Source organism: Plectropomus leopardus, chromosome 4 (assembly GCF_008729295.1).
Source record: "Plectropomus leopardus isolate mb chromosome 4, YSFRI_Pleo_2.0, whole genome shotgun sequence".
Taxonomy (NCBI): domain Eukaryota; kingdom Metazoa; phylum Chordata; class Actinopteri; order Perciformes; family Serranidae; genus Plectropomus; species Plectropomus leopardus.
The window spans coordinates 12,419,404-12,488,405 of NC_056466.1; the positions used below are offsets into that span (position 1 = coordinate 12,419,404).

At 37.5% G+C, this 69,002-nt stretch overlaps 5 protein-coding genes across 9 annotated transcripts; 2 read left to right on the top strand and 3 right to left on the bottom strand.

Annotated features, from left to right (window-relative positions):
* Positions 1–5,374: 5,374 nt before the first annotated feature.
* Positions 5,375–7,102, bottom strand: helt (helt bHLH transcription factor). The gene is made up of 4 exons (XM_042484431.1): positions 7,076–7,102; positions 6,365–6,469; positions 6,109–6,205; positions 5,375–5,850 (listed from the first exon to the last, which is right to left on the bottom strand). The coding sequence occupies exons 1-4, from the start codon at positions 7,100–7,102 to the stop codon at positions 5,375–5,377; spliced, it is 705 nt and encodes a 234-aa protein (XP_042340365.1).
* Positions 7,103–13,379: 6,277 nt separating this feature from the next.
* On the top strand, positions 13,380–43,938 carry acsl1a (acyl-CoA synthetase long chain family member 1a). 3 transcript variants are annotated; one of them, XM_042484569.1, is made up of 21 exons: positions 13,380–13,454; positions 25,827–26,039; positions 29,190–29,304; positions 29,385–29,449; positions 30,551–30,652; positions 30,752–30,851; positions 30,975–31,150; positions 31,376–31,408; positions 31,533–31,584; positions 31,678–31,751; positions 32,682–32,759; positions 33,508–33,642; positions 38,188–38,322; positions 38,617–38,712; positions 38,805–38,877; positions 38,966–39,054; positions 39,973–40,089; positions 40,210–40,353; positions 40,457–40,558; positions 41,558–41,629; positions 42,602–43,938. In XM_042484569.1, the coding sequence occupies exons 2-21, from the start codon at positions 25,845–25,847 to the stop codon at positions 42,740–42,742; spliced, it is 2,094 nt and encodes a 697-aa protein (XP_042340503.1). In that variant the 5' UTR covers positions 13,380–13,454; positions 25,827–25,844; the 3' UTR covers positions 42,743–43,938. The 3 variants fall into 3 exon arrangements, with proteins under 3 accessions (XP_042340503.1, XP_042340502.1, XP_042340501.1); XM_042484568.1 differs by lacking the exons at positions 13,380–13,454; positions 32,682–32,759 and adding exons at positions 23,275–23,384; positions 32,545–32,622; XM_042484567.1 differs by lacking the exon at positions 13,380–13,454 and adding an exon at positions 23,275–23,384.
* On the bottom strand, positions 40,011–53,467 carry primpol (primase and polymerase (DNA-directed)). The gene is made up of 15 exons (XM_042484570.1): positions 53,342–53,467; positions 51,058–51,411; positions 50,858–50,952; positions 50,614–50,752; positions 49,441–49,588; positions 49,264–49,360; positions 49,027–49,178; positions 48,766–48,928; positions 48,590–48,681; positions 48,351–48,437; positions 46,192–46,300; positions 46,030–46,106; positions 45,855–45,901; positions 45,493–45,729; positions 40,011–40,087 (listed from the first exon to the last, which is right to left on the bottom strand). Exons 2-14 carry the CDS (start codon positions 51,229–51,231, stop codon positions 45,496–45,498), a joined length of 1,614 nt encoding a protein of 537 aa, XP_042340504.1. The 5' UTR covers positions 51,232–51,411; positions 53,342–53,467; the 3' UTR covers positions 40,011–40,087; positions 45,493–45,495.
* Positions 53,468–58,289: 4,822 nt separating this feature from the next.
* si:ch211-145b13.6 (ecto-ADP-ribosyltransferase 5) lies at positions 58,290–60,706 on the top strand. 3 transcript variants are annotated; one of them, XM_042485431.1, is made up of 4 exons: positions 58,290–58,374; positions 58,591–58,681; positions 58,778–59,484; positions 59,818–60,706. In XM_042485431.1, the coding sequence occupies exons 2-4, from the start codon at positions 58,622–58,624 to the stop codon at positions 59,891–59,893; spliced, it is 843 nt and encodes a 280-aa protein (XP_042341365.1). In that variant the 5' UTR covers positions 58,290–58,374; positions 58,591–58,621; the 3' UTR covers positions 59,894–60,706. The 3 variants fall into 3 exon arrangements, with proteins under 3 accessions (XP_042341365.1, XP_042341366.1, XP_042341364.1); XM_042485432.1 differs by having other exon boundaries at positions 58,294–58,374; positions 58,588–58,681; XM_042485430.1 differs by lacking the exon at positions 58,290–58,374 and having other exon boundaries at positions 58,381–58,681.
* Positions 60,707–62,446: 1,740 nt separating this feature from the next.
* tacr3l (tachykinin receptor 3-like) lies at positions 62,447–68,191 on the bottom strand. Its single transcript, XM_042485700.1, has 5 exons — positions 67,824–68,191; positions 66,299–66,487; positions 65,943–66,093; positions 62,773–62,969; positions 62,447–62,669 (listed from the first exon to the last, which is right to left on the bottom strand). Exons 1-5 carry the CDS (start codon positions 68,189–68,191, stop codon positions 62,447–62,449), a joined length of 1,128 nt encoding a protein of 375 aa, XP_042341634.1.
* Positions 68,192–69,002: the final 811 nt, after the last annotated feature.

Below are 69,002 nucleotides of genomic sequence, written 5' to 3' on the forward strand. Positions count from 1 at the left end.
TCTTTGATTTAACAAAGTTGTCTAAATATGAATAATTTATTGATGTTGTCCAACTTAATGCCATTAGTCTCTAACAAAAAGGCCTTAAATCATAAATTATGCCACTCTATTGGAGACGTCTGGTGAAATTACTCACATGGTGTTATTGTTACATTTGCCTCCTCTTAACACATACTCCCTTTATAAGCACACACAGGAACTGGAATGCATGGCGCTCTTTGTCTAACTACCATGCAAAATTACCTGATTTATCTCGAGCACTTTCCAATGTCACACTGTCTGTGCTTGTGACAAAAGTGTCCCTTGTTGTGGCACACCAGATAACCAAACCCACCCTCATGGATCGCGCAGCACCACAACTGAAACACGCTCTCTCAACCTTTTGTCCCCCCAAAAACAAAGAACTGCACTTTCTCTTGGCAAATGATGCCTTAATTGTGCAAGTTAACAAGCTTGCTCTTTTTTCCCATGAATAACAAAGAGTTTGGTCTTAGTTTGTTTCTTTTTGTTTGTTGTTTTTGTTTCTTTTTCTTTTTTCTGTGGTGTGTTGTTGCACGCTTGTTGGACTGTTCCCATGCTGCTCGCTCGCCTCCATATTTCTCAGATTGTCAGCCGTCCTCTGCATAAGCAAAACTTAGCAAAACAACAAAAAGAGGACAAAAAGCAAGACAAGTGAGGGTGTCACTAAGACGATGGTCCACAGTTGGATATTCTGTACAGTATTCATTATGTTTTCATTTATATCGGAGATGTCTTTGACCCTTGTCTTGCTTTGCCTCAGTAAAACACTGCCTCTTTTATCACTCTATTCATTTTTGGCTCAAATATCTCAGTTCTAAATGGAGGTAGTGTTGAATGGGACATCTCCATGGATTTGCATAATCTGATGGCATTGCTGGTGAGCACATAGAGGGTTGTGCCAAGTGCAAAAAGGTGAAGCCCTCATCTCTTTGGCAGGGGGTAAAGAGGACTTTGAAAAACCAACTTAGTCAGAATTCATATTTAATATGTTTATCTCAATGTCAATTTTTAGCCTGCATGAGCAAAAAAATGTCTTGAAAATTGCAATATTTATATTTGTTTTCTTTCTTTATCTCCAGTCATTAACCTTTCTTTTTATCAGCATATTAAATAATGTCACTTTTTACAGCCTGTGATGAGCTCTCATCAGAATCACTCTCAGACAATCAAAAGGCATTCATTCATATGTGCTGTTTTCTCTCCTCCTAACAGACTCCATTCATGTCTGCGCTCTTCTTACAGTGCCCGTCATTCTTCAGACATCGCTGGTGCCAAGGCAGTAGGATGGCTGCCTCGCTCTCTCCGATGGGAAACTGTTGCTCATGTGCTCTGGGTTGGCTGCCAAGTTTTGGCATTATTGGTACAAGGAAGGGGGAGGGGGGGGGGGGGGGAAGTGGGGGGTGTACAGAAAGGGGGCCCTTTAAACCCTGTGAGATAGTGGTATGTGTTGTGGGAATGATCTTCATCCCTTTTTCCCCCCTTTTCTTAACACTCCTTCTATCTCTCACTGTTTCTGTTGCTCTCTCTTCTTCTGTTGTTGCCAACCCCCCCCCCCCCGTCTTTTCTTGCAGGAGATCAGACGACCATCCTGAGGTGAGCCGGCAGCGATCCGATGCCACTAAAGGACTTTGATTACCAACCAGCACTGACTGTTGGGTTTCTCACAGCTTGTGTACTTCTTCTTTGGCTTCGCTCCCAAAGCTCGACTGTACCCCTCAAACACACGACACCATGGTAAAAGAGATTTGCTATTGCACTCTCAGAAGCTTAGCTAACCGTCTAAGCCTGACTTTGCTGTTCATAGATCAAAAAAGCAGCTAACAGACACTTATAGGGCATTTATGGAAGCCTCTATGGACTACAGCAGCCGACCTTTGGAGCCTGTGAGCCCTTAAAGCAGCGATAATCAACTCACGGCCCGTGGGCCAAATCTGGCCCCTGATAAGAGTGCTGTGTGGCCCCCCAAACAATTACTGATTCACAGTGAAAAAGAAAGCGATTCACACTGGGAATTATTTTTGTATCCATAAGGTGCCAGACTGCATAAAACAGCATCAAAATAGAGCTTGTTCATCAGAAATCCTAGAAACTCCCTAAAAAACTTAGAAATGTCCTATAATCTTAAAAAACTTCTAAAATCCTAGAAAACTCCTAAAATCCGAGAAACATCCTAAAATCCTAGAAATGTCCTAAAATCGTACAAATGTCCTAAAGTCCTAGAAATGTCCTAAAACTCTGGAGACATGGGGCTGCTGCAACTGGCCCATGTCATTTTACAAAAGGGGCCCCCAAGCAAAAGCAAGTTGACTGAAAGGAATAGTTTGACATTTTGGGCAATACTCTTAATTCACAAAAGACAGATGAGAGAATTGACACCACTGTCGCGTCTGTCCATAGATGCTACAGCAGCTGATTAGCTTAGTTTAACATAAAGACTGGAAGCAGGGGGAACAGCTTGGCTCTGTCCAAAGGTAACAAAATCTCAACCCTAAAAACAATTTTTAAAAAAATGTTGGCATTGTCCTGGAAAAAAAAACAAAAAATTATTTCACACAAAATTAACCTCACATTTAACTTGCTCAAAACATTTAAAGCCAATATTTTATGGAGGCAAAATAATTTTGCATTACAAAATTTAAGATGAACTTTATTGTTCCCAAGCAGGGTAATTCTTGTGATTTTGCAAAAGTGACGTACATGTCCTTGGTGCAACCTGTATTGTGTCTGCAGAGGGAAATGCAGCTTTACAGTTATTGCACTACAACAATAATTAAATAAATCAACACAAAAAATTGTTTATTGTAAAAAAGAAAAAAACAAACATTTTTTTAAATGGATGCACAAGCCCTCCCAAAATAGTATTACCTATTTAATACGGCTGATTTATTTTATTTTATTATTTTGGTTATTGATAAGAACTCCTTTTCATTGATAAGATAAAAACTTATCAGAGACCAGTAATTTGTTGAACGTATTCCCATCACCATCCCTTTTTCCACACAGTGACTGTGACTTTTTTTTTTATCTTCATATTAACTTCATGTTCATCACAGTTTAAGTTTAGACGCAGAGTGTGAAAAGCCTTTTTCCTCTGACATTCCAGTGATGAATATTTTTTTTTTAAAGTAGATTGTTAATGTTCAGCATGTGATATTAATGCGAAAGATAAACATTCTCAAAGTGAAGCTTTACCACTGCGGCTCAGTTTACATGACAATAAATGGTTTTGATTCTTTTTTTATCCGTGCTCAATTTATTATTATTCATGCGATGTGCTGCAGCTAAATCTTTCTCATCTGGCTGAACATGAGTCTTTTTTCCCTGTTTAGAGTCAGGATTTAAACCAATATTGGAGCTGTAGGGATCCAAGTATTCCTTCAAAAGCCTTTTCTCTTTTATGGTATTGTCACTTTTCCATCTGCTTGGGCACTTGTCTTTCATTTCTTTCATTTGCTCTGTTGTCGCTTGTCTGTTTTGGTCAGGAGCTGGTTAATGTGGGTTTATCCAACCATCCAGGCGATTAATGTGGGCTTATCCGTGCATCAGTATCCATCCGTCTGGAAATTATTCTTCTGTCGATCATATCCATGTCAACATATACATGAGGACACCTACAGCACACCTTGCTTGTTTTTCTCACAGTAAGGTAAGATATTATTGTCGAAGTTGTGATAAGAGAAAGGTGCGTGTTATAATTTTTTTCTTCTTTCTTCTGAAGAAAAACTGGGAGGAAAAGTGTTTTCTTGAACCCCTCTCAGAGAGAAACTTTGATTTCATGGTGTTGATTATTTTTCTTCACAATCACTCAAGGATAAAGCACAAGGGACGCAGAGATTGTTCCCCTTTCAGATGCACCACAATGGGGCTTCTTGGTTTAAAAAAACACAACAAGGAGTTTCCCTCAGCTCCTTCTTTAACTTCCCCTTTTTACAATCCAACAACTTACTTAAAGAAAGACAGAAGGAGCCTTGAAGCAGTTTAATGCATTCATTGAGACTCCGTGGTCGCATATAGCAGACACAAGCTTGGCAAAAACAGCTTTCTTTTGATCAGAGTAATTCCTTATTCTGTGGGAGGCAAAGAGCCCTTTCTGTCTGTAACTATTCCCAATGTGGCTTGCCTTTAGGAGGTGTGATAAAAGTTTAAAAGGCTTCACAAATTTATTTTTCTGTTGATAAAATTGCTCATGTCAATGTAATGCTGCTCTCTATGTTTGAGTGAAGGAACAACACATTTCACAAGTGCCAGCTTCTAACTAGGGTGGCTCTGTGTTCCCTGTATAACATCCCTGCTCCTGATGAATAGTCAACCCTTATTTCCCTAAACAGATGGAAATAGTAAAATTTGGCTAAAGTTTGGAAGGAAGGCAACTTGAATTGTTTTGATACTTTCTTCTGTAACTCTTTGAGATCCTGAAAATGCAACTTCTTATACTTCTTAAAAAAAATCTTTATTGACTTGTTTACCCTCATTAGGTCCAAAAATGTTTTGTATTTAATCACAGATTTGAATGTTAAGGAAGGGGGAGTGATGTTGGGTGAATCCATGGTTGTGTTAACTGCAGGTTTGTTTAAGTCAGGAGTGGGTGCTCAGTGGAAATCGGGCTCATGCCTGCCCCCTGGACACCTGCTGTGACACCCATTAAACCCACAGATTAGCCCATAGATAAATATGTGGACCAGAGGGAAGAAAACTTTGAGCTTTTTGTAGCTTTTGGTCGAGTTTGAGTCCAGTCTTCCAGTCCTAGTGATTCACTTTACTGTGAAAGATGACTCCAAACCTACTTTTACTTTATAGTTTGATTTTGTTTCATAAAAAGACATGTAAGGTCTGTTTGTCTGTCTGTAAAATGTCAGTTGATTTTCTGTATGCATGCTAGATTTCAGGATAGACATGGGGGACACGTTTCCCAAAATGTCCCTTCCCCATAAATAAACTTTAAAGAACTATATGACTTATAGTTCATAAGTCGTAAAGATGTTTCCACCATACACTGATGCAAAGAAGTCATAAACGATTGCATGAAAAATCCCCAGAATGTGTTTGATGCTCAAAATTTCCTAGACGAGGATCCCAAATCCCCCATTTTCTACCCCCAAATCACTAGTAATTCAGCAAAGGTTTGAAATAGTAATAATTTAGAACAGATCTTTGCTCAAAGTTAAATTTGTTCTATTTTTTCTTTCTCTTTTCATCCTAAATTGCTTTTTTCGGATCTTTATCCCCACAGGACAGATCAGATAACAAGATGCGGTTTATTCAGAAATATTTATTTACAACATATACAGGCTTCATTTTCATCATTCACATATATATATAAATTAAAAACAATATCAAAACGTAACAGAACTATTTACATGGCGTGCTGCGCACTGTGCAAACTAAACGTGTTCGCGTGCGTGTGACCGATGAAGTTGAAATAATGGTGATCGAGTCCTTGCACCGGTGATAAGTATCCGCCGTGCTGCTGTGTGTGCGCAGAGAGCGGCACCGTTGGGTACGAGAGGCCCGGGCTGCGGGTCGTGCCATGCCAGGAGAAGTGTCCCGGTGGACTCTGCTGGTACACGGAGTCAGACGGGCTGTGGCTTTGGTGCTCCGGGGAGGAGTGCAGCTGACTGAGGTAGTCAGTCGGTTCCGGCATTGAGCCGACTGAGCCGAACACTGGCTCGGTGACCACACGGGATTTAGACTGTAGGAAGGCGAGGATGCGCGCGTACTTGATGTCTTTGGTTTCAGCCCTGTCCTCGGTGGTCAGGTAGTGCACAAGGTTCTTCATGCACTCATGGTATCCGTAGTGGAAGTAGTTTGCAAACTCAGCCAGCAGTTCACCTGAATTATTCACAGAAAGCAGCGATTACAACTCTGCAGATAGTAAGTGATAGGCAAGCCTGACGCAGCATGTGCCTAAATCTGGAATTGCAACAAAATGCATAAATATTACTTCGGTCGAACTAAAAATTACATAAATGGACAAATAAATCAGATTTATACACAATCAGCATTGTTAAAGTTTTCACGCAGTCTCTTAGCAGAAATGTGGGATTGTGATGCGTAAAGTGTTGAAACTCCGTGAAAAGGTTGACTCACCTTTTTCTCTCCCACGGGGGAAATCCGCCGAGTGAAGAGCTCGCAGGTACTGAACTGTCATTTCCAAGATTTCAGCTTTCTCCAGTTTTCCAGAGTTCTACCAAAATATATAAAGTCCAACATTATAAAATGCTTGATGAAGATATTACATGTCCAGATTCATTGCCTAATGAACATCCTCTTGCTAAGTTAATAATATTTTACAATAAAAATATATATCTTTAACAGAAAATGTGCATTACAAATTTTACAATACCTGTTTTGCTAGTGCCATTGGTACAGTTTTTCCTAATTCGTTAAGGCAGCGATTAATGCGGTCCCGTCTTCGTTTCTCAATGACTTTGTGAGAGATGGGAGTTCTCTGTGTAAACAGGGAGAGAAAAAACATGAGCACACAAACATAACACAGTTCACTTCAATTTGTCAATCAGAAATACGAGCATAAATCAGTCAGGAAAATGTGATTAAAAGAATTAGTGACGAAATATATTTTTAAAACTTGATAACTAGATCTGTAATACCCGGAGAGTTTTGCGCGCAGATGTTGTCTGCTGCGCGCTCTGGAGCTCTTAGCGCACGGTAGACATCTGCGCTCCAGGCAGTTTCTTTAACTCTGACGTTTTATTTAAGATGTTTGAAAACCATATTTAGTAAATTTAGCATCCTGTAAGTGTTAAAAGCTCAAATGAATTATATTCTAATCGTCATATACTCCGCCAGTGTATGTAGTGTCAAATTAGCTATTTTACATTAGAAGCGCGCCATAGTTATCCTGTAACGTGTGCCACAGAGTTGGTGGACAATAAATGCCACCTCCACTAACATGAAAAAATAACTCCAAGTTGTAGTTGAACAATATTACGTAAATACTGAAATACAAAATTCCATAAAAGTGACTCAAAATTGTTAAAAGTGCCGCGTTGCCAAAATAGTTCAGTCCCCACAGTGCAGAGCGCACAGCGCGTACCTTCCTGTCTTTCATTTTTGATGCCATCGACGGGTGTCTGTCAAACTTCTTAAATATCAGATCAGATGGAAGTTGGGGAGATGTGTTGCTCTGGCAGGAGATGAGGCAGACTGAGGTTTGAGGGGAAAGCTCCTCCTTATAAAGGGATCATCCAAGGGACTGTGGCATTCATGGTGTAAATTATTCCATGGGATTAGAGCCATGCATTGGGTAAATGTGTGCATTTAGGATCAGTTAAAGAAATAGTAAAAATCTAAAGCCATGGGCTAGCAGGGGGGCAAACCTGCTTTGTTAATCCACGTGGCTGTTCAAAAGACACGTGATTACTTTCGGAATATTATTTGCATAGTAACAACCCAGGCGGGAAATAAGAAGTGAGCGTTGGGATCGCCTGATCCGGCGGGGCGCACTGTGCGCACTGAAAACAAAGCCGGCGAAAAAAGAAACCCTCTTTCTTCCAACTCGCGTTTCTCACACGATCGCCTGTTTACAAATCCCAGCAAGCGATCTTAACTCTCATCCAAGCCCAGTCCGAGTTTTAAGGCCTGTCCAGTGTCATTAGAGTAATTAAGTAAGCCTTTAATAGGCTGTTCCGCCAAGTTCAGGGGAGATCTTTTGGAGACGGAGTCCCCCCGTTTGTTCTCGGCGTTTCTCACACGACTTGGTGACACGTCCATCTTTTATGAGAGATGGCAAGCTTTTTGTTTACATTCTTTATTTTGTTGGACTCCTCGGCAGGTGTGTGATTAGCCCTGGCACACGAGCGTCGTCTGCGTCAGGGCCAGCGTCTCCAGCAGCCTCTGGCACACGAGGGTTACCCACCACTGGAGACTCTTTGGAGAGGCTCAATTTGTATCCTATTATCCTATAAGAAAATGTCTATTCAGTCGAATGAATAGTTTCATTGGCCTAAATTTTAATAATGCTGTGAAAGAAAGGGAGAAATAAAGAAGAATGCAGCTGGTGTGAACGCGCATTATTCCCCGTCACCTGCAAGATGGGTAGCCTGGAGACCCCTATTCATTTGCCTAATTTCGGTCAACTTAACAAACTTTGGGAGAAATTATACTGCCATTGTTATGAAGGGTGAAGCTTTCTGATCGAATTAACAGCATGTTTTGATCCGGTAAATGTCATTAGAAAGAAAGAAACAATCGTGTTTAAAGGGGCCTGGGTAATGCGCCAAGTGGAGACGCCAAAGCGCAAACTGCACAAAGGGTGCTAGTAAATGCCACAGGGGACTTTTGTACCCTCACATTGCTCAAGTTTTTACCCCCAAACAAAGGGCATTATTTTATACTTGAATACATTTCATACAACAATTGGCTGTTTTCTTCAAACATATTTTCACAGCAAGGTTAACAACAGGTTTATTGTGTGCGCTACTCACAGATTCAAACTGCTCTCATGCGCCAAAACAGTTTGCTTCGATTCTTTCTTTCTTTTTGTCACTGAGAACGTTTTAATCTCGAAACTTTCACCGTGCTTAGATATATTTGATCCTGTGAGCGATGTCGAAGAATAAAAAGCAGCGGAGGTTAAGAAAGAAAGGCTCACAAGACATCTGAAGAGTTTGGAGAGTTTTCAGAGCACCATGGAGAGAAAAGCGCGAGCGAGCGGGACGGGGGCATAAAATCCAATTACTTCACTGTGCAGTTTTAACACTTTTTATGTGTTTCTCCTTTGAAATATGGAGGGACTAGTGTGCTGTTGCTTTTAAAAAACGGAATTAAATACTGGAAGTTTTTGCTGACCGACTTTGTAACGCCAAGTGTTGCGTCAATACGAGGCCAAATGATGCGCCAGGATTTATTGTACAACTCTGATGTGAAAATTGTATTTCCGTGATCAATTTGTTTTTTATTGGTCTCAGGAATATCTTATTTTCTGAATACATTTTACATATTTTTGTTTATCGGCTCGTCTGAGTAAGCCACTAAATATCCACATTTACACTTTTTTTTTTTTTGGCAACCACAATGCAGGATGACATCAGAATAAGGTTTATTGCCAAGTAGGGTTTCGCTTATCTGGAATTTGCCTTAGTGTTTAGTGCCTACAGTAATCACACAATAAACATATTCAGACAGAATTAAAAATATTTGAACACCATAGCCTAGGAAAAAACAATATAGAATAGGAAAAAATACAATAAAAATCTGAAAAGGGTATTATGAAGATACATTTAAAAATACATAACATAACAAATTTGTACAATATAGATGTTTTAAAATGAGAACGTTTTGTACAGGATGAGTAAAAATGTTGATGGGGAGATGTGCAAAAGTTCACAGTGTTAGTGAATGTGTGCAATGCTTCATGCCATAACTGCTTTACTTTAAAAACTGCTTAATGTTTTTGATTAATTGTCTTATGGGCAATTATTCCTCATAATAAACATTTTTTTCACAATAGCTGCAATCTTTGCACATGTCCTGGAAAAAATATTTGCATTCTTTATAGATTATTTTTCCATGTCTTGGTTGGATTGATTTAATTGGCACTAATACACAGTATGGCACAGCATATTTAATAGTATACTGCTTAACCTTAAAGAAGTCTTATTGGATAGAATCACAATAATTTGTAGGGCAGTGAAAGATGCACAGGACCACAAATTAAGTAACCACATAATGCAACAACAAATGTATGAACTTTAAAGTATGCAATAACGCAAAACCATATAAATACTGTGTACATATCAGTTTTGTTTTTTCTCTTCTGTTGATCCTGCAGATGGATCTGCTGTCCGCAGCTGCTGACGGAATAAGACTGGAATATCAATCCCCTTTATTTTTAATTTATGCATTTTTGACACACTGTTCACTTTCTGTTGCACATTTGTCTGAACTGGTCCTGTTTATAGAGCGTGATGTCACTTAGCTTACTGTAGATCTTTAGTTTATGGAAACTATGGAAAACAAAACACAACAGCCAGCATTATGCATTAATACTTGCTATTTTTCATACAGCCCATATTAAGACAATATCATTTTTTTTTTCTGTAATCACATCCATTTAGGATCGACAAATTAATTGAAATCAGTCAGGAGAGAGCAGACCGCTAGATTAACTTACTTGTGTGATATTTAGAGAATATTTGCAGTGCTAATATAATTAAGCATGTGTATTATTTTTAATCTATTTGTTTCTTATTATTTAACTTGTTTAGCCTTTTTTTTTTTTTTTTTACATATTCTGCATTTCTGCATGTTTATTTTGCTGCAGTTTATTTTTGTGGCCAAATCCTGCAGCTTTTGGTTCTTCATGAACCAACGAAATAAGCAAAATTGATGTGTAATTATTGCAAATGCTTCTTAATCTCGGGTGAAATCATGTCTGTAAACCAGCCCCTTACATGAAAATATAAACAAGCCTTCAGCCAAGCCTGATTTGTGACAGCAGCTCAGTGTAGACTCTTGTGTGTGCGTTTGTGAGAGTGTGTGTTGTTAGGCGCTGCGCTCTGACCCGTGGTGACCTCTCAGGGTCCCGGACACAATCCTTTGGCTTGGTGCGCCACCCTCCGCCTGAACCACAGCAGTTCACACGGTCCTCGTTGAGCACATTGAACTGATCTAAGCTGAGTTCAGACTACATGGTTCAGCAGCTCTGAAAAACAAATACAGCAGCGACATAGGCTGAAGATTTACTCATTAAAGCCTGTAAACACTGGAACAAAGTTTTATAACACCCCACCTACGAAAACTATTATAAACCAATATAAACTCCTAAAGTAACATCATAGTGATATTTGTATCTTAGGAAATGGGAAAAGTGAACAATATATATGCATGTTTTATCAACCGCATACAATAATGAGTTGTGAATATTTCACCACAGACTCGTGATAAACTAATGTTTACTAGTATTATTTACAATATGTAAATGTGTATGAAAATATTTCAGTTCTTTAAAAATGCCTGTAAAAAACCCTCTATTATCCTCTCCTTTTAGAGTGCAAACGGCTCCCTCCTGTGGTGTGATATGGAAATTTCAGCGGCCTGTTCACTGGAAGAATCTTTAAAGGCAAGTAACTACACATTACCTGCTATTACACAATAATAGGAACTCTTTTTGAAAATTAAAACAAACAAACAAACAAAAAACAAGAATAAAATCCTGGTTGACAAATACTAAAGTCTTTTTTTTAATGTAAAAAATACTTGATCATAAAATACTTAAATCAGCCTTAATACTGCAATACCTTCCATAGGTTTTCATATGCAGAATGTAACTTACCCTAGATATATAATAATAAGATAAATTAATTAATTAATTTAATTAAATCCCAGAAACACATGACCAGCTGCTTGTACTATAATTTTGTACAAAGCATTATATTTTCCTCTAGTTCCTAAGTCTTTCAAATAAATGTACTGAAATAAAAAGTACAATATCTCCCTCCAAAATGTAGTGGAATAATGACAATTTATGAATACTCATGTACTACTTACTCATTACTGAAACGAATGAGTGAAACTTGGGCTCTGTTGTCAGACTCAATATCATTTATCATTATATTTACTTTATTTTTAGTCCTTGCCATTTGATGTTGACCTTTATATTTATTTTATCTCAGTGCTGTAATGCTTTAATCACAGGCTTGAGGCCAGGAAATAGGGCATCAATAGGGTTCTGACCTCTCTGTGTTGCCCATTAATTCCTTTTTATTATTATTTAATCTTTCTTTTTTGGAGGGGGATTATACTCATCAAACATCCGTGCTCTTTGTGTGTGTGTGTGTGTGTGTGTGTGTATGTGTGTTTGTGTGTGTGTGTGTGTGTGTGTGTGTGTGTGTGTGTGTGTATTGTTTTGCTCATTGTGTGAGTTCTTTGTGATCACTACAGTTACTCATTGTGTTAAACTTTCAGGTGAACAAATATTTGGCCTGCATTCATTTGCCTGTAGGCTACTGGACTACCTGGATGAAAATGTGTGTCAAGTAACTTTCAGTTTGTTTTTCCTTCACTTCACCACAGGATGCGGCTGCATGTTACATTTTATCATGCAGCATCAGCCTGTTTTGGGGGTTGATAGCCATCAAATGGCTTGATGTGTAAACAGCAATTAATAGCAATCTTTGATATGAGACCTTTTAAGAGCAGGAATTTTACCTCAGTGCAAGACTGAGATACAATTTTTAGGTACTTGTGTGTGATTTAGACTTTTCTATTATCATTGTTTTTGTTGTGAAATACTGCAGAATTTTAAACATTTTGCCCTCAAACAGTAATTTCAGTAAAAACCATTTGAGAAGATTAGACATCTGAAACAACTTGGAGCAAGTGGTAGAAAAAGCATGTAGATACTTCAAGTGAAAGTAATAATGCATTGATTTAAAAATACTCAGTTACAAGTAAAAGTCCTGCATTTAAAATCTTAAATAAAAAGTGCAAAGGTAATTTCAACAAAAGATTACTTTACTTTCAAAAGATAAATTATTGTATTGTACAATGGACCATTTAATATGATTTTGCATATAATATGATGGGATAATTGTAACTGACAATATAGGCTTAATTCTTACTGTTTTAACTTTACTGTTGGGCAGTTCAAGCTCACATACCCAAATCATAGAAAGATAATTCTGGCTATAACCAGGTGCAAATTTTCTGAAAGGTCCAATATGTAGGATTTTAGAGGGATATATTGGCAGAAATTGAATATATTATAATAAGTATGTTTTCATTAGTGTGTAGTTCCCTGGAAATAAGAATCACTGTGTTGTCATGACCTCAGACGTTTATATCTACTCTAGGATTTGTCAAGTGAAGCTGCTTTCTATCTATCTATCTATCTATCTATCTATCTATCTATCTATCTATCTATCTATCTATCTATCTGTTATGCTCCAATATATGCTCCAAGTGAGTGACCATACTAAAATAAAAGTAGACTGCGGAAGTATTTTCAGCTATTTAAGTAAAGTTTCAAAAGTGAAATTAGTAAATGGCTCATTTCATAATATAAGTATTAATATTGATATTATTTCATAGCCTACATTATTTCCTCCTGAAATGTTATGGAGTAGAAGTATTAAGTAGCACTGAATACAAATATTCAGGTAAAAAAACTGCTCATAACTTTCTACCACTATATGTGGAGAGTAACGTTTCTGCCCTACAGGATGTCTGTCTTTTCCGGTTATAATCATTGACAGTGTAATGCACATTGTATGTACATTGTGAGATACAGTTAGCCTATTGTCAAAACATATTGACCAATGACAGCACGCCTCTGTCAGTTTTTGGCAGAGCAACACGTGTGGCCGCTCCTGATTGGCTGAGAGCTGCAGCAGATGAGTGAAATGTACACCGCCGCTGCCGCTGTTGCTTCTTGAAGATCAGGATCAAGTCTCCGGACCTGCTGCTTCTCACAGGTCAGTGTGCAAATATTTTTCACCGTCTGTGTCAAATATCACGCGCACATTAGCGTCCACTGTCTCACATGTTAGGACAGATTTGTTAAAAGCGTGATGCTTTAATGATCCCTCCTGAAAAAGCTGCTCCTCGCTTACTGTTGCCTTAAAATAGACCAGAGTCAAGCGCATTTTCGATCTTTTCTCCACATCATATCTTTTCCGTTTATCTCACACTGCTCACATCGACAGCGTGTTCAGTCAACCACAGGCTGTGTCTTTAATCAGAACAACATGTTCATCTGCTTTATCTGTCGCTGTCGCTCAGAAACTCCGTGTATGTTTGCAGATGATCCTCCTTTATAACAGATAAGGACACGTCGCATCTGATCAGACACCGTGTGTGAAATGATAGTTTGCAAACTTTTTTTCTTTAATCTCAGCCTCACCTTCTGTGCGCGTAACTGCCCTGCACAATGACGCATTGTTAGTTAATGAAATAAGATTACAACAAGGGGGGAAGAGTTACAATGTGACCATTATTAACAGCAACTAGCAGCATCCCCCCGCCATATCTATTTAGTTCACTATGACCTGGTAACCTCAAACCAGTCCTCATTAGCACAAGTGCACAAGGAGCAAACTATATGTATATGGTTTTTCAGGTTTTAGCCACCACCAATCTTTTGCAAATTCTGCCCGGCAGACTTGTTTAATCCATCACAGTAAGCATGAAGTTTGGATTTATTTCTTCATCATTATGAGGTATTGTAGTAGGCTGTAGAATTTTCAGATTAATCTAAATTACCTGATACATGATTTTCACACAATTCATTTTCATAACTTCTCCATAACTATTTAACCATATTTAAATGACTTTAAGTGGTCAAAATGGCTAGGCCTAAAGATGTATACATTATCAAACAGCACTTCCAAAGCATGAGCGGATTATGAGACAGTGGGCCCCCTGGGCAAAAATATTCAAAAGGCCCCACCACCTCTCCTACATAGGAGCAAGATTCATGGAATTTATGAAGATTTTGCATCTCTTTTTGGTAATTTTGTGTCTTTTTGTCACTTTTTCTCTTTTTGTGGTCATTTCGAGTGTCTTCCTGGTCTGTATGTGGCAATGTGACATTTTGCAGGTTAAGGCAAGGAAACACCCTGACACTTGTGGGCCCTGAGCTTTGCCCGGGGGGCTTCTTCAGTAATCCGTCCATGTTCCAAGTCATTTGCAAATATTCACTGGTTAGACATTACCCCCACCACTATCTGCATACTATACACCAGCAGAGTGCTGCAGGAATGAGTCCTAAAACATGGAAATGAGTTTACATTTCTGTAGTTCTGGTTCTGTCGTCTCAAAGTCAGTGGGTTTGTTGAATTTGTTTTTGATTGAAATAAATAACATCTGTGGTTAACACAGGCTTAAAAGATTTTCATCTTTTGTTCTGCAGCATAAAATATGTAACTAAATACCCTAATTGTTAATTTTGAAAATTTCAGGTGTCTTACAAAAAAGACGTCTGCTAATAATTGGCCAAATGAGACCACAGAAAATCATCAGACCAAATGTGACTTTACAGCCTTGTTGTGGTGGAGATGTTAAGTCATGCAACCGTGGTGTAGTTCATCAACATTAGCTTTTTACTTCTGCAGATTGCATTTATGGTTCAAAAATCACAAATTTGGTTTAAGTACCATAAACAATGGGTACCTTGCAAGAGCAAGGCAGCACCTCTTTACTTCACCCCAATACTGAGATATGAGAATCAGCTTCATTGGCATGCATAGTATGTGCTGTCAGACAGCGAATTATGTAAACATACGGTTGCCTTATCAGTAGGAAAATTACATTTAAAAAGATCTCAAACTCATTTCATCAACAAAAATTACAGTGTACGTAATGAGTTAACTTGCCATCACAGCAGTGTGACCTTTTGAAACTTTACTGCACACAGAGAGACGGGTCGTTATTGAGATCAGTGGTTGGACGTTTCTGTTATTTCCTCTCAAAGAAAGATTCAGTGAACAGAAACTCCTAATACTGTCAGACAGAGGTCTGATATGTCTTATGCTGCTGTACAATTAAGTAAAGGATGTTGAAGCAGATCATAACTGAACTCTTCAATCAGGAGGTGTTTTTCTGGCAAGCGAGGCAAGAGTCTGTGGAATGCAGCTCCAGTGGGTGTTTGCCGTCTTCCTCCCTTTTTTCAAACAGCATTTTTAAAGCATTAGGTAAGGCTCCTTCCATCATGCTGTGCAGTCACATAAACATTTACACCACAGACATCGGGTGATCGTAAAGTGACCGTGCAGACTCAGTCATGTGTTTTTATTTTTGCCCTTGAGTACAGGAGCAGCTTTCATCAGTGACATTGTGTGGTTTTGTGATTCAGGGGGTGACTGCCGCTCTGTTGTCACTCTGCTTTGGTCATTTGAGAATACCAGCATCAGCTTGTCTGCCTGTTTATGGGATGATAACATGCAAAGAACTTGATGTCTGTTGACACAACAAACAATAGTGGCTCTGATGAATACCTGTAGCTCAGGGCAGGGTTTGGAAAAGTCATCCAAACACACCAACAGTCACTGATGTCACTAACTGTTCAGGAGAAGTTCAGGATCAAGCCACCCTCAAATTACAGTGTTTTAATAGAAGACAGAATTACTGTGATTGCTGCCTCTCTTAAATTATTTAACAATGGAACATATCAGAAAATTATCCCATTTTAAAAAGTTTTTCACAGCTTAATCACTCATCCAGTCCACAGTGTATTCTTACCTTATACTCCTATTATTGTAATGTCTGTGTAGGTGCTGATAGTTAATTGTGGGAACAACATAAGTATTTCTTGTTTACATCTAGCATGGCTACAGCAAAAAGCTTTTAATTGATAAGATGATCATATTAAGCATCAGCTATTAGAATGTATTTATAGTTTATTATTTCAAGTAAGAATGCCAAATATCTCCTCAGTTGTGAGGATGTCATGCTTTTCTTTGCATTATGTGATGGTAAACTGCATATTTGGGGCTTTTGGACTATTGGTTGGAAAAAACAAACAATAACCTGTCATAAGATAAACGTTTATTGATCCCCGGCAGGGATATTCAGTCGATTAAATCAATACAGACGAGTGTGGAAAGAGATACAAAAAATAAAAACTAAACAGTGACATTGGAGACCGAATGGCACGGAAAAGAGAGAGTGGTGTGATTGATATCAGCAGAGTCAGCAAGTCTATGTATACAATTACAGTGTATACTAGATTGGACTATGTCATGTTGACATGTCTGACATTTTACAGACTAAATTAAAGTAACTTATAAGACAGCAATGATCTATCTTTAATGAAAGTGAAAAGTGAAAAAAGTGAGAAAGTGAAAATCTAGCATTAAAAATAATGTGTGCTGGACTTTTTCAGGTAGAAGAATGTAGAAGGTAGAAAGGAATCTTTTTAAACAAAGTTTAAAAAATGAAATTGTATTTGTCCTTGATCCTGCTACAGGGATGAGGGATGAGTTGATTTAAATCACCAGCTTCTATGAAGACTCCATCTGGTTGTTTGGCATGTTGATGCTGGTGGCATCATTCAGTCCCTTTAGTGCATTTTTTAAATTTGCATCAGAGTCTTTTATTCTTATGGCTCCTAACAAGGTCCGCCCATCCAGTGTAGTTGCTGAATGAGCCTCAGTCGCATCTCATCCACTTAATTGTCTGTGACCGGACATTAGCCAGAAGAAGGCTTGGCAGAGGAATAGGTCTTGGTCCAAGTCGGGTCAGCCTGATCCTAAGGCCGGCTCTCCTTCCTCTCTTTGTCTGGTGCTTTCGGATTTGTTTCTCCCCTTTGGTCTGACTGGCCGCTCAGCATATGCCATTTTTGAGATCCTCTCATAGTCTGCTGCATCAGTCCAAGCCCCACACAACTTTTCCTGATGTTGATAGGTGTTTCTCTATCGTAGAAAAGTCGTGCTTCAGCAGAAGGGGCCATGGTGTCGAAAAAATATAGCAAAAAAGTTGCAAGGATTTGTGGAGCTACAGGCTGTTGCATCTACATACACTGCCGTCATCATGGCGGAAAAAAAAGCACCCTGTTTCATTTGTGACCGTTGACAGCACTATGGAATAATGTTTTTACAAGTGGGTTCTTACTGTTTCAATCTTGGACCTCAGCAGCTATCTGTCTGATGGCGATAAAGTCTCAGGGGGCAGCGGCCAGTATTTTGGGAGATCCAGTGTAGCCAGCAGAGAGCCTTGCCAAGACTTTCTCCTGTGTGTGCTAGTCATTTACACTGATCTATAAACAGACATCTGCATATGAATCAGGGCTGACCCAAATGCTTCGAAGCTTCAGTCATTGCCATGGTAATCAATGTCAAAATCAGTATTCGAATGCTCCATTTGTTTGTTAACATATGCCTTACCCTTAAAGACCTGATGAATTAAGAATTAGCTAACTAATATTAATCATATAGCATCAGCATGATGCTATATGATTATATGATCAGACAAGGACATTTAGACTTAATGATAGGTTTGTGATGCTACTAATGAAAGTGGGACAGTTTGACCACATGTGACAGGTTTACAGATACTTCGCAAGATGTTTAAAATGTCAAGTGTTTGGAATACTTTCAAAATTTACAAAAATAATCCCCCAAAGATCAAATGCCAGACATGCTAAAGGAAACTTGTATGTCAGAAATTGACAACAAGCTTTGCAAATCATGTGAAAACTGAAAGTAACAGCTCAGCCATCTTGAAAAGTATTATTGTATTCTAGCTAACAAAGTGGCTAATTGCCACCCAGTTTTAGGTGCATCAACATTTTTCACTGAAGCTTTGATGCCCCAAAACTGGGATTTTGGACAATGCCGCTACATTTCTAAAAATCGTCATCAGACGATAGCTGATGGGTTTTGAGATTGCATTTTGGCCATTGTGTTCTTGCTCTTTTGCACCCCTCACTGATTGTGTACCACCCGCTCAAATGTGATTGGTCGGTAGTACTTGGACTACAAACAGAAACCAGAGTGCTTCTGAAGCCAAAATATTTTCCTGTTGCCTACAGATTCTGCAAATATCAGTTTATAGACAATACAACTGCTTGAACATGCGCATGAGGACATGAGACATAACCTAACCCTCTGAAAGTTTCATGCTATTTTGCTGATTGACAGTCGGTGGTGGTGACAGAGAAAAAATGTGTAGCAGTACAGCTCTAAAATGAACAGTGCACCATTTAAACTATTTAAAAACATCAGCTTTTTAAATGTTTTATCAGGAAGGATATACATCCATGAGATTAAATCTTTCAACCTTGAATCTTAAGATAATTTTTGTTTCTCCTCTAAGTTTGATTGGCTGCCAAGATTTTACTGGGACTCATGTACAGACATTTCACAATGACACCATGCTTTCTTTGACCTTCAGCGCTGAGGTCATGTGATGCTGTGTTGGTAGCTGGTGACGGGTGCGTGACCTTTGTTCCACTTCACAAATCCCATCCTCCACCCTCCCTCTCTGCTGCATTTCTCCACTGTGCGACCATGTGACTGAGAGTGTGTGATTTCACCAGCGAGGTCGGGACCTGCAGTCTGGAGCGTGGCTGTCTTGTGCAAGGTCAGCCTTTGTATCCCAAAACTGGGGTTGAATATGACTGAAGGAGGATGAACACGAGGCAGGCAGAGGGTTGATGCAGATGAGCTTCAACAACCATCCAGAGCCGTGCAGTGACAATCACTAAGAGGGTTTAATTTGCAGCTTCCTGTTCATGCTGTTGCAGCTTTCCCTTTAGAGTGTCGCTCAGCCACTATACTAATCACGGCAAAGTGGTGTGTCATACTTTATCCCTTCAAACTTGAATATGTTGACTCATCCGTCTATTCAGATTACGTCCCTTGTGGCATGCTGTACTATTTGTAAAACTGTTGAATTATCAATGAGGTATCAGCAGCTGGACTAAAGCAGATCCAACAACAAGATCCAATAACACGTATATTTCCGCATTTTGCTTTTCCAGAACAGAATCAATAGTGAACAGCCATATGGGGTCGTCACACGTTTAGTTTCAGGTCAATGAAATGGTCTTGTCCATCCTTTTTATTGAGCTACATTAGGCAGAAAATCTGCAATGGACAATCATAAACACACACAACCAGCTTGTGGAGGAGTCATTGTTTTATAGATGTCCATGACATCAGGGCTACAACAGCAGATTATTTTTGTCACCCATTAAACTGCTTCAGTGGCATATCAATACCACAATAAAACACTTAAAGAAGTACTCAGTTTTTCATTAATGAGATCATTTTCACTACATACCAAGTGTTTTTACAGTAAACATTTCTTGCTATAACAACATACCATTTTATTACATCTAAAATGTTCTTGTTATATACGTGTACCACATATATATCATCTATTTAAAACAAGAAACATTATTCCAATTTTTATCTGCAAACAGAGCAGGGCAAAAAATTCATTCTTTGATGAATCTCAATTTTTGAAGATGATCTTGTTGCAGAAAAGTAGATAATGGGGAATTCAAAACCTAATTCTTGACATTATGAGTTTTTTCATTTTGTTGGTCTGGTCCGGTGTATGAGCTTAATCCAGCTCATCGATAATCTTTTTATCAGTTCCCTCCGCTACTGGCAACAATCAATTTTGCCAGATAAAATGACAAATGTCTGGCAGATGTTACCAGTTGTAGCAAGCTAGGTGATAAAACCTGTTCTGTTCATCCTGCTGCCATCTGGAAAAAGATACAGGAGTATCTGCTGCCAAACCACCAGACTGCGGAGTTGCTTCTTTCCCTGGGCTGTGAGACTCCTCAACTCCTCCGATGCTTCAAAGATGTAGCATGATTTAGGATCAAGTTTTCTTTTTTTTGTAAAGATTATTTTTTGGCAATTTTGCATTTATTAGATAGGACAGATCAATTGTGTGAAAGGAGGAGAGAGATGGGATGACATGCAGCAAAGGGCTGTGAGCTGGACTTGAACCTGTGGCTGCTGTAGTAAGGGGCGCCTGCTTTATCCACTCAGCCACCAGACAATCTGGGTTTGGGATCAACTTTTCATTTAATTTCTTCTTAAACCATGTTTAAGAAAAATGAAAATAAATCTGTCCTGTACCTTGTACCTCATTGCCATGAGTTGGTTGAACATGCTGTCTCTGAGTGACTTTTTAATGTTTCCATATTGATATAGGGTATTTTGTTCTAACATATGAATTGCTCCGTAGTCATCACAGTTCACCTATCATTTAGGGTGCAAGACAGGTAGCTGGACAGGCTAATGATTGCATTTAAATTAGAGCAGATAAACAGACTATTTTTTTTCAAGATTATTTTTTGTGGCTTTTATTGTCTTTAATTGACAGGACAGTGTGAGTGTTAAAAGGGGGGAGAGAGCGAGGGGGAGACATGCAGCAAAGGGCCAAACCCAGATTTGAACCCACAGCCTCTGTTCATGGGGTGCTGCTCTATCCACTAAACCACCTGCTGCCCCAGATATGCAAGCTATTTAATACAGTCTTTTCATCTGTGCTTTGTGTTTTTGGTTTGAGGAGTTCTAAAGAGGACACCATCCTTCAAAATCTCTAAATTAGAGACTAGAGTTACGTGTGTCTCTTATACTACCATGTATCAATTGATCCACTAACTATTACAGCTATGCATGACATAAAACAACATGTGCAGTCATCTAACAGCTGAGAAAAAAGCTGTGTGGAAGCAACTGTCTTGTCAAGAAGAGATTAAGCAGTTTGTTTAAAGGCTCCATGTGATAATCCTCCAGTGATAAGGTTGTAATAATGAGCTTAAATAATCTGACCTGAGGCACAAAACCTGAGCCGACGAGCTGCTCTGTTGGTTTTTAAGCTTATTTTCTCTTTGCGCTGTCCTATGAAGAGGAACTTAAACATTTTTGAGGAAACCAAGTGTGATTGACCAACGCTGTGTTTTTCTTTGACTTCCTGGCTGTGGTTTCAAAATTACAGCTGCAGTTGACTTTCAGGCTGCAATCTTGATGTTCTGTTATGTGTCAAATGAACCAGCTGCCCTCTCCCCCCTTTTTTTCCCCCAATGTCTTGTGTGTGCCGGGGTGTGGGGTGACTGGCGAGCTGGCTCTGCCATTGGCTTGTCATCTTCCCAGTCCAAGTATGGAGAGCAGAGGTGGTGGTGGAGGGGGGAGTTGTTGCATTACCTTTTGCCTTCAAAATCTCTATGCCATGCATTCAACAAATGGCATTTGCCTGCTGTTGACCATCTGACAGAAAGACGCACATACATATGGGTAAAATGTCATTTTAGTTGAAAAGTTAAATTATTCACTTGACCAAATTGTACATTTTTTCAATAAAAAAAAGCTGCAGATTAATAGATAAGAAAAAAAACCCCTTAGTTTCACTTATGTATCTCTCGATTTATAGAAACAAATCAATTTTAAATATTTGGACAGGTTTCAACACACATTTTTAGCAGAATCTATACAGCAATATCAGCTGCGCTTTCTCATATTGTTAACATTTACTAGAGTCACTCTACTGCTTTCTGCAAATAACCAAGAAAAGAAAAATATTTTGTTGGATTTATATTTTGATAAGAATTTAAATAGTTTTCCCTGTCATATCAGAACTGATATGGAATATGGATATTTTTCATGGTGTTATATCAAAGTTAGAAATTTTGGTATTGTAACAACAGGTTGCAGGTTTCAGATTTATATGAGAGATACACAAACAAACTCTGATGTTTCTAAGGTTGTAAATGACCATGTTGTATTTTGACAAATCTTTTGTAACTGTGTATTTTTCAAATTAATCATCTAATTTTGTCTATTTTTTATGTATTTGAAATGACCAAAAACTGACATTATTTCATGGTGTATCTGTAAAATCCAGATACCTTCCTGAAAATTGTCTATGTTACTATATATTGTTGATAAAACATAAAATTACATTATTCATTAATAGGATTTTATCCACACCACCCTACCACAATGTTTCAGCATAGTAATACATGTCTCTGTAACACTCCACAAAGATCCTTATGTATTTTGCTTTTTAGAGTCAAAAATAAAACACTTGGATTACTCCCCAGCTCACTACATTTTACTTTGTCGTTGCAGACAACTTCATCAAGAAATGTATAAATTCTCATGTCCACATTTTCCCACAAGTCTTCATTTGTCTCAGTTACAAATGCAAGAATATGAGACGCAGGTCACCTCTTAGCCATAATGAAATGATAACTTAGTGCTATTACTTATTACTCTTAGATTCCAAGGAATCCGCTCATATGCTCGGGTTAATTAATGTCAGTGCTCACACACTTGTTTATCTGTGTAAATATAGGGGAATATGTCAACAAATCTATTATGTAGAACACAAAGGCCCTCTTGTAATTAGTGTGTAATTCTTTGTTGGACAAGTTTCACCAGTTTGGATGCTCGGCAACACAAGAATTGGACACACTGTTTCCAGATAATGTATGATAAGATATTGGTCATTCAGTCTTGAATAAACATAGTTTAAAAAATGCTTGACTCACTCAGAGCAGCAATCAGTTATTCTCTTGTCTGATTGAATTTATGGCCACTGTTACCTCTAAAAAAGTTTCACACACATCCCACTTGTATTCCTCTCGTGCATTTGTTGTGTAATCACAAGGACATATAGCTGAAACTTTTGTGAGTTTAAATCAACCTGCCACTTGAGTATCTCTCCAGTGAGTGGGCAGTTTTGCCTCACGCGTCTGTGTTTCTGTTTGAAAGGGGCGTGCCTTATGCTATTCATAGTTGTGAGAACCTCAGAGGTCTATTAGAGGTCAGTGTGAGTCCTTCTAATAGCAACTGCTGCAGCAAAAGGCCCGTCAGATAACTGTACCTTGCTGCCTTTGGACACAATCTGCACCTTTCTTCATATACACACACTGTGGGACTGTGAGTATTTATTATATCTTGATTTGTCAGTGCTGAAGATTTTGAAAATCCATTTAGCTGCATTTAAGTTTGTCAAGGTGCTGACAAAAACAGTCATCCTGTTCTTCATATGAGCTAACAGGAACACCTGTATGCCTTATCGTAGTGGAGCTTTTGTGAGGTTTAATGTGGAGTGTTTGATTATTGTATCATATTATTTTTGTCATAGAGCACAATCCCAACAGCTTTAATGAATCTTGCTAATGCTTTTTGTTTTTATATTTGAATCTATAAATCAAGAAGATTGTCATTAATGATCTATAATCTTTCAGCACATTTAATAACTTAGTGCACTTAAGTTGTCATTGCAAGTCAATAAATGCAGCTTTTTCTACACAACTTTGTCCTAGTTGGCACTGGTCCCAGTTGCCATGGGCTCTGGGGTAATAATAGAAGTAGGTGAGAAGTCAATTGTTACCTAGTGTGTGCCGGTTGTTCAGTCATTGGTTTACCTACAGGGCTGTTATTGTCTAATCTAGAGGTCAAGTGAGTTGAGCGTGATGTGAATAAAGCCACACAGTCTGATAAGAAATTAAAAAATCATTAAATGCTAAAAGAGTGAGATATTAAGTATGTTTTTTCCATATTCAGATGGAATATTTGAAAAATAACTGCTGGTTAGATATATTAGCTGGTGAGTTTAAATTGGTCTTTCTAGCCAAGGGCGCATCTAATCTCCATTCTACATTAACAAGTAATTAGAAGTCATGCGACTGTTCTATTAAAATTTCAGTGGAACAGAGCCATATATTCAGAAGTCTGAGGTCTGAGGTTTCAGATCAGTGAGTTCATTTCTAAAACATCCGGACCAGAGAGCCTCATTTCCCTTCAGGCACAAGTAGAGTGGCGTTCAGTGTCTGTAGTCATGTCCTTGTGCTTCTATGGAGACTCGTGATCTGAAAATGAGCGCGGAGTCATATTTCCTTCCTGTGTCTTTGTTTCCAAGTGCACAGCTGTTGAGTGGGATAGCACATCTTCCTTTTGTATGCACTGTGTGGACGTGAAGAACAAGAACAATGATGAACACACAGTGGCATATTTCTGTTGGACGTCCGTCTTTGAAAACAATCTACATCTTTTGGTTTGGCTGACTTTAAACATAAAGACATTGCAAAGACATTGTTTTTTTGTTATTTTGTTTTATAGAAACACATTACTACAAGTATCTGGTTCTGTGCTCTGAATTATTTCCTTTTATGGTTATCTACAGTATATACACATAACTTATCGAATGGCCTCAGTTTATAGACAACATTTAAAGAAAATAAACATTAGTTATGAATTATTATGTGTAGTAAACTTAAGATTAAAACAAGAAGAAATGTGCAAAATGAATACTAAATATAATCAACTCAAAGTGTTTTGAGGGCAATTTCTGACCTGTTTTTAATGAAGGCCATAGTGTGATGCTCTATAAAGGTTTCATAATAAAACAATGTCAGATATGAATATTTGTGACAGTAAACACTTGATATGTGTTTGATATGTAAAATCTGGCCAACATATTCAACTAGTGTCATGCTGAAGTGGTGGATCATTACTGAATCACAGGGATGAATGGTTTACTGCGGATCTTTCCTTGATGTTTTATTTTGGTTTTAAACTCTGTGTTTCTGTTGTCATTGTGCCAAAAAGACGTCAATTGCTTGGCAGTTAGAGGAAGAAATAAAAGTTTAAGATGAGAAATAATACTATGACATCAAAACAATTTGATTTAGTTCTCTTTTTAACATGTGGCTCTAATATTTACCTTAGCTGGGGCAGTTGTCAACTTGAATATGTTTGACACATGAAGGATAACAGTTCAGAAAAAAAGATGTGGCATCCTGGCAGCCTTATGGTGAAGACATGTAGAAAAAAGTTACTTTGTGTTAAAAAGTGGCGGAGACATAAGGACCCTTATACCCCACAACCCTTTTAAATGCACCTCAACATATGCAATTTCAAACAAAATATTTGAAATAAAATGAGGTGATGTAAAAAAAAAGTATATATATATATATATGGTATAGGGTTTATTCACAGATGGCAGTGAATTGCCTTTAACTCTGAAAGGGACCACTATTCTTCAGTGTGATTGGGCCCTCATGTTGCTGTGCAATGCTCTAAAACAAGAGACCCATTGATTAAAAGATACCACATCCTAGTATACCACCACCACATCTGTAAGGAACTCCATAGGAACAACAAATTAGAAAATTTGAAACAGTTTTCTAAACAGTAAAAGAAAGAAGTCTGTCATTACACTTGTGACTGATAGTAAATTGGTTATCTATAATAAAATAAACCTGATATGTTCCAGACATAGCTATGAGTTTAACTGGAAAAGAGACACACATGCAGAAGAAACACAGACTAAAAGTTTCCTATTGTAATAATGTTCCTGTCTCTGTTTCCCTGCAGGGTCAGTGCTCAACAGTCATGCAGGCTCAGGAAGTCCTGAGACAGCTGCGGATTCCCGAGCTGGATGATGTTAGGCAGTACATGCGTGGCCTGCCCACCAATGCACTCATGGGCATGGGTGCCTTTGCCGCCTTCACCACCTACTGGTTTGCAACCCGTCCAAAAGCCCTCAAACCACCCTGTGACCTTGGCATGCAGTCAATAGAAATTCCAGTAGGTGATCTCTTTTCTTTTCTTTTGGTGATATCAGATATGCGTAATAAATTCATGGAATGTGGATGATACAGCGTAGAAAACAATGATGTATCTGTCCACCCACTCTCTTGTAATGCTGTGCGTTAGAGGAATAATTGAAGCATGATTCAACCACTGGAAGCAAACTCAGCAGCCTTCATACAGCAGGAATGTTAATAAGATGCTTCCCAGAAACCTTAAAGTCCCCCTCCACTCAAAATGTATTTTTCTCATGTTTTTGTTCCTTAGAATGTCTACGTTGACTATACTGGCTTGTACCTGTGCAAAGTTTGCCACCAGAGAGGTGTTTTCACATTCTTCTATTAAAGGGGGCAAAAAAACTGAGATTCAAATGTACCCAAAGCAGCTAGATTAAATATGTCACGTATATGAATGTCAGTCGCTGTCTAATACAGGAAACATATCGAAACAGCATACCTTTTTCGTTTTTGTTTTCTAACTTGTGTGTGTGTGTCCCTTTTGTTATCATTCTGTTTCCCCCTACATAAATTCTGATGTTTTTGCGGGTCCGTGAATGCATTGCAGGCAGAACTTGTCATGTGGCGCGGATAACTGATTTGTCGAGCCAGTCAGAGCTGATCAGATCAGTGTATGAGATGAGCACTCTATATGAAATACATTTTTCAGGTAAATTCTGCTGCTGTCCTCCATGTGCCATTTGTCTACATGCATTGTATTAGTGTTAATATACTTTTAGGATCTTAGATTAATTTGTAATGATTTTGAGCTTAAGATTAGAGTTAGGTTGCAGGATGAAATTTATATTTGTAAACTTCTCATGTCTTTAATGTCTATTTACAAGCTTGTAGTAGCTTTTCAGGGAGTCCCATTTCACACGTCTAATTTTACTTGAAGTTGTGCTTGAAGTTGTCTGTGAATAAATTGAACTGAACTGAACTGAAGGAGCAGCTGTTGCATAGAAACTGAACAATATTTATAATGCGATAGCGCTCCTATTGAACGATCCAGCTCCAAAAATGTAAAATCAATATGTGGCGGCAGATGTTTTAATGATGGCGGGTTGCCACAAATACATAAATGTGTTGGAAATCCTGGATTCTTAGTCTGACTGCAGCTAAAACATCAGTACATCTGCTTCTAGGCTCTTTTCAGAGATTTTTAAAAAAAACTATTATGTGGGGAAAACCATGTTAAACAACAAATGGTACTTATATAAGTATTTTAACATGTCTGGAGAGGGACTTCAATTACAGCAGAAGTCCCTAAAATTACAAGCTTGACAATGTCACTCGTCATCACCCTTAAAGTGCTACAAAGTTAATCTCAGACCAGCTAAAGTTTGCTGTGCTGGTAAAATATGCTTTACCGATATTTGATTTGTATTGTTCCAGTCCCACTTTCGAACAAAGAACCTTTAAGGCCTGTTAGCTTTAATAAATTGTTTTATTTATGATTAAAAAAATAATTATCAAACTTAATTTAAGATATCAATAACAACAACCTTTGGGTTGCCAGGTTGTGACAAATCCCCTTGGTTGGTATTCATCCTCCTTTAGCAAGAAGCTTGCTTTGTTTGCTAGCAACCCAGAGGTCAGTCTTACAGTATGAATGGCTGAGAATTGATTTATAAAGAATTGACAAATTATGTATTAATTTTTAATGAAACATTTGTTCCAGTTGCACTTAGAAAGGGTTTCCTCATACCCAACGTATTGGAAATGTTTCAGGAGACACTTGTGTAAGTCATGATGTATAGTACTAAATATGTGTCTGTCATAATGAAAGGCCTTTGAACACCAAGTCCGTATTACAATGCGAGACAAAATGAAAGGACACACTCACTCCCTTCTCTCAACTGGTGTTACTGCTCTCTACTCTGCTGCATGCTCTCTCTCTCCCTCCCTCCCTCCTGTCCATGGGGTCTTCAGTCTCTTTTACAACATCATTATCCACCTGAATGTTACTATCTGATCTATTGAAAGTAGGCTACCTAAGTTAAAAAACGATATTGTGCGTCCTGTTTCTCTCTCATGTTGTGGATGTAAGTGTTCTGCTGGTTACGCCACATATAAACAACTCTCTGAGGTTTTGGATGAATGTCAATAATGCAGAAAATCTAACCTCTTGCAAAAACTTTTAGGGGAAAGTTTTGGAGTCAGTGTGATTTAGACAATGCAAGATGGTATTTATTTTTAAATGTGCAACCATTTTGGATGAAAATATTTACTTGGTGTGCAATGCCCTTAAATCAGTAAACATCAAGCTTCCATGTGTACTCTGAAAAGGCTGTAATTGCAACGGTACATTTTTGTTTGTAGCAGAAAAAAGAGAAAATGAAGAGCCTTGATTTCAGTTTTCTGTTGTAACATTTTCAACTTGGCGTTACTGGGAACTACTTAGGTTTTTCTCTGCTGAGTGAACATCACGTGCACCAACTATTGCTTCATTTGTTTCACTGTTTTCTGTCTTTGCACATTTCAGCTCAAATGAAAAAAGTTGCGTCATGTACTACACGGCAGTGCTTCCCAACTGGTGGGTGACAATCCAAAAGTTGGTCGCAGGTCCATTCTGAATGGATCACAAGTGACTTTTTAATTTTGTAAAAAAAAACACATTTCATACATTGCCAAAAAGTTTTAAAGAAAAAAAGGGCAGCATTTTTTAAAGAAAATATGCCTTACAAACCCATGGGCCAGTGGTTTTTATTTTTTATTTTTATATTTCGCAGAGTTCCAAGCTGAGCCCCCAATGTCCACAAATCCTAGAAACACCCTTGATTTAAATAAATTGTACTTTATTCTTGCAATATGATTTATTTAATTGTTTTAAGCCAATGTGTTATTAACATTTTGTCAAATTAGATTGAATATGAGGTAATTTGTCTTATGTGTGGACCTTAAACTTATGACTAAGGAGAAATCTGGACCCACTGGCTGGACCAGTTTGGAACCACTGCCACACAGAATCCTCTATTACAAAGAAACACATGCTCCTGTGTGCAGCTGTGCTCCAAATTAAATCCTTGCTCTCCATCTTCTCTCTTGTGCTCACACTATAGGAAATGTTCTGAATTGTCCTGAGGAAGTGGTGTCAAAGGTTTCATCAGTGCTCATCATAACTTTGTGGGTTTGTCTTTTTTTTTTGTAGGGTGGAGAACGTGCAAGAAGGTCAGGACTGAATGACAGCAACGAGCACATGACACACTTCTACAATGATGCACGCACAATGTATGAAGTGTTCCAGCGAGGGATCCGAGTATCAAGTGAGTGTTTGTATAAGTTACATGTGACACAAGTCCTCCAGTGAATGTAGATTAAAAGGGAGCTTTATTTTCTTTCTCAGATGATGGACCCTGTTTGGGATCAAGGAAACCAAACCAGCCATACGAGTGGCAGTCTTACAGAGAGGTGAGACAAAGACCACAGACATAGAAGTCTAACATTAACTATCTCCTAAATACGCAACTAGCCAAGTCCCAATTTAAAAGTCCCAATTTAAACAACATTAGGTGAAAACCTAGTATATGGCAGGACCGTGTACAGTTGTTCCCAACCTTTTTCCCTCAGGGACATCTTTACTATCATTGAGTAAACTGAAGACATATTTTAGGGATATTTTATATTGAATTAAGAGAAAGGTTGAAAATAAGGCAATGTGCCTTCGGCCCCAGGCACCCAAATCTCTACATCTGCCCCTTGTAATAATAATAAAGCGTTAGCAACCTTGAAATATATGTTAATGCAGAACAGTACACTCTGTGTGAATCACAGTCACACAGTGGAGGGGAGCTGCTTTCTCTGGAGCTGTACCTGCTGATCATTAACACATCCTCCCTCTGCATCTCCGGTCGGACCTGGGGTTGAATGTCCCTGTGTGACTGGCGGAGGCTGAGCTGCCTGCAGCCCCTGTCAAAGCCAAGCTCCACTGATACCGACAGTTTGTGAATCTTCCTCTCACCGCTGATTAACAAACAGAGATTTCTGTCTTTGCGTTGGCACCCAGTCCAACACTGTAACATGTAATTTTCCCCCCAGTTTCAATCAGTGTCTGATTTTCTTCTTCACTTCATAACGGCATTGCCACTGTGACATATATCAGTTAAAAACATTTAAACATACTATATGTAGGCTCGTGTGTTACAGAAGCAGCTGTTTCTTAGATGATCCTCTCACTCTTCTCCGACTAAAACTGACAGAACAACCACAGATGGTTTCTAGCTGTCTATCTTGCTATTTTACCACCATGCTGCCATGTTACACTGCTTACAGAGAATGGGGAATAATGTAACAGTAATACAGGACCGTCAGCTTTTGTCAGCGTGTCCACTGTTTCGGCGCCTATGCAATTTGAAAGAACAATGGCCAATAAGAAAACAGCTGCATAACATCTCAGTCACACTGACCAATTGTGCGATCTTGCTCGCTCGCTTGCAGAAAACCCCATGTATAGTGCTGCGACCGCATGCTGCGGTCCAGCCAAAAACAGACCTCTCTTTTTATTTTGCACAGGTGGCAGACAGGGCAGAGCACATCGGTTCTGCTCTCCTTCACAGAGGACACTCTCATACGGGAGACAAGTTCATTGGCATCTTTTCCCAGAACAGGCCAGAGGTACAACAAATGGCATCATCCATGAATTAACATTGCACCGTTCTGACTCAGAAAAAAAAGCATCAACAGTTTTCTGTTTTGTTTGTTTTTTCTTCTTAGTGGACCATTTCAGAGCTGGCCTGTTACACATACTCTATGGCTGCAGTTCCACTTTACGACACGCTTGGTACTGAAGCCATAGGCTATATTATCGACAAAGGTACACAAGAGTTCACCTTCAAACTAATGACACACAACCTTCAGTATTATCGCAGCGCTCTAGATCAAGGGCACTGATACTGATACAAACTAAGTGGTTAATTTGGTGCCATCTGTTTTTCAGCCTCCATCTCAACAGTGATCTGTGATGTACCCGAAAAGGCTCGGATGATTCTGGACTGTGTCAGTGGGAAAGGGCGAACTGTAAAGACAGTTGTGCTCATGGAAGCGTTTGACAGTGAGCTGGTGACACGTGGACAGGAGTGTGGCATTGAGATTCTGAGTTTAAAGGAGTTTGAGGTGAGAAGAACAACCTCTTCATCTTTCTACACATTATTGCAACATCTAGACACTGAGCAGCAAATATCAGCAAATGTTGAGGCAAATTAGCTGCACCCTCCTGTTGCTGTTTGAGTCAACCCTTCATTCAGTCCAGGTGATGTGTGTTTAAAGCATGATCATTATTGGCCCTTCCTGCAGACACAGTATAAGCCTATCTCACTGTATGTTTTGTGTTGGTTCCAGGCTGTGGGTAAAGCAAACCACCAAAAACCAATGGTGAGTAGGAAAAGCACACCTCATTTGACCTTTTAATTGTATGACAAGACATTACACATAACATATGACACATTATGCAATTCAAGCTTCATATGCTAAGTGTAGATCTGTGATCTGATTACAGCCCCCGAAACCAGAGGACCTCGCAATTATCTGCTTTACATCTGGAACTACAGGTAATTACACAACTTGTTTGCAATGTTAAACTTTTAGAGGTTTTTTTTTTTTTTTTACCTCGTGTATAATCCTAATCATCGTTTTCCTTTCAGGAAACCCAAAAGGTGCAATGCTTACTCATGGAAATGTAATCTCCAACACTGCAGCTTTCATTAAAATAACAGAGGTAAACAAACATATCAGCTGGAGTTGGTAGATATAAAATTTGAGTATTGAATCTTAATATAAATGAGATTGTCTTATAATGTATGCAAATGCATTCCTCTTGTTTTTATGATGGATTCTTTGATTTTTTTTGTAAATTCATTAATATTCCTTTACATTTTTTTTGTATTCATTTATTTGAAGGAGTAATTTCCCCAGGGGTTTCCTTCACTTTTCAAAATCATTGTTTTGAGTTTCAGCGTGAAAGTGAAACTTCAGCTTTAATTCAGAGCTGAAAAAGTACCTGCACTTCTTCTGCATGCATGCAAATAATTTAATCTGTTTATTTTTTTTTCTTTACTAGAAGTGCACATTAAAGAAAAGGCAGTAAAGACCAGTTGTCTGAAGTAGAGAAGCATAAACAGTCTTCTCTATCAGTACAAGTATATTGGATTTTGAGTAGGACAAGTAAAGCAATTTACACCCTACATTTTGTTACACTTCAATTTTCATGGAGAGCAAAAGAAACAATTTCATCACAATTTGTTATTTTCTAGGCACATGTATAAACACGTAGTAAATAGCTTCCTTTGACTGAATTGTGCTGCCTGACCTACCAAACCTTCTTTTCATTCATGATATTTGCATCAAGTAAAATGTAAAAGCTTAGATTTTTGATAAGTCTATCTTAAAACCTAAAACCTGTCTGATTCAGGTAACCCTGTTTGACCCCTTCATGTTTTCCTATACATCTTGCATCTTCTCCTTTGTCTATTCCTTCCTCCCTCCTCCTTCCCACGTATGTTGTTATCCAGGGCATACTGAAGCCCTCCAATAAAGATGTGCTCATCTCGTTCCTTCCTTTGGCCCACATGTTTGAGAGGGTGGTGGAGGTACAGTACGCCAAGCTTGACCTGCATACATGCATGTTGTGTTTGTGTGTCCTCTGCAGGTACACTGCATGCTGAACCTCCATGACATTCATATATCCTATCTCCCCCTAGCTCACATGTTTGAGAGGGTTGTACAGGTATGTGTTGGACTTACTTACCTTCAGATATATTGATTAATGAAAGTATTGATGGGGTTTAAACAGTCATATGATAACTGTCGAAATTATTCAGAATACAGTGTTTTTAATATTTAGTCTTAGTGGCATGTTTTTATGATTTCCTTTAAACTTAACTTCAGCTTTAGGGCTGCTTATCGAATACTTTTGAGTACTGACTGACGTGTGTAACACTGAGTATCTAACGCTCAGGAAAGTGGACATTAAATGATAACCAGATTCTTAATATTGTCTATTCTTTGAGCAGATATTTTGATATTTATGTTATAATTTTGTTAATTTTCGACTACTGTATTTCAGTGACGTCTTGTACAGATGCTGCTAAAATGAAGGAAAAAAAACACATTCATTATCATCAAAGTTACAGATCAAATGACCTGCTGCTTTAAAAAAAAAAAAACAGATAAAGTGTGTGGTGTTCTGCACTGACGCCAAAAAAATGTGTTTGCTCAACTTCATGTCCTTGATAGCTGTTTTGATTAATTTAAGATCCATACATTTTTAAGCATTCCTCGACCTTTAAGGTAACTTAATAGAATACATGACCAATAACAGCTTCTAATTTTGGAAAAACATGCAGTGGTGTTAAAAAAAAAAACCCACCACACTGGATATGTAGTGAAATGTTCACAATGCCCTCGTGTGGTTAAATTGTGACACTGACTTAACTTGCAAGAAGTAAAAATAAGCAACTCTCTCTATTCAACAGGGTGTCATCCTGATCCATGGAGCTCGAATCGGCTATTTCCAGGGGGACATTCGACTTTTGATGGATGATTTGAAAACGCTGCGGCCAACAGTCTTCCCTGTGGTCCCACGTCTCCTTAACCGCATGTTTGATAAGGTTAGAGTTTAACTAATGTTACTCATGTCAATGTCTACAAGATTTAGTTATGGGAAGAAACAGTAAATTAACATTGTTTTTAGGAATTTCCATCAATTTTAATGTTGTTTATTTATTTATTTCACAGAAACAGTTCATATTTATAAAATGTCTGCATATATGCAAGAGTCAGCTAGAAAGACTTATGTGAGATTTTTCGACATACTACACTATATTGTTTTCAGCCATTTTTTCAACATGCGATACAATGAGGCGTCTCAAGCTATAATATGTGGTATTCAATTATTCAATTGTTCAACATGTCAAAATGTGAGATTTTTTGACATACTATACTATGTTGTTTTCAGCCATTTTTTAAGCATGCTATATTATGATAGTTTTGGCATTTCTTTCAACATGGTATACAGTGACGTGTCTCTACAAGCTATAATTTGTAGTTTTATAGCTGTTTTTTCAACATGTACAATTTTGATATTTTTCGACATACTATACAATGTTGTTTTGAGTCATTTTTTTCCAAAATGATATATTACAATATTTTAGCCTTTTTTTCTTCATGCTATACTATGAGGTCTATCTATAATCTAAAATATGCGGTTTTCAGACATTTTTTTGCTAGTCAGAAAACGTGATTTTTCAACATACTATACAATGTCATTTCCAGCCATTTTTTCAACATGTCAACATGACGTTTTTGGCCTTTTTTTCAACAGGGTATACAATGAAGTGTCTCTACAGTCTATGATATTTTGTTTTCAGGCATTATTTCAGTCATATTTTATTTTTATTATTTTTTAAGAAATAGTATACTATGACGTTTTAGGTCGTTTTTTTTAAATGATATATATGATGTTTTTGGATGTTTTTTTGACATTATACAATATGACGTGTCTCGACATGCTATTTTATGTGGTTTTTAGTTGTTTTTTGGACATATCATATTTTGACATTTTTCGCCATAGTATTATAAAGCATTTTCAGTTGTTTTTGACATGCTATATTATGGTATTTATAGCAGTTTTTGCAACATTCAATGCTATGGCATGTCTGAGCATGCTTTTTTATGTTCTTTTCAGCTGTTTTTTGGACATTTCAAATTTTGACATTTTTCTCCATACTATAGTATGGCATTTCCAGTTGTTTTTGCAAGTTTTTAATCACTCATAGTCGGCCAAAGCCATGCATCAAACTGTAAGTTTGCTTTTGTCAAGCAACGTTTTTCTTTTTTGTCTTTTAGACACTCACCAGATTCTCAGATGAGTGAAAAGGTGAACACCCAGGGATGGAAGAAAAAGGTTGAAACCTCTTGAGTCAGGCTTTATTCAAAGATAAAAAAAAAGCGTAAATCAAAAGCAACAGTTACCTCAATCCCTTTTACAGGAGTTTCTTTTACCTTCTAACAAAGATTCAAAGCAAGATTTTTTTTCGATATGCCAAATTAGGATCTTTATTGCTATTTTTGAAACATTCTATTCTATGGTGTGTCTAAGCACGCTATTTTATGTTGTTTTTAGCAGTTTTCACCTGTTGTGGGGAAATGTCATTTTTTGACATTTTTGCCTTACTATAGCCTTGCTTTTTTCGTCTTTTTCACGGCATGCGATTTCAAGGAGTTTTGGTGCTTTTTTGTAACATTCTATGCAATGGTGTGTCTCAGCACGCTGTTTTCTGCAGTTTTTAGCAGTTTTCAGCTGTTTTTGGGAAATGTCATTTTTTGACATTTTTGCCTTACTATAGCCTTGGTTTTTTCATCTTTTTTTTCCGACATGCCATATTTAGGTGTTTTTGGCTGTTTTTGCAACATTCTATGCTATGGTGTGTCTCAGCACACTAGTTTATGTCGTTTCAAGCATGTTCCAGCTATTTTTGGGAAATGCCATTTTTTGACATTTTTGCCTTACTATAGCCTTGCTTTTTTTCATGTTTTTTTTCGACATGCCATATTTAGGTGTTTTTGGCTGTTTTTGCAACATTCTATGCTATGGTGTGTCTCAGCACACTAGTTCATGTTGTTTTAATCACGTTCCAGCTGTTTTTGGGAAATGCCATTTTTTGACATTTTTGCCTTACTATAGCCTTGCTTTTTTTCACATTTTTTTTTCGACATGCCAAATTAGGGTCTGTTTTAACGTTTTTGCAACATTCAGTGCTATGGTGTGTCTCAGCACGTTATTTTCTGCAGTTTTTAGCAGTTTTTCAGCTGTTTTTGGGAAATGCCATTTTTTGACATTTTTGCCTTACTATAGCCTTGCTTTTTTTCACATTTTTTTTTCGACATGCCAAATTAGGGTCTGTTTTAACGTTTTTGCAACATTCAATGCTATGGTGTGTCTCAGCACGCTATTTTCTGTTTTTGGGAAATGCCATTTTTTGACATTTTTTTTTAGCAGCTTTTTTCAGCTGTTTTTTTTTTGGGAAATGCCATGGTTTTTTGACATTTTTGCAGTTTTTACTATAGCCTTGCATTTTTTGACATCTTTGCCTTACTATAGTCTTGCTTTTTTCATCTGTTTTTTTTTCGACATGCCAAATTAGGGTCTGTTTTAACGTTTTTTCAACATTCAATGCTATGGTGTGTCTCAGCACACTATTTTCTGCAGTTTTTAGCAGTTTTCAGCTGTTTTTGGGAAATGTCATTTTTTGACATTTTTGCCTTACTATAGTCTTGCTTTTTTCATCTGTTTTTTTTTTCGACATGCCAAATTAGGGTCTGTTTGGCTGTTTTTGCAATATTCTATGCTATGGTGTGTCTCAGCACACTAGTTCATGTTGTTTTAATCACGTTCCAGCTATTTTTGGGAAATGTCATTTTTTGACATTTTTGCCTTACTATAGCCTTGCTTTTTTCATCTGTTTTTTTTGACATGTCATATTTAGGTGTTTTTGGCTGTTTTTGCAACATACTATGCTATGGTGTGTCTCAGCACACTAGTTCATGTTGTTTTAAGCATGTTTATGTCGTTTTAAGCATGTTCCAGCTGTTTTTTGGGAAATGTACTTTTTTGACAATTTTGCCATACTATAGCCTTGCTTTTTTCATCACTTTTTCAACATGCCAAATAAAGGTCTTTTTTTCTGTTTTTGCAACATTCTGTGCCATGGTGTGTCTTGGTACGCTATTTTTTGTACTGTTCAGCTGATTTTAGGAAATGTCATTTCTTTACATTCTTGTCATCCTTTAGTCTTGCTTTTTTGGTCATTTTTTCAACTTGCCATATTAGGGTGTTTTTGGTTGGTTTTCCAACATACTATGCTATATCATGTCTTAACAAACTAGCTATTTTATGTAATGTTTAGCAGTTTTCAAATTTTTTTTGGAAATGCCTTTTTTGAATCTTTTTTTTCGACATGCCATTTAGGGTGTTTTGGACTGTTTGCAACATTCTATGCGATGGCACATGGTGGCATTTTGTTTTAAGCAGGTTTTGGGATATTTTTTGACGTACAATAGTATGGCATTTTCGGTCGTGCTATTTTAAGCTGTTTGCGAATTTTTGGACACATCATGTTTTGACAGTGTTGGACATACTATACTATGTCGTATTTGGTTGACTTTTCAACATGCAATATTACGGTGTTTTTGGCTGTTTTTTCGACATACTATAATATGACGTGTCTCTACGAGCTATAATATGCGTTTTTTGGGTTTTTTTTGACTTAATGATAAAATTTTAGATTTTTCAACATATTACACTATATAAAAATTCATAGAATAATATTTGGCCCAAAATGGTATAAAATAAAGTCATAATAAAAGTCACAATAAAGTATGTTTTCCAAAATGGCATGAAAATATAGTTGTAAACTGTGTCATCCAAAATAGAATTAAAAAGTCATACTATGGAATGGCATAAAAATGTTACTATACTATAGTTTATCATCAAAATTGAATACAAAATTTATTCAATAGTTTGTTGTCAAAAGTATCATAAAAAAGTCATACTGTAGTATGTTATCCAACAGTGCATAGAAAAGTCATCGTAAACTTTGTCATCCCAAATAGCATAAAAAAGTCATACTATGGTATGTTGTTCAATATAGCGTAAAAAAAGTCTAGTGTGGTGTTTTCTAAAACAGCAAGAATAAAGTCATAGTATACTATGAGGTCATAAACAGAATAAAAGTCTCTCAAAGTAACATAAAAAAGTTTTGCCATTTATAATCGTTCAAAATAGCATTAAAAATGTACAATAGACTTTCATCCAAAATTACAGAAAAATGTCTTGTTTGTTGTACGTCAGAGAGTGAAGTGAAAGAGTGACAGTTTAATGGAATGGCAAAAGTAATAACAATAAGAATTGATGCATTGAAAATACAGTCAGCAGTAAAACAAGTGATAAATACAGACATGAACAAAGTCTGCGCTACAAAGAGACAAGAAAGAAAGCTGTCATGACCCACAAGGAAGTGAGCAAAATTATGAACTATAATGTGACTGTCTCATTGACTGACTAATTCTTAATACTTAACTTACTTTCACGCTTCTCTTCTTCTGCCTTGTTTTATTTTTAATTGGCAATTAAAATAAAGCTCTATTCTCTACAGGTTTTCAGTCAGGCCAACACTCCGCTGAAGAGATGGGTACTCGATTTTGCTTTTAGGAGGAAGGAGGCGGAGCTTAAAAGTGGTGTGGTCAGAAAAGACAGCATGTGGGACAAAATCATCTTCAAAAAAGTACAGGTAAGTATGTAGTCTTGTGTTTAGCTTAATGCCTAAAACATTTAAGTTTACATGTAATGAGTCTAGAATATATCAATTTTTCACTTTCTTGAATAACTGATTGGAAAATATCGAGCTATAGCGATCACGATATTCTAATTTTTGGAGATGCGCCTATAATATGAGATTAACTTTTTTGTCATTGCACAGCGCACAGTTACAAAGACAACAAAATGCAGTTATGAATCTAATCAGATGTGCAAAAGGCAGTAATAACAACCATAAACAATGTTTTTCCCCTTGAACAATGTGCAGGCGAGCCTGGGCGGTCGTGTAAGACTCATGATTACAGGAGCAGCACCAGTTTCTCCAACCATCCTAACGTTTTTACGTGCTGCACTGGGCTGTCAGGTGAGCCACACACACTTGTCTATATCATTAATTGTTTGACCACTCTTTATCAATGGCTATGACTTACTGAAAACGCACTCTGCACTCCACAGTTTTATGAAGGCTACGGACAGACTGAATGTACAGCTGGTTGCTCCATGTCAATGCCTGGGGACTGGACAGCAGGTAAAATCTGTTTTATTCTATATAATACGGCCTATGAGCGAAATTTACAGTTTTAATTTGAACCACTATGACAATTTTGTATCTGTAGGTCATGTCGGGCCTCCTTTGCCCTGCAATGCTATCAAACTGGTGGATGTGGCAGAAATGAACTACCTAGCGGCCAATGGAGAGGGAGAGGTGAGGAGTGACAATAAAATACTTTAAGTAGTGGGTGGTAAAATTATTTATTTATTTATATTTAAAAAAAAAAGAAGTTTTGCTAAATACTTAACAAATAAACGATAAAGTATTATTTTAACACATTATTATTACAGACATAGTACAAAACCAGAAATTAATTTCTCCTTCTAACCAGTGCTGTCTGTAAACCACAGTTACACACAAAAGAGTTAACTTTCTAGTGAGGCCAAGAAAAATAGACTCTACTTCCATGCAAGCAGTTGTACTGAGGCACAGTGGTGCTTTAAGCTGAATGCTAACATCAACAGAAACATGCTCACAATGACAGAGATAAAGTGCTAATGTTAAAGTTATACTATGCAGGATTGTCGCTTACGATTTGTAAACCCACTCATCAGTGAAGGTGAAAGCCAACCCCAGATTCACTCTTATTTGGTGTTTTGTCACTTCATATTTGCTTTTTTTAAAATTATTTTCATCTTAGTTTTAGAGTGCTTGCATGCTAACTTAAGGTAATTGGGATTGTCAATAGCTTTGCAGATATTAACATTTTCACATTGATGGTGGTGCCAAACGAAAAATGAGGGGGTCACTAAAGTGACTGACATTAAATTCATCCCCCTCAGGATGTATTGCAATCAGTCCTAACGCTGTTAAGACATTTACCCCACCCCCACCCCCCCGGATACATTTTATCGGGACCATGAATGTCTGTACTAAATTTTGTGCCAATCCATCTTTGTTGAGCTGTTTCACAGTAAGTTACAAGTTAAAAAGCTATCCATCTAATAATTGTTAAGATATTTCAGTCTACTCGTTATCTTGACTATTCCCAAAGTTGTGCTGCTAGCATGGAAAAACATATTGCATGTGTGCCAAAAATTTAAAATGATAAGCTATCATCTCTCCCTCTAGGTGTGTGTCAAAGGACCAAATGTATTTCAGGGATACCTCAAAGATCCTGAGAAAACAGCAGAAGCAATCGACGAGGATGGATGGCTGCACACAGGAGACATCGGGAAATGGCTTCCTGTAAGCAGAACAGACAAAAGGGCGCAATTCGTCTTTGATTTGCGGTCATACTGCATGTATCAAGTAGAGTGGCATAGCATCAGTTACAATCTTAATTTCAAGTTTGTTGGTTTGTTGCAGAATGGCACTCTGAAGATCACTGATAGAAAGAAGCACATTTTCAAGCTGGCTCAAGGAGAATACATCGCCCCTGAGAAAATAGAGTGTGTGTATACGCTCAGTGATCCAGTGGCCCAGATATTTGTTCACGGCGACAGCCTACAGGTAATTAATTAATGTGAAACTGGTGTAAATAAGATATTTTTCATCACGGTGCACAGTTTCTAATTTGTTACAATTTTCATGTTATCCGTCTTGTATTTTTCAGGCATGCCTGGTGGGGATCGTGGTACCTGATCCAGACTATTTACCCATTTGGATCAAGAAAAAAGGGATTGAAGGCTCCTACTCTGAACTGTGCAAGAACAAGGTGAGCGTTATAACCATCAGCAGTCTAAAAAAACACTGCTGTACTGCATCATTCTGAGTAACGTATCAATGACTTACAGAAACACTGCACGCCACTGTCCACCCTCCACTTCCTCTTAGCTGCATAATGTTAAAGCTCTGAGAATCTCTTCACCAGTTACGGTGTGCAGTTCAGAAAAACTGAAGAGTAGCATAATTAACTTATAGATCAACACGTGTAACCATTGAAAAATATTGTCGGCAGTCAACAGTTGACATCCACAATTAATTAATTAAAGTTGATTTTGCTAACCGTCAGTTTTCTGCACTGTAAATGAATTTGCGTTTCCTATGATAGTAAAGGCATGGCCCATCATACTCTCCCTCTGATTGGCTAGTATTCATTGCCTTTCTTGGTTGGATTGGTTAAGTTTAGGCAAGAGGAGTGGGAGTGGTAAAGGGAAGAATGGCCATCCCATCCTCGGAAAATGCAAGTTGGCACCAATTTTGAGCAATAAAACCACTTCAGCATTGTTAACTTTTTTTTAGCTCTGTTGGCACTATTAGCAGTGTCAGTGTGGCTAGTGGTGCATTTTAAATAGTAACAATGCTTAAAGGAGTTTCGGAGCTCAAAATGGAGCCACTTACCCACTGAAGCAACTTGGGAGGAGAAAGGAGGATGGCCACCATGTTTCTGCAAGCTCTCACCCTGTCTGGGTGGTGCACAGTGCAGAGTGGCAGTGGGCACTTATGTTTCTGCATGTTAAAGCAGCTAGCCAGCTGTCTGTCGGTTAAGCCAACAGAAAATATGATGAAAGGATCTCTATGGGACCAGGATTTACAATATGAACAATATACAGTAATGAAGAAGACTTTAAACTAATGACTGAGACTATAAACTCAGGAAAATGTTTACTGAGGTAATCAAGTAAGAAGTAAGGTCATATTTTCAGACACCCTAGGCTACATCCACTTCTTCTAACTGTCTATGCTGCTAACATTTTTTTCGGACTGTTTTTAGGACGTGAAAAATGCCATTCTGGAGGACGTCCTGAGGTTAGGCAAGGGGGCAGGACTCAAGTCGTTCGAGCAGGTGATTGCTTGACTCTCAATATACCTTGAAGTTTTACACTTTGCTGCATTTGGTTCAATCACACATATTTACTTCTCATCTTTAAAAGAGAGCTGTAATAATTAGCCAATGAATTTGACTAACCGCAACTATTTTGTTCACCGATTGTTTAAGGCATTGTTCAAGCAAAAATGCTATATTTATATCTTGTAAAATGTAGGGATGTGCTGCCTTTTTTGTAGATTTTGGAGTCAACTGCATATTATTGGGATTGAACTGTTGGTTGGTCAAACAAGCAATTTGAAGACATCATCTTGGGCTTTAGAAAATTATACTAGTTATTTTTCACTATTTTTTGCTATTTTAAAAAATAAACGATTAACTCTTTAAAACCTGAGCAAATTGGCTTGATTTCTTTCAAAAACATGGGAGGGCAGCAAGCCGGTTAACATGATTTGGCCCAAAAACATTAACAAGAAATTAGTAAAAACTTGTAAGAAAATTACTCAAAAATAAGTAAAAAAGAAAATTACTCCAAAGTACTAAAAGAAATTTAAATATATATACACTTTCAGGTATATTTTTATTTTTTATTTATTAATTATTTTCTGAGACATACTTTTATCTATAAAATTATAAATATAGTTGTCTGGACATTTTACCATCGATTTTGATAATATCCCATAATGCATCCCAGCTTATTTTTAGATCATCACCTTTACCTTTTTTTTTTTTTTTTTCTTTTGTTGATGTTTTTCTTTTGAAAGAAATCAAGCTAGTGTTCTCAAGTTTCAGAATTTTCAAATGCTAGTGGAAAAATGTCTGAATGCAGCACAAGAAATCAATTCAGGTGTTAAAGGGTTAATCAAGAAAATTATCTGCCATATGATTTTTATTATATATAAATTCTATATTTTGTAAGGTGTGGTCCTGTTTAAAATATTTTTACTTTGTGTCTTTTAATCTTTGTTTGCTGTTTGTTTCTCTCTGCAGGTGAGGGATATTGCGTTACACCCTGAGCTGTTTTCTGTCCAGAACGGCCTGCTGACGCCAACGCTGAAGGCCAAGAGAGCTGAGCTTCGGAGCCATTTCAGAGCACAAATTGATGAACTCTACTCCAAAATAAAGATGTAAACATGTATCGAGGAGCACTGGAGGAGAGGTGATATCCCTTTAGAGCACACAATCGGAACCAAATAGTTAATTGAGGGTTTGGTTTGTATTTTGTTTTTGTTTTTTTTGCCAGCTTTGTCTGCCAGTGACGATCTGAGATAATAAATCTCAGTTATTATTCCTGCTTCATCTAGTAATTGTACCACTATAATGTCCCTGTGATCACTGGCTAATAAGTTCAGGATATGCCGTCATGTAGCTGGTATACCATAGGAGAAAGAGTTGAAAACGACAAAGGGGAAAGGTAACTTGTTCATGCCTTATACTGCCATTAAGTCTGACGCATTCACGGTCAGAAAGGCCCAGTACCTAAAAAACATTTCTGCAAGTTTTTTAATCTTGGGAGTCGCAAAAAAAATACAATAAACCTGCTTTTAAAGTGACTTATATTGTATATTTATATATCAGACTATTTAATGTTTTGGTACATCTATTTAAGTTGGTATTTAATGTAACCATTAGCCTGTAAATAGTGTATCTGCAGAAAAATCTATCTGTATGCAGAGCATTGTGCCTGATACTTTGTGGTTATAATTCCCTGCATTCCCATGTTTCTCCGTGCTGAGGGCCTGATAAACCTTCTTGCGTGCACAATTTAGCTTTTAAGGAATTACGTTGCTTCTCAGACTTTGTTTTTGCTTTATTTGTTGTTTTATTTTTTCTTTTAACTGCATGGGGAGTCGTGAATGTTACTGTACTGTACATGTAGTCCCTTCTTTTAGATTTTCACATTTCAGTGCCACAGGTTACAGGATTAAGCTGCACACTGTCGTTTGTATAGTTCACTTAAGTTTTCAGTGTAAATATTTGGAACACTGGTGTCAGGGTTAATTTAAAGACACAACCTTTTTTGAAATTAATTCCACCTCCTTGTCAGCATTTCACATTCATTTTTCACTTTTCGGGTGTTAAACGGAGCAGCACTTCTTCGTTTTTTGATTAGGGGGTTTTGTTGTGAATTCAGATGGTTTAACTGAATTATGATCTTTATACATTTAAATCACGTAGAGGTCTCCTTGACTGTTCAAGCCATATTTTTTGTTTGTTTTTAAAGACTCTTATGATGTGAGAAGGGCAATGGTGCAGTTTTGTGCCATAGTAATGAGTGTAGTATCTTGATTTGTCAACTGTACAAAATAAATGCTTTTTTTCCCAAACAGGTATGTAGTATGCCTTTTAATTAAATTGTTTGGATGGGTCTATGTTTTCCAAATGTTTTTATAGCTAGAAACCTATTTTTTGTGTCATGAATCATAGAGAATTAATCCATGTATCTTGGCAACAGTTTAAAGGAATACCTCACCTACAAATGACCATTTGTATATCAATTACTCACTGCACGTTATGAATTTGTGAAGAAAACTTTGGTTTTCTTACATGCCAACAAAGAATCCAAAAAAGCCAAACATTCATGAATTCAAGTAAACGGGGTCCTCATGTAACAGCAAAACTGTATCAAAACATCAGTTTACAGACTCTCGCACAACTCCTGCAGTATATTTCAGGTCTCATTTATCCAGCTGTATGCTCTGTACTTCACTGCGCCTTCACGAAAATAATACTACTAAAAAACACGTCAGTACAAACAGGCGCATGCATTTTGGAAGTACTGATTAAACAACTATGAAAACCTTTTAACGTTATCAGACTAGGGGATCTCCAAATGCAATTTGATAGATCTTTGACTTTAATGTCACAGTTCAATTTAATTTCAACATTTTCTTTTCAGTACTGACTGCTATGCGATTGTTAGACTAATGAGTGCAGATTTGTAAAGATCAAAAGATCATTAGTTGTATTCCCTGAATACTGACATTTTCAAATGATTTGTTTTTATATGATAAGCTACAGTGTATCAGTTGTAACTTTGTTCAATGTGGAGGCATACAAGAGAAACAGTTTTCTTACCAAATTCAAGGTAAAATGATCATGCAAACACTATTTAAGCATTTATAATAAATATTTTATAACAATAATGTATATCCAAGTAACCATAAGGATACTTTGTCTATTAATTTACAACAATCATGACTTCTTTTATGAAGATTATATATTATTCATTCATTGTCGGCTTAAATCTATAATAAAATGTTTTATAGACCATTTATTACATGTTATACTTCTTAAAAAAGAGGTCATACAGTGAAGTGCTGACAGTATATTTGATGCTGTCTAACCAGAAAAAATAGAAGTAATTATTAGTCAATTAACTGGCACCTCTTTTGGATATTGACTAATAGTTTTGTCATTTTTTAAAGAAAAAAAATAAAACATTTGCCGGTTTCTTTCATTTTAAATGAGAGCATTTGATGTAGTTCTTTGTCAGATTTTATAAAGAACAGAATAGTTTTGGATTTTTAGACTGCTGGTTTGATAAAACATCAAAAGATATGCTTTGCACATCTATATCGTGGGACAGGTGCATAGGAGAGCAATATGTCCATCAAAAAATTAACAGGTAAACTCCTGCACACTGTACACGGTGCAACTTGCAAGAAAACATTTATTTGCAACGTTTCGGTAGTTGACCTTCATAAGGCAAACAGTCGTTGATAAAACACACCATTGAAGATGGTGGCTTGGGTTTTGGAAAATTACACAGGGCATCTTTCACTATTTAGCTTTCATATTATGGACAGAATAATTGGCAGATTAAACAATGATAAAAACAATCATTACTTGCAGTTCTTGTGGGAAAAAAAGGAACTCACCCTCTACTTGGAGTCAAAATCTGCCATACATTCAAGCAGAAGTTGATCAGAGATTTCTCCGCTGCTTTGCTCAAAGTCGTCCAGGCTCTCTAAAAAGTCCTTGTCATCCTGTCCGTCTCCCCACACGTCAGCCGATTCCTCCTTTAGACACACTGTGCTCTCGGGGGCCTGGGTTGGTGCCTGACTTGGTTCGATGTTACCAGCATCGTCCATTAAGTAAGCCTGGTCTTCTTCATCCTGTAAGTGAACAGAAACATCATCATACACCATAAATTAATCCAAGTTTAAAACAAGACAATAAGATTTTCTGCAATATTTTAGTTCAGTCAGTCAGGCTGTGGGTTAAATTAGAGCAAACTCACTAATGTCATGATGTAGCTGACACAGATCTCCTGTGGCAGTGGGTAACCTGTAACATTAGATATGTTTATCTCACAGTAGTTGCTTTACCACCATTGTACACTTAATCACCTCAAAGACAGATCACGTGCCCTAGAGTTTTTCAAAATACAAAAAGTTTGTATGGACATAACTTACTGGAGGACCGGAAGTTCTTGCATTCGGGATCATGACACTTCTGGTACCACACTTCCTCTTTGAGGTCCACAACAATCCTGCAGAGGAGGATCACGAGGCCAAATCAGAAGGGAAGTGAAGCAAGGTAATAAACTGCTAACAAAAAATATGAAACATACATACATGATGTTGTTGCTTTTATGGAACCTTTCCACATTTTGACACCAGCGGTATTTTGCGATGTCGTAGACGAGCAGTTGTTCGGCAACAAAGTAGTTCCATCGTCTGATGCCTGTTGAAGTAAACATAACGAACAGTCCTGACATTAGCCCTGACAAGCAATCAGTCTTTGCATAGTGCACTCCGACAATCTAAATACACATATTTATAGCAGCCTACTGAATGCTACCACAAGGTTTCAGGGTGATAGAGAGCAGAAATATTAAACCTCAATTTTTGTGACCAGTTTTTGTTGCCAGTTTATTAGGTACACTGAGCTAAAAACCTAGCTAATCCTTTATAATATATATTTACACTTTACTCCTCAACTTTTTAAAATTGTATGTACCTCTTTTTTTGTATTTGATTTGTATTTTTTGTACAGTATATTGATCTTTTATCTATTATATGTTATTCTATTTGACCTTTCATGCATGCAACTTTTACCCTTGTACTGCTGCAAAACTTGAATTTCCCCTCTGGGGATCAATAAAGGATTATCTTATCTTATCTTATTTTATAAAGGTTTTATCTAGGAATTAGTATTTTAAGTAACTCTTTAAGTAATCACATTAAATTATTATCTTGTGCCTGGAAAAAAAAAACTAACATAAGAGAGAAGGGTCCAAAATGTACATCCAAGCAAAAATGCAGGTGGAGGTTAGAGTTAGCCTTCTTTTCTGTGCTGCACAGACTGTAGAGATAAACTTTGATACACAAGTTTAACATTACATAGCTTGCACTGATAATGTGTTAAATTTATTCTGTTGAAAAAAACCTCCAAACATCACTCTTGCGCCTAGTCGCCATTCTGCCTGTAATGTTGGATCGAGTGATTTCTGACTGAAAATACTGAACATTTACTTTTACAAAGCAAAATTATAAAGTAACGAATCTGGTTACTCTATATATTTAACAAATATTGATGTCCAAAAATACCCACCATTAGTTACAAGCTATTGCTGAGTTTGTGTTGAAACTTTTTTAGCGTTCATTCAACTTTTTTTAAAAGGTGTAGTTTGTGGTGGAATAGAATTCAACAGCACCACAAACTGCAGCCTCACAAAATGACCACTGAGTTAAACCAACATCTCTTTAAAAAAGCAAAAAGTGAACATAACGGCCATGAAGGTTAAGATTTATTACATGACTGTTGTATTACATTAGACTGCCATAGTTTTCCTAGGTGTACCTCATAAACTGACGTGCTGATTTGCACATAAGACAAATTTAAGGAGGAAAATCAGTGACGTGTATGGGACTGTCACACACGTAGGACCATCAGTTTTTCATTTTCCACATCTATAGCAATAACATAAGCTCTGAAATTTCATATCTAGACGCTGATTAGATGGCGTCACAGATAAGCAAAACCTGAGATATCTTAAATCCCATCCTGATATCGTATTACATATATTTACTAGCTCTAAAAAAAAAGACTGCATACAGTAGTTTTAGCACTTGCAATATTGCCACAAACCAGCAAATGAGCAATGTGAAACATCTGATAATACATTATTTAAGCTATTTTTGTTCAGCCAAAATGCCAAACACCAATTTGTTCAAGTTTATCAAATAAGAATTTTCTTCTGTTCTGTTAGATTTCATTGTGAAATTGTGAACTTTTCATCGAACAAAACATGACATATAGAGTCATAAACAAGCATCTTTATGCCATTTTATAGCATACCTGCCAACCCTGAGACCTCAAAAATAGGGAGTATTTTGAAAGAAAAATGGGGGAAGCAGTAACAGGAGCAAACGGTAGACTTTTAGTCGTAGCCCTTATACATACTGTACGGTGCCAGAAACAGGTTGTGATATGAAAAGGAAAAAAGCTGTGAACATTTGTCATAAATCAGAAGAAATACAGGAGAATTGTGACATCAGGATGAAATCGGGAGGGGCAATGAAAAAAAAGAGCTCCCCAGAAAATCGGGTAGGTTGGCAAGTATGTTTTAAAGACCAAACAATGCATCAATTAATCAAGAAAACAATCAGCTGATTAATCTATTATTAAAATGATCATTGATTACAGTCCTTGTTCTCAGACAAGACATGCAAATGTCTGAAAGTGAAAAATTGTTTATAAAAGCATATCGTTTATTAACAGTAACACTTACTTCCATGTACACCATCTCTTTGAACCAGAGTTAACACATAGTTGTCCACTTCTTGATGAGGGGACCACAGGCAGCCAGAAAGTGAACCTGCCAGTGATGGATGAGAAAGATGTTACATAAACTATTTTTTTATTCTAGAAACATATAATGGTAAAACCCTGATAGGCTGACTGATAATATAGCACACTATGTGTGTGTGTGTGTGCGCAGAGAAGCCTCTGTTGTCAGTTCAGTGTCACCTTGATTTGTGTCTGATCCCTGATGACAACGAGGCCTCGAAGATTCCTTTGTTTCAGGGCCGTCAGACGTCAGAATTGTTTGACCTGTAAAACTAGAAATAAAATAAGCTTTAATGCTGTGACTTGATGAAAGTATTAATTTCAGCAGACAGATTATTGAGTTAAAGGTGTTGTACCTCACATTGCAGACTAACGAAGCCAGGAACACGCTTTCCTCTGGAGTAATGCCCTTCTCAGGTTTCTCATTGAACTTGTTGTCGTCAGCCACGGTGAATGCAGCGTTCTTTCCCACTTTTGATGACTTGTAAAGGCGGAAATTTCTGTTCTTGGTGTACACGCCTGTATTTGTAAATTATATCTATAAGTACATGTAACTCAAAGTGCAAGGGTGATACAAGGTTTAAAAAGGACTACCAAAAGCTTGTGGTTTCTCTTACCAAGATCAACAAAGAGGCAGTCTTGGCCATCCTTGTTTTTCACCTGAAGGAACCTGAGGTCTCTGTCTTTCTGCTTGCGTCTCTTAGCTTGCGGACTCTCAGACGTCTCATCTGCTTTTGCTGACGTCTCCTCAGATATAGCATGTGTTTTGCTGTAAGTATATCAATGAGAAAAAAAATGATTAAAAGATTTTAGCAAACAAATTCGAATGTTTTTTTACAGGTCAGAAAACAAACCGTGTTTCGCTGTTTTCTGCCGCTGAATTATTTCCGTCATTCAAGCAACTTTGGGGCGTGCTCAGGACTGGCTGAAGAATTTTAAGAATGAACCTTCCTTAAAAACAGACAGAATATGTTAGCTGAAGTAACATATGATCAAAAGAATTTGTTGCCTCCATGAAACGCTAAACATACCCACATGTATGTTGTCTTTGAAAGCTGCATTTTGGAGATTGAAGATGAGGTGTCGACTGAACTTCTCGTCTGTGCTGGAGTCAAGATTGAGGACATTTTTTGCTGAGCACGCAATCCCATAAACTTCCATTAGTTTGTCGCAGACATACTGTCAAAACACAAAACACAGATTGGTGAATGAGAGCTGAAACAGCAGGGTGAGAGTGACATTAAAAAAAAAAAATTAAAAAGAGTTTTATACTTATTGAATGGGAACTCTTGATAAGCCCTTTTTTACTGCTTAAGGGGCACTTGAAAATTCTAAACCAATCCAGAGATATTAATGAAAAACCAACACTTAACACTAAATTAGTTTGGGCATTAAAAAGCATCAGTTTAAATTAAAACAATGTGAAAATATTATTCATTAAGTATATTGTCATCCACATGTTAATTTAATATTAAAGATGTAAATTAATTAAACACAGTAAGGACAAAGTATGATCTTTTTTGTTATGCTGTCGCTGTCGTCACTCTAGTTCTTAATCCTTTAAGATAAGGAGGTAAAAAGATAAACTACACAAAATCAATCCAAAGGTTTCTCCCATATGCAACAGAATAAGAGTATAAGTGAAAGATAAACAGGAAATGGGTGGACTTTTTTAATCTATTTAGGTTTTTGTTATCACTGCTCCTATATTTTTACTTGCTGATTATACGTCACGTGGATATTCCACACAGGGTTCCCACATATTCTCATAGATGAAATTCCAAAAAATTTCAATTACTTTTCAGGGACCAAAAATAATAATCAAAAAATTCTTACCCCAATTGCCTGGCATTTTTCAAACATATCAGATTTAAACTCAATACAAACTTAATTTCAGCTATCCATGGCAGTTTACTGTTACAATGCCATTGTTACAGTTTTAATTTCATTATACACAACAAACTTCAACAATAACATAAAACTTCCAATGATTTTTCAAATTCTATAAGTTTTTTCAGGCCTAAAAATGTGACTTTTGAGGGTTTTCCACAACCTCCGAATGCCTTTTTATAACTCATTCTTTGGCGTTTTGCTATACTGACCAACATCTGAATCACTGTTTTCTGTATGTGAAGCAGGCTGCTCGATTAAAAAGAAAAAAAGATTTTGAACAGGAGGTAGCAAGATGTATTGTCAATAAACACCTGGGTAAGTAAAGAGACCATGGTTCTCCCATCAGCTCCTTTGTTTGAGGGCTTGTGGAACTCCAAGTCAAAGTAAAGCTTACAAACAGCGCCCTCTGGTATCACCTCATAGCAGTGCATCAAGGACTGTGTATAGGTCCTGAAAAATCACCACGAATTATATATCATTTACAATGCACATCATTTTTTTCCAAACACACAAAAGAAAGTACATCTCATTTTGCAAAGTAGAAGTGATATTTACCTGTAGTAATGCCACAGCTCACTGTAACTGGTAACCAGGAAGATTCTTTGACCCAGGGATGCCTTTTCTTTTTCAAGTGCAAAAACATGCACAGCCTAGGAAATGCAAAGTGCCAATATCAGACTTTTTCTCTTTACACACAAGATGTAAAATCTAAGGTGCAAATTAATGAAATAGTCATCTGTAATGACTTGCGTTACCTCTTTGCAGCTCCGAGCGAAGCTGATAGCCATACTTTGACGTGGAAAGAGCTTCCACACAGAGGAAGGCTGGCACGGCCACAGTCGAGGTTTGTAGGGTGCCGCCAGAGGATTAAGCTGGAACGACTGAGCAAGCTGCTCCACCTTCTTTAGTCTGTCTTCCCACTTCCTCATCGTCAAATGCTCATCAATCACTTATACAAGACCCTTTATTGCACCAACAGGGCAACTTGTTCATTGTTTGTCCCTCCAAAGCAAGGTCAGCTACAGTGCAGCGCCCCACGAAGCTGGTAGAAGTTCAGCGTCTTTCCCAGGGAAACTTCAGCAACCTCTATCCTCCTGTCATCCTTCAACCTGAGAAAAACGGCATTAAACAAAGAGGTGTTTCTGTTATTTAGCCTACTCCTCAATGTACATAAGGGACACCAGAAAGGAGCATCTGTCAGCATAATGACCTACAGGGTTCCTACACGCTGTCTTTTTCAAAATACTTTTCCAGACTAAAATGTCCAGATTTTTTAGTCGAAATTACAAATCATATTTGACATCTGAGTACAAACAACTTTAATCAATGGCTTTTTAAAAAGTGAAAAAGTTTAATTTTCATGGTGCCTTTGCAGCCCTGTCCATTTACTGTGTCCATTAAAAAGGAGACGAAAGCAGCCATAATGGTATGGTTTTCTTACATAGAAACAGATCGTTTGTTTATTTTCTTGATAACTACTTTGCTGCATAACTCTTAAATGTTCGGAAAGCATGGCATTTGGTTATTTTTGATGACATGTTAACAAGCAAGATATTGCTACATTATAATTTAAACCAAACTGGTTGCGGATGTCTGGATTTAGTTCTGTTATAAGGCTCTTTAGGCAGATCTGTTTTGCAGGCTGAGACATACAAGCGTACAAGCAGCTCTGTGTAGGAGTGTGCATTCAGTTACATGTCATATTTCTTGCCTTACTTTCAACAACATCCCACTCCATCAGTCTCTAACACAGTATAAACATTTTACTGCGAGGATGCCCACTCCAATTACTCTGCTTTCAGGCCTACAATAAATTATTTTTTTTTAAATTCATATATTTATATTTAAGAAAACAATAGGGGCAATAGTCTAGAAACAAATTTATATTTCCATGCATTTTTCCCCATACTTGTACAGACAGCAATATTACTAAAATCAATCCCCATACTTTTACCTGGCACAATTCAACAGAACCACAAATATAGGCTCGAAAATTACCATACATGTAAAGAAAAATCTGTTTAAAATAGTTTCAACAAGAAATTAACACTTCACCTAGATTCAGGACTGTTGTATTAGATTGCATTCATTTAAGCTAGACGTCCCTAATAAACTAGCAACTACATGCATGCTCAGTATATAAAGGATAATGTAAAATGTGATTATATTGACTGCTTTTATTTGCTTAAAGATCACAATAATATAAAAATGGTATTTCTATCTCAACCGGCTACAACATCAGTAGTGATAACACAATAATGTAACAAAATACTCTGAAGGGAGCCCGAGTGAATAATAGTTGAACATTTGATACTTCACTAAAGTATGTTGCTGTTAACACTGATGTACTTAAACATTTTGAATGCAGGACTTTTACGTGTATATTTGTAATGCTATTTTTACTCAGTGCTGGAAGAACTATTAAGAGTCGTTACCAAAGTAAAAGTATCACATATCAGAATGTAAAAATATAAATTACAAGTAAAAACCTGCAGGTAAAATTACAGAAGCACTTTGAATCAGATTTAAAAGCAGACATTAGAATAGCCCCCGTCAGTTATTATGAAACATTATGTAAGTCTTGCAGTCATAATGCATTTAAGTGTTTTATACGACTCCGGATAAGCGGATGAAAATGGATGGATGGATATTTTCATTTCGAGATTTCAAAAATTTAATTTGCAAAGCAAATAACGCTAACGCTGGGCATATAAATGCAAAAACAAAAGCAGAGTAAAAGTACAATATTTCCCGAAATGTGGTGAAGTGGAGGTTGAAGTCTAAAGTGCAACTGTTGACTTACAAGTACTTACAAGCACTAACGTACAAGCACTTGAGTAACTTAATCAGATTAGTCACTTAAACCATATTGCGTTTTGAACAGTAATGACATGAATACCACTGCAGACAGTAACGTTAGATTCACGTTAACACCGCTACGTAAACACAGCTAAAGCTAATTTAGGCAGTAACCGTAACGTTGACTACAGCTAGCATGCAGCGTTTTCAGTGGTCAAGTAGCCATAAGCATTACGTTACCGTTGTGTTTTTGTCCAAAGTCCGCGCAGTGTCTTCCCCAGTTGTATCCGTAACTTTATCACTGCATTATTATTACTTTAGTAACAGCAATTTTAAGCAGAATTGTTAAAAACACGCAAGCTTCTCTCGGTGTGTTGTTTTCTTTTTGGCGCGCCTGGAACCGGAAATAGCGTCATTTCCGGTGGCCAACCCGAGTCGTACGTAACCGATGTATGAAATACTTTTTTTTCATTAAAAAAAAATCTTTATCGATTATTGTCTGTTTTAATTAACTTTGTAGTTTAATGATGAAATAAAATGGATACTTAATTCACACGCATTGTACACATAGATACTGCGTCAGTATCAAAAATATAGCATAACGACTTCCGGAAACATTCACTGATAACAAATACACCGAAATATATATGTGACATATCTCATGGTGCTGCCATTTTAAATATGCCAATTGCAGAAAGAAAAAAAAATTTAGTTTATGGGTTTTGTTTTGTTTCGCTTTTCTTTATGTGAAATTTATGATTAGGGTAATGTAAAAATTGATTTTTTTTTTCTTTTGAAAACTTGTGCATAGTCCCATCATTTGAATGAAGTGCGGTTCAGGTTGTGCCTCATGCTGTGGGATGTGTTAAGTGTTGTTTACAAGTATGCATGCTGCTGCCTTAGCTATGCTGCTGCAGTGCTGTACAGTGAGCACCATGTAAAAAAAAAAACATAAATAAAAATAAAAATCGCACTTGCACTCTTCTTTCTTCCTCTTGTAAAGTTTTATCTCTAGGCTATATAAGGAAATTATTTGACACAAAAAAATAAAATGAAATGAAAGTTTAACTGCATTGCACAATTTACCTTGAACTGTCTGTGATTTGTCTTGGCATGCCCTTTGGAAGGAACTTAGGGCCCCACACCCTTCCCACAAGAGCTCTGACATGATTGGTAATATATTTAATCCTATTCATTTTACACTACAGGGTTTTTTGTTTTTTGCTTTTTGAAATCTAACCCATTCTTTATCATATTTAACTATATGTATCCTATAATTATTGCAGACTACATACACTGACCCTCTCAGCCTATAGTTTGGCAGTGTTTGGATCTAGAAAACATGCTGTTGTGAATAAACACTCCCCCTCCACTAGAGAGGAAGGAAGAAAGTGAGAGAAGGTCAGGAGGTGGAACATTGCAGAAGAGGAAGCAACTGTTCACAAGTCGAATCTCTAGGGAGCGCCAATGAAAACAATACCGTATACAGCAGTCATCAGGTAAGAATGTGTGCTGAAGACAATGTTATTTTTCAACAGATGAAAATGGAATGGGCATCAGATGATTTTTTTCCCTGTTTTACCACTTTTTAAAGACTGTATCAAAAGGTTCTGCGCTACTTTTACATTAAACAAAATATCGATGCATTCTTTCCAAACTTAATGCAATAGGCCTAAATGAAAGTATTATAGCTGAAAGAAGAAACAGTTACTATTGAGCAAAATCAAATTAAAAGTTTTGATATTGGCAGATAATGATGTTTCTAACAAAGCAAAATATTCACAATCACCTTAATGTGTCTCATAATAGTCTCTGCTCAACCCAATCTAGACTATGTGTATCTTACATTTAAAATGTCACTTGCTCCCACATTTGAAATTATAATACTTTAATAAATAACAGAGATACAGTATATTGTTGTCTGAGTTGTTCATTTCAGGGCACCTCAATGTGGTTACTATAGGCTAGATGTAGCCTATGTTAGACCTATAAGTTTGTTTTATATATAAAAACTGTCATTAAGAACAACTTGAGAGTTTTTTAAAAAAAAGTTAATTGAATGCTGAACATTCAAAATATTGTTACAAACCTGGCTCACTGGTTTGCAACAAAGAGAGAGTCCACACAAAGTTTGCCAGGGAATAAGGAGATGTTTATTTAACTGAACATAATTAAAAGGAAAATAAGGTGCATATCCGTAGATCAGTGTGTGAGGTGGAATGAGGTGTGTGTGTGTGTGCAACAAACAAAGAACAAACCAAACTAACTAAACCATGTCGGCCATGTGGCGTCAGCTGCTCAACCACCAGAGAGAGAGCAGAGTGACTCCAGCAGCCCTTTTACAGAGGTAGGCCCCACCTATAGGTGTGGCCAGCCATTTAGACGGCCCAACTACTCTGGGGCTGCAGCAAAGGAAGGAAGGAGCTGAGGAGAGAGGCACAGATTAGTGAGGCCGTCACACCCCTTCCCATAAGAATGAGGGCCCAAGGGGTTCCTCACATCCAGATGTGATACAAAATACATATAGAATATTGACATACTATCACCACATTACCCAACACCCCGCCAGCTACACTCGTCACTGAACTGTGGTGCCTGAAAGTACAAGGCACAGCATAAACATAAATGGACTATCAAGGAAAGCGCACTATGGAGATACCGCGTGGGACAAAGCATCAGCGACGACATTTGCCGACCCCTTCAAATGACGAATGTCTAGGTTGAAAGGCTGGAGGAACAGGCACCATCTCATCAACTGCTGGTTTGGGTTCTGCAAGGAATGGAGGAAGGTCAGTGGATTGTGGTCAGTATACACAGTCAAAGGTCTACCTCCACCACCCACGTAAACCTCAAAATGTTGCAAAGCCCAAATGAGGGCCAGAGCCTCCTTCTCCACCACAGAATAATTTAGTTGATGAGAATTAAACTTCCTAGAAAAGAAGCTAACTGGGTGGTCCACACCATCTGGACCAGACTGCAGAAGTGTGGCCCCAGCACCCACATTGCTGGCGTCTACTTGCAGCTGGAAGGGTTCGTTGAGCCGGGGAGCTGCCAAGACAGGAGCAGAAGTAATTAGACCTTTTACATTTTCAAATGCACGTTGACATTGAGGAGTCCACTCAAACTTCACCTTGGAACTTAACAGGTTGGTTAAAGGAGCCACTACTGTGGAGAAGTTCTTACAGAATCCCCTGTAGTACCCTACCATGCCTAAAAATGCATTAGCTCCTTCTTGGTAGACAGTGTCGGAAACCCATCAATGGCCAGAACCTTGGCTCTCACAGGACGGACCTGACCTTGTCCAACCACTTTCCCCAAATACATCACTGTACCTCTGGCAAATTCGCACTTGGCCAGATTTACGGTCAAATTTGCCCAGGACAGCCGGTCAAACAAGGCACGGGTGCGGTCTAAATGCTCCTTCCATGTGTCACTGTAAATTACTACATCATCCAAATATACTGCACATCCTTCCAACCCCGCTACGACTTTATTCATCAAGCGTTGAAACGTTGCTGGTGCATTACGCAGCCCAAATGGCATAACCATGTAGGAATAAAGACCTGAGGGAGTGATAAATGCAGCAATTTCTTGTGCTCTCTTAGACAATGGGACTTGCCAATAACCCTTTAAAAGATCAAATTTACTCACAAACCTCACTGCGCCCACCTGGTCCACACAATCCTCCATACGAGGCAGTGGAAAGGAGTCTGGCTTAGTGATATTATTAATTTTGCGAAAATCTGTACAGGGTCTGAAGGTTTGATCTGGCTTACCAACTAACACACAGGGAGAGGCCCAGCTAGAACTGGAGGGCTGTGCAATGTCATGCGCTAGCATGTACTTCACCTCTGACTCCAACTGCATGCGTTTCTCTTGTGAAACCCGGTAGAACCGCTGGCGAATTAGCTCAGCGTCACCCACTTCGATGTCATGCTCAATAAGATGAGTTCGTGTGGGTGTGTCTGAGAACAGTGAGGGGAAAGACAAAATAAGGCTAGACAACTCTTGCTGTTGCACCTCAGACAGATGTTCAAGCAACTTATCCAAGTTGCACAATGACTCTGAGTTCTTGAGCCGCCCTTGCATCACACAGTCATCTGGATCCATTTCCTCCTCAACCTCCTCCTCAACCTGACGCACCACTGAGTAAGGGCCCGAAAACCTCACCTGAAAAGGAGAACCGACTACTGGGAGGTTAGCCAGGACCTGATCCCCTGGGCTAAAGACATGGACCTCAGCTCGGCGATCATACAAAGTCTTCATCCTCTCCTGAGCCCTTTCTAGATTTATTCTAGAAGGAAAGGAGCTGAGGAGAGAGGCACAGATTAGTGAGGCCGTCACAATATGCTCAGGGGTTAAAATGTAGATCTTTATGAAGTTCATGCATTGTTTAATATAGCCTATTAGTTTAACTTGGTCTAAATCTCTTTTTAGGCTAAACATACCTTAAAGTACTCATTACTTCACAAAAGTTCTTATTCAATAAGAAAAGCCTTTTCCTTTTTTTGCATACCTTTTGCTGATTTGTATCAAGGTAAAAATTATATACAATACTCTTCCATCTGTCCCTGGGAGAGCAGGCACACTTTAAACTCCTGTGTTGGCTACCAACAGAAATTTAAACAACTAATACTAGCATCAACTGATCAGCCGGGAAATCAGCTTTCTAACTATATGCATTTTGTATTTGGCATAACTTAAAGAGCCAAAAATGTACTTTCACACTGTAGATTTCAAAAGTGTGAATAAACTGTCAGGAATGCCAAAAAGATCTCCACTTAGAGGTTGAAAGTAAACAGGGTGTGGCTGAGTACGAGAAAGGTTTAATGGCATGGAGATGTTTGCTTTGTGAGAAGGGCACTGTGCCAACTGATTCCCTATGGGCATATGTGTGTTGTTTAATACAAACCAAAAAAAAGTAAGCCGGTCTTTTAACACTCGGCTATCAAGAATGAAAGACAGAAATAAAAAGAAGATGCTGGAATATTACTGATGGGGTGGACCACTTAGGTTAAATAAAGTTAAGAACATCTGTGCGGCAAATCAGCACGAGCTTACTACTGTAACTCAGTAGCTCTAGCAGAACAAATGACTCGACATCATGTCCCCATTGGCATGCTGTTTCCTTCCACAGGAAAGGCGAAGGCGTTGCTTTGTGTGATAAGTTCTTGCCTCCCCACAGACAGTGTCCTGCACAGAACTATCACTGCCTTCCAGTTTGATGTACACAAACTTGATTTTTGCTCCAAGAAAAACATTTTCTTTAGCTGGTATGTGTCTTTTAACATTAGATTTTCAGTTTATTATTTAATCATATATGTGTATTGGGTGGGAAGGTGGGTGCTGTATTCCAGTGAGAGAAAAACGGTAGATTGAGGGCTTGTTTAGACAAAGTATTTGAGCTACCTCATCACACTGCTGGTCTGTGTACAACTTCTTATTCAAGTTTGGTCCTGCATGCTTTTCTTGGATTTGTGTGTCAGCAGTGCAGAGAGAAGACAAGAAGTGCCTTTTAAAATGTGGGAAGGAAGAAAACTGCTTATTGCTGCATTCATTTTCACAGCTCTCTCCTGCAAAGTAAGTGTTATTTCTCTTACAATTATCCATTCAAAACGTTTTGTGTTGTTATGTAAAAAAAAAAAATCTTCTCTTAAAAACTTCAATTCAATAAAGGTGACGAGTGTAAAACCGCTGGACATGGCCCCAGATGGTGTGGATGGCCCGTACGTTGGATGCCGTAAAGAGGCCATGGAGAAGATTATCCACTCTGGCCTGTTAAGACAAGAGCTGAATGCAAGTGAGGGCTTCCAGAAAGCATGGAGTGCAAATGTCCAGTGCCCAAAACTGATCCCTGGAGGAACAAAAGAACATACTGCTGCACTTTTGACATATGCCAATGGAGATGAAGATTTTAAAAAGAACTTTAACGATGCAGTGAAGACATTCGGTGGAAATGCTAGTACCTACGAAAACCATTTCCATTTCAAGTCCCTTCACTTCCTGCTCATGGATTCAATGTTTCTGCAGAATCCAAATAAGTGCCAGACAGTGTATATTCTTCAGGAACACTACACAGCAAAAAAAGGCTTAAAGGTGACATTTGGAAAGTTCACCGAAGTTCATTCAGATTATAATTCACTCAAGAAAATGGAAGATTTTGACGGACAAGTCCTTCTTAATATCACTTCATGCATCTTTGTCAACCTGGGAGTGGACATTTGCCGCAAAGAACAGGATATGACACTCATATCTCCGACTGAAGTCTTCACTGTAGAGGAAGTAAAAAATATATATGATGATATAAATGATTCTAGATACACGGAGTTCATTTTGAAACACTCAGAACAGGACAGGATGCAACACTGTTACTTTTTTTCAAGGTAAGCCATTTTCTTAATAAAAATGAAACATTTGGTTAAGTTCCATGAATGTCAAATTTGATATTGCAACAAAACTGCACAAAACTGGTCTTTGAATATTATAGAATTATTAATAATTAGTAAAGAATTGTGTGGAGTCATATACTGTATTTCAACTATACAAAGACCACATTGTTTACTGCTCTTCAATCAAAATAGTTCCTTAAAGGTTAAAACAAATGAGGAATTATATATTTTAAAGCCCCTTGAGTCATAACATTTTGTGCTCACTTCAAGAATAATGGGTGTAAGATATTAATATCTCTTGCTTTGTCTTTTTTCTCTTTACTGTAGGTCCCCAGCTGATGTCTCCCCCCAGTGGCTTGTGTTTGTGCTTGTGGCTTCATCTCTTATTACCTTTCACTATTGAGAACAAATGAAAAAAAAAAACAATCAGAAGCTCATACTGCACTGAGAGTCATCACACCAAAAAACGCTGCTTTGTTTGCACAGTCAAAGAATGAAATCTGTTTTGCTGTGATGTCTGCAATGAGGTGTAGCAAACTTTTGTGCTAATCTGCAGAAAAGTTGTATGTAGCGTTGTATCACTGTTTTTTTCAATCACATTTTCTTTACACATATGTTGGAGTATGTAAGTATGTAACCTAAATCTCTGTAACCGAACAATGATTTCAGCTAAAGTGTGATTATAATGCTAGGATAGGGAACAAGTTTCATGTGACATGAGCCCTTAAGGATCTGTCCAAGAAAGGTTAAAATTGTTATGCAATTGCAAAAATTATGAAGTGAGAATGTTGAAACTACCGTTAGAGGAATTGAAATGCTATTGGTCATTTAGGAGTGTCATGTTAAGGTCATCCGTAAACAGTGACAAAAATGAGGAAATATTTTTGTATATGTGTGGACATTCAGTTATTTACTGTTTATTGAGTTGCTTTTAAGAATTCTGAACATTGTGCTCACCCTGGGAGGGTGAGAGTTTTTCTACTTGCAGCAACCAAGAGAAAAACTCCTTCACATATTAGCAAAATACTGTATGTTATCAATAGCTCTAAGATAAGGTGATTATTTTTTTATACAAATGAGCAGAGAGAAAGGAAGGGGGGGTGAACGAAGTGCAACAAGATTCGATTGCCCCCAAATAAAGCAATTTCATGTTTTAATGCAGCTTTTAGATTGAGCAGTTGAGCTTTTCATAAACAAATAAACTGGCTGAACTGGTCCTGTCTTACCTCATTTTTTCACATTTTGCCACCCAGAACTGACCAGTGACCAACTTTTTGCTTGACAGTTACAGCAACTTACAAACACTGAAGTCATGAAACACAGGCTTGATGTGTTTTTTTTTCTTATTTTTTCATAACCTGACTACACACTAGAGAACTAAATGTAGGAGACACAAGTCCAAAGAAATAGATGTTTATGAAACCCTGCTGACATGTTTTCTATTACAAGGCGATCATTTAAGAGATGCTTTTCAGTACATCATCAGAATGACACAACGGTTGTTGAGTTAATTGTCATGAGGTTAATACCACTTTACTGTAGTCACCACTAAAACATCATAGTGGAATTCGGTTCATTCACCTCGTTTTTCATAAACTTAATCTAAATATATATGTATTCAGCAGACTTCCCAGCATACATTTTTTTAGAGTTAACATACTCAGGAGATGCCTCTTTTTAATAGTTTGAATAAAACAGACATGATCGAAATGTCTTTAAATCATGCTAAATGAAGTCATGGTTGTTTATTCTAATAATAACAATGAAAATCATGGTCAAGGTTGGTATTGAATTCAGTCCTTACCCTTAAACGCCTCATGAGACAAAGAATTGGAAAGTAGCAGTAGGTGTTATGCTAATAATCTGGCGTAAAGTGGTTTTGATAGGAGTAGCATGAGGTAGATATCTAAAATCCTAGTGTTGAGTGAAGAATCTGTAAATTATGTGTGTAAGTGTAACTATACAGACATTGATTTAACAAAATATCTTAAGTTTATTTGTCAAGTTCAGTGAACTTAACTCAAATTGGTTTACATTTTTACAGTGAATATAAATCAGAATCAAAAAACAAAACACAGATTTACTGTAAAAGCTATATACAGTTTGATTTTTATGTGTCTGCACCAAATCATCATATTATAACATATATTACACATGTTGTACACACACACACACACACAAAATCGCTAACAGTAATTCTAACAAATCCATTTTAAAATGGCGCATCTCCAACAAACAAAAATGACAGCAACAAGCACTTGTGAATCACTCAGTCACTGTAATAGATTTAAGGGCGTTACTGCTGGAAGCGCAGCATTAATACTGATGTGGCAGTTATTGTTGCTGAAATCCACTGAGTAATGGTCTGATGGCATTAAATGTAGCTTATGTCTACTGTGAGCAGAGCATTTAATCAAATGCATATACTACTATGTTATATTACATCTCTCTTAGTGTGATATTGAACACGTGATAAAATGTCCAAAGCAGCTGAAAGTATATATTTCATGATGATGATGAAGTATCTAAACAAATCAAATAAAGGCTAAGTAATATATTTTATGAAAGTACATTTTTTAAAAAAAAAAACATTTTTTGGCAAATTGGAAACATTAAAATTATGCTGAAGTAATTATTAGAAGTTCCTGTTTGTAATGTACCAATGGGTATACAGACAACTATCACTGGAGCACTTTGATATTGAATAAAACCCTAAAAACACAATAATTTGCAGCCAGGTTCTCTAGCTATAAAGAGTGTTTTATTTCTATGATTTCTCTACGGATTTATGAACATTTATTCGCAGTGAACATCCAAGATAACAACGTCCTTGTAAAGTATATGTCACACACCACACCCATCAGAGTTATTTAACACAAACAGTCCAATCAGCATTTGACAGCTCAACACAATTTGTCAAATAATCTTACAGTTGGATTGTGTCCAGTAGGGACGACTAACTGTCTTTATTATTGAGCTCAGAGTTGAGTCTTGACCTTTGTCCACGAGAACAAAGGCTTTTGTCCTTACTGAGGATGCTGGTGTCAACCCGAGAGAGGGTGCACATGCTGCTCTGATGACCCGGTCGATGTCTTGTATTTTGGAGCTCAAGCTCATCATAACTTGAGAACCGCACAAAGGGACACCAGCGGAAAGCTCGCTTGAAGCCAGCGCGGAACCTGCACCCAAATCAACGCCTAACATGTAATCATGCTGCTGTGTACAAATACAGTAGCTGAATGTGTGTTTTTAGGGTTGTGGGAGAGACTTATTTGTACTTACCTGCTGTTGAGGCAGCAGTAGATGATGGGGTTGTACATGGTGGAGCTCATTGCCAGCCACAGCACTGACAGGTAAACCTGCTGGATGTACTTCCACCTGCTCAGACTCTTGTTGAGACCTGTCACAATGAAGTAGACATGATAGGGGAGCCAACAGAGGGCAAAGGTCACCACTACAATGATCATCATCTTCACCACCTGCAAGAGGAAGAAAAGAAATACTCACATTATTAGCAGAACAGCACTCCAGTGAGACACCTTCACTCAGCATACACATGGCACGTATGTTTTTCAACATAATGATGTGCAACATTATAGCCAATAGGGAGTGTCATACTCTTAACAACAACAATATAATCCAGAAATTATCTTCATTAAACAAAGCTTCCTGGATATCATGCACTCCATGTATAAAATTAAAATGTATTTGCTGGGGATCAGGATTTCTGGAGGCTTTAGGTTTTACCCGACTTTTTTCAAATAGGGAAAATAGGGTTAAAGCAGCTTTAAATAATTCAGATTTTTTCACAGTGACTGCAAACCTTTGATAAATGTTTCCTCACACCATGTCATCCATTTGAAACTTTTTCACTGCAATTTTGAAGGTTTGAAGCCATGTAGAATCAGGGTGAGGGTTTCTGGAGCAATTTCACCATCTTCCAAGGTGCATGGAGAAGGGAGATTAATCTAAGGCATAGAAACTCAAGCAATACTTGTATTATATAGAACAACTTTATTAAAAGACCACCATGTTTTGGCTTGTGGCCTTGCCACCCTGACAAAGGCCACAAGCCAAAACGCGTGTTGCTAGAGTTTGTAAGGCAATGCTTGAAGCCATGGTAGTTCTTTATATGCACATTGTCTCTGAAGTAGGAAGTTTGTTGTCTGTTTTCCTTCATTCTGATCAAACTGCCTTTTCTATTCAAAAAATCAAGAATGGCTGATGAATGAAGAGAGGGAAAGGTCAGTAATGACGCACCAGACCCAGCAGGTTCCAGGTAAGATGGTTGAGAGAGCAGCACAGAGCTCATCAGTGTGTTGCATTACAATACACATGCCCTGCAGAGCTGTAGGGCGTTAAAAGGAGCAGGAGGCTATTATACCAACAGCAGAGGCTCATCTGCTGGACGGAGATGAGAGCGACACCGTCTCATCTCCGGCCTAAATGGCATCTTGTCAGTGTGGGCCTTCTAATCAAGTGTGACATTGTCCTGGCATTTAGAAATCTCTTTTATCTCTCATTGCTCATTTTTTCCTGCAATCAGAGCTTCTGATGATTTTTTTTTTTTCAAATAAGCCCTCGGAAAGGCTGTAAATGGCAAACCTGCACCTGTCGCTGTATTTATTTCTGGATGCTAAATGTGTGTGTGTGTGTGATTGTTGTGTAATTTCTTTTGTAGGCTCTCAGTTCATTACAGTCATTTTACAGAATAAATTTGAGTTTAAAATCAATAAAATTAATGAGTGTACTTTGGCCATTGTCAAAAAAGTTGAATATTTGTTTTATTTTTTAAAATTTCATCCAAAACATCCTTCATCACCAAATATTTCCTCAGCTTAACCTTTGCACTTTCTCTTTGAATAAGCATGTTAACCTGCAGTATTTGTGACTTTTATTGATAAATGTTACTCTTTAGTGTTAATCCCGGGGGTTGTCTTGATAGATAGTCGTCATGACAGCTGTGATGGCCTTAATCCCTGTTTAACCCAACCCTCACAGCACAACTGCAAAGCACACTGCACAGTCTGGCTGATGATGTCTAACTACAAAGGAAAACGTGCCTCTGGATGTTTTTTCTGTACTTCTAGGATGCTAAGCTAAGTTTACCAAAATCTAAATTAAAGGAATGCTTCTTCCACAAAAAGATCAATAATTCACCCTGTGTTACATTGAATTTGTGAGGAAAACTTTGTTTTTCTCGAATGCCTTTATAGTGAACGAAGAATCCGGTAACTGAGAAAATTCTTGATGTTCTCATTTATCCAGTCGTATGCTCAGTATTTCCCAACCATGCGCATTTTACACTAAAACATCACTATTTCAAACACTTCGGCATAAAAAATCTCATGCACAGACGAGTCATACATCTAGGCAAGTGAGTACAATTGCACTGTGCTCACTGGAACGCACGACAAGAGTTCAAATGCACACATTGACCAGGCATGCCACTCTTATGCAAAAGTGTTTTAAATTATAATATTTTAGCAAGAATGCATGTATTTGTATACCTGTCGAGTTGGATTATACTGCAAGATGTGTGAGAGTTTGCGAGTGGATGTTTTGATATACTTTTGCTGCTGTTAAATGTGGCCCTCTATGACTTCAGTTCATCAAACATTTTCTCAGTTTTGGGATTGTTCATTCACTGTGAAGGCACAGCGGAAAAACTAAGTTTTCCTCATAAATTCAATGTAACAGGGAGTGAGTAACCGATATACAAATAATCATTGAAGTATTACTTTACTAATACCTGAATTGCGTTTAAAGCAGCTCTGCATGGTCCACTTTACTTATCAAGTCAAGTCAAAACTGCTTCACAGTATTTTGCCAAACTGCAGACCTTTTTTGTTTTAGTAGCCTGTTTCGCTTCCTCCCCATCCAGCAGAGGTCTTTTTTGTCTGTTTGGGACTTGTGTTCATGGAAGATACTTGTACTTGTACTTGATAGTTACAAGTATCAAGTTCTTTTTTTTCTTAATTTAGGGTTAAGGTTTTGTTGATTTTAATGTTGCCGTTTCATTCTTGTCTTTATTTTCTGCAGAAAAAGAGCCATCTTCAATTTTTTTTCTTATTAAGAATGAAACATATAACCAACTGAGGTTTGCCTTTTCTCTAAGATTTTTGCTTACTTTTACTTCTAAAATTAAAAGCTATCAACATGCAGATTCCAATCCATCTCCCTGTATGTTTTATCACACTTAATCTTGATCACAGCAGTGTATCAGCTTCAGCTTCCCTTAGACAGGTAAAAACTGCCCAAGTAGACTACCATGTGAGCAGAAATCATATATCATAGCATTCAGTTATACGCCACTTTGTTGTCCATTCATGAAAACTATTAAATAACTTTTACACTTGAGGCAAAACCTGATGTACAAAAGACACAAAAACCAAATCAAATGAAAAAGTGCAAATAAAAAGTATAAATGCATGAAATAAAGGTGTGTTTACCTTCCGTTTGGCTCTAAGCTGTCCATGATAGGTGTCAGATGAGTCTCCTGGGATCTCCCCTCCCCACAGAGTCACCCCCACGATGGTGTAAGTGACGCCCATCACCCCTAATGGCAGCACATAAACCAGAACTGTAACTATGATATGATACCTGCGAAAGAGAGAGAGAGAAAAAAAGCATCACCGGTACATTTTTTAATTGGTGTGACAATGACGAGAAGGATGAAGAGATTGTGATCTGTAACCTGGAGTTAATAATAGGGAAATGTACACAAGGAACTAAATTACAGTCCAGCTTTGCCATGATGATACGGCTTGACATGAGCTAAATGAAAGATGTTTGTCAGTGTTCTTACATGAAGGGGTCATCGGCCATGCGGGGCCAGGCCACGTAGCAGAGGGTCCTGCGAGGCAGAGTTCGGGTGGTGGAGAAGTAGCAGAGAGGGAAGGCCAGAACCACGGCCAGACTCCAGATACAGACAATAACTCCCATGGTGGCTTTTGCTGACAGACGAGGCTTCAGAGGATGGATGATGGCCATGTACCTACAGGTCAGAGGTCACAATATTGGCGTGAGCTTTAACTTTGTTCTTAAATTCAAACATCACACAAAACATAACAGTGTCAGTATGTTGCACTTCATGCAAACCTGACCACTGCTAGCATTTTGCAGAGTACGTCACTATGACTCACTCATCTGTCTAGAGAAAAGTTCAAAGTTGTTCAATAAAATGGGTCAATGACTCAATCAATGCCAATGAATCAATTGGCATTGATGATGCTTCTATGTCATAACTGTTTTTGGGGGTTAGGGTAAAAATTTTGTTGATTTTAATGTTCTTTCTTGTCTTTATTTTCTGCAGAAAGGGAACCACCTTCTATACATTTTATTTAGTGAGCCTTTGTAACATTAAGCCCATACATATTGTGTTTGAACAATTGTAACTTTTACAATTCAGGCAATACCTAATGCACATGAGTAAAATATTTGCTTGCAAATACACCCATCTATCACAAAAAAAGCTAATTGGAGAGAAAAGGTGTAAATATAGAGTGGTCGCATCAAATCAATTAAATATATTTTCCACTAATATACTTTTTTAGTCATAAGTTCTCAGGCATCTTAGGCATGTATGCTCTGAAATAATGTGACTGCATTTTAAAAGGATGCCTTTGTTTCAAGTTCTCATTTTTTACAACCAGTGCTGGACATAGCAGATATAGACCCTATAGGCACGTAACCCCAACCCCACCACACAAAAAAAGAGAAAAAATACTGCATTTATTACAAAAGAGCAAGACCTAATGAAAAATAAAGACAAGTAAACAAATCAGTGTACAAACAATAATAATAAATAAACAAAAAATGCATACAATATGTACAATTTGAGAATTTCGTCCTGCAAATTTGCTAGGTCTGGCACTGGTTGCTTAAATTGAAAACTTGAAACAAATGCATACTTTTGAAATACAGCCACAGATCTGAATTAAACTAAAACTTCCATAAAAGTAACAGCAAGATCTACCAGTGATTACAACTGAATCTTACAATAAAGAAAACATAGAAACCTTTTTCCCCTGATGAATTACAGTAAGGCCATCACACTCTAGTATATGTGCTTTTGAGCTTTTGTGTTTAATCGCGTAGAATTTATCAAAGCATTGCAGCAATTTTCAATTGAAAAATATCCTAAATAAGTTTTCTTTAAATAAGTTAACTGATACAAATTACGGTGAAATACAAACTGTAAAATATGTCTTGTAAAATAATCTAGAGCCATGCAGACCCATTACATTAGAAATGATTAGACTTGTATAATTTGTGAAATAAACTCACTAATAAGGCTTAAGGGCTACTGTGTGATAGTATCGTCCTCATACCTGTCGATGGCTATCGCTGTCATGGAGTAGATGCTGGCAAACACAGCGGTGACCGGGAAAAAGTTGTGGAACCTGCAGTACACCTCTCCAAAATACCACTCCCCATGAGCCGCGTAGATGAAGTTGATGAGGGTGTTAAATGCAGCCATCGAAACATCGGAGAAAGCCAAGTTCAGCAGGAAATAGTTGGTGACGGTTCTCATCCGCTTGTGCGCCAGAATAATCCAAATCACAATCAAGTTCCCGAAAACTGCCACTGCCAGCACCGTGCTGTACGCCACCGACCACAGCGCGATGCGCCACGGCGGCTGCACGAACTGGTTGGTCAAATTCCTTGTTGTGTTGGAGTCGTCCCGTTCAGAGGCCATTCCTCAAGAGTCCCCAGTCAATCTGCTTTAGTCTGCTGTTGACAGGCGGCATAAATCACTTTGGAAACTCTGATGCGCAGCATACGCGCATGGTTAACATGTGACCAGAGATACAGAAAGCGTGGTCCTGATGCAACCACTCTGCCATCACCCACCCACAGATACAGAGAAGGATGGATTCAGTAATCATGTTTCGTTTATTTTTTATTTTATTTTTTTTATTTTACATTAATACTTGACACTGTTATTACTACTGTATGAGATATGAAAAATAGGCTGTTTCAGCAGTTCACAAATTTGCACTGGTGAGGGAAATATTCAGACCATTTATTAAAGTAAAAGAACCATTACTAAAATTTTAAAAATAAGCTGTTAATGGTAAAAGTATGAAATTATAACGATAAAAGGATAATCAGGAAAATGTACTCAAGGTATTTAAAGCGCTCAGTGCATAAAAATGTCCCCTGTAACTGTTTTACAATTAAATCATTAGATTCTTATTATTTGTGCATTAACATGAAAATATAATTTTACTGTGGTGAAGCTAATTTTGAACTGCATTCTTTTTTATTAAGGATTAATCTGTTGACTATTTCTGCACATTTCATTTTTGTTTTGTTGAACCAACCGTTCAAATCTCAAAATTATAAATAAATAATTAAAAAATAAATATTAAAAGGAAAAGCTGCAAATTTTCACATTTAAGAGGCAGGAATCAGGAAATGTTTTAACATGAAAAATGACTAAATTATTAGTTATAGTAGTTGCCATTAATTTTCCATCAGCTGACTGATGAATTGTCTAATTGTCT

Coding starts and splice junctions, on each gene's coding strand:
- helt (XM_042484431.1), bottom strand. CDS start 7,102: ATGGCATCAAAAATGAAAGACAGGAAG. Junction 6,470..7,075: donor CAAAAATGAAAGACAGGAAG/GTACGCGCTGTG, acceptor CTGTTTACACAG/AGAACTCCCATCTCTCACAA. Junction 5,851..6,108: donor CCCCCGTGGGAGAGAAAAAG/GTGAGTCAACCT, acceptor TGAATAATTCAG/GTGAACTGCTGGCTGAGTTT.
- acsl1a (XM_042484569.1), top strand. CDS start 25,845: ATGCAGGCTCAGGAAGTCCTGAGACAGCTGCGGATTCCCGAGCTGGAT. Junction 31,151..31,375: donor TGAGTTTAAAGGAGTTTGAG/GTGAGAAGAACA, acceptor TGTTGGTTCCAG/GCTGTGGGTAAAGCAAACCA. Junction 39,055..39,972: donor CGGCCAATGGAGAGGGAGAG/GTGAGGAGTGAC, acceptor CTCTCCCTCTAG/GTGTGTGTCAAAGGACCAAA.
- primpol (XM_042484570.1), bottom strand. CDS start 51,231: ATGAGGAAGTGGGAAGACAGACTAAAGAAGGTGGAGCAGCTTGCTCAG. Junction 46,301..48,350: donor AAGAGATGGTGTACATGGAA/GTAAGTGTTACT, acceptor TTACTTCAACAG/GCATCAGACGATGGAACTAC. Junction 45,730..45,854: donor TCAGCTACATCATGACATTA/GTGAGTTTGCTC, acceptor GTTCACTTACAG/GATGAAGAAGACCAGGCTTA.
- si:ch211-145b13.6 (XM_042485430.1), top strand. CDS start 58,562: ATGCTTTTCTTGGATTTGTGTGTCAGCAGTGCAGAGAGAAGACAAGAA. Junction 58,682..58,777: donor TCACAGCTCTCTCCTGCAAA/GTAAGTGTTATT, acceptor AATTCAATAAAG/GTGACGAGTGTAAAACCGCT. Junction 59,485..59,817: donor CACTGTTACTTTTTTTCAAG/GTAAGCCATTTT, acceptor TCTTTACTGTAG/GTCCCCAGCTGATGTCTCCC.
- tacr3l (XM_042485700.1), bottom strand. CDS start 68,191: ATGGCCTCTGAACGGGACGACTCCAACACAACAAGGAATTTGACCAAC. Junction 66,094..66,298: donor ATGGCCGATGACCCCTTCAT/GTAAGAACACTG, acceptor TCTCTTTCGCAG/GTATCATATCATAGTTACAG. Junction 62,670..62,772: donor TACTGCTGCCTCAACAGCAG/GTAAGTACAAAT, acceptor ATTTGGGTGCAG/GTTCCGCGCTGGCTTCAAGC.